Below are 72089 nucleotides of genomic sequence, written 5' to 3' on the forward strand. Positions count from 1 at the left end.
ATGACCTGTGATTTATTTTGAGTTAGGACCTGCAGAACAGTTACATATCTATTTTATTTACCGCATTTCATCTGTACTGAATGTCATTTCTTCACTGCAGTTAAAGAGAAAGTAAGGACTGGTGCGACAGTATCTGTGCTAGTTGAGAAAGCAAAATTACCTTTTGATTTTGCGTTTGCATATTCAAACTTCTTAAAGCAAATAACAGTTTAGCCCACGGTACGGGAGAAGCCGTGGGGTTTGCAGCGAGCACAACCCTACGATGAACCCAAGAGACGTGAAAGGGACGCGGCCAGTGCCATCCTCTGCCAGCCGGCCAGCGGGAGCTGAGCCTGCGCAGGATGGACACCGCTCCACCGTTCCCATCTCCGCCTACTGCCTGTGTGCTCCGGGAATCGCACTGATAAATTCAGAAGAGGCTGATGAATTGATGGCTCTTTTGAGGAGAGAGAGGAGGATGTGCTAAATGGTTTCCTACCCCACAAACTGGCTAATTTTAAGCATAGTATTAGAATTTTGAAACAAGTTTCACATAAACCCAAGGTTTCTCCTCTTATCACAGCTCTTAATCCATAAAACACTGATTATCGACCTAAAAGAATAGATTTTTTTTTTTTTTTTAATTACATCAGGTCATTTTAATACAGTGTGTAGTTTCTTATTCTTTGGGGTGCCCATTGGCCAGAATTACCCAGCCTGAGCAAGGTGTCTCAGCCTTGAGGATTTTTGACTGCAGAGACACGTCACATATGTACACTACAGACATCTCGGTAATTAGGAAATTATTTTTTTTTTAACACTAGAAGAAATTGGCATTGTACACTCCTTCTCTCTATTGGCCTTATGCAGAAAATGTCAAAGTTTCATTTGACTCTTTCCAAAATATTTGGTAGCCTTGAATAGATAATGTCCTTTTCATACAAAGCATCACAATTAACACAAATCATTTAGCATACCTATAGTTTGTTAAAAGGAAAATAACATCAACAGAAAGCTATAAGTATTTTAATTTTTGGTATCCCCTAGCTGGTATCCAGTGGCATTTAAAAACCAGGCTTAGGCTTTTAGGTAGCTTTAGTCCTAATTAAAGAGGTCTCATTTACCTCCATGTTTTAGTATTATTATTTTTAAATAATTCTTATTTCTTCTCTCCATTTCCTTGCTTTTTCTTCATCCACCTTCCTGCAGACTAGCCATGTTAAGACTTAACCAGGAAAAACATTGTCTCTCCATGTGTGTTTGTGTGATATTGCCTGTGAGATCAATAGAATGAGGAACAGTTGTGTGTGTCTCATGTAAATCCATACAACGCTCTTTACAGAGGCCACAAGTAGAAGTAGAAAATTATTATTGAAGGACCACTCAGAAATGTTGGTTGAAATCTGGACCAGAAAATATTTTGTTCATATTCTTCCAGGATTTTTTTCCCCAAAAAGCTCAGTACAAAGCTGTTTATGGAAATTAATTCTAATAGCTTCATGGAATCTTCCATTTGAGCTGTAATACTTCACATTACACAAATCTTACCACAAAGGAAGATAATAGGCATGGGATATATTGAATTACAAGATAAAGTTCTTATCTGTTCCTCTACATTACTTCATTGGGTCTGAAATGACAAGTCATAGTTATTAAAACCACAGCAAATTGCCTGTGATTAGCAAGGAAATCAATACATTATCCTAATATAATTATCTTCTCTATCTGAAGCCCATGACAATCACTAACAACTGTCCCCAGAAAAAATGCTTTGCATACAAGTTAGTCATAGGTTTGTGGAGAACATCTTAAGCCGTTAATGAAATGATCTTATAATTAAAGTACATCCTGTACAGCACCTCTCTATGCCTGGATATGTTCTGCTGTGGCAGTCTGGTGAGATGTAGGAGGAATTTCCTGGTCTCTCCTGAAGAGAAACGGTTTGTTCACTAATGAGAGACCAACTATGAAGTAGCAGTGAATTTTCAGTTAAGTATTTTATAAATAGCAAGAACTCCTGGATTTTACAAAACAACAATACACATTCAGAATAAAAAATTAAGCGGGTTTTTTAAAGTAGGATATTTTGGAATCACCCAAAGTATATAAGCTGTTTTCCAACGCACACAAAGGATCTCTGAATCTCCTAGGCATAACCTCCTCTCACCGTATTTCCACAGACCAAATGTTTGAAAAAGGACGTCAGACGTGCCTTTACAGTCCATTTCAGATTGAGGTTAACGTCAAGCAAGCCGGCCAGCAACGAACCCCATCAAACCACAAGTTTTGGGGACGTGTTAGAGCCAAGCCCAGGCACGCTCCAAAGCTGGTTATCACAGTGGCAGGGGCTTTTCCAGTTTTGGGTAGAGGCACACTCACACCAGTCTGGTCTGAGCAAGTCAGACGTGCCTACACGCCGCTCCACAGCCATGCTGGTCATTCAGAGCAGCGCTCAGGGAACACCAACACGAAACGCTCCTCCTCGGAGCATCCTCTGGCCAAACCCACAAAAGTGCCCACCCAGCAGATTAGCACACAGGGGTTAAGATGCTCAGACAACAAAACCCCTTTAGGAAGTGTCTATGATGTGTGACTGTCTTTTATTTGGGTTATGCCAGGTAGGTTTAAAAACTAACTCAAAATTCAGATCTTGTTCTTCCACCCTTAGGAAGAAAAACCCTATCAAGCCAAGCAACCTGAAACACTCCCCAGCAAAGCTCTGGGAAAGGGAATATGGTGGTACTTCAGCTCGTGGCTGCTGCAGACTGCAGTGGTTTTCAGCAGATATTCCACAAAAATTGCTTCATCTTAAAAAGCTAAAAGCAAAATTGTGTTATTACTTTGAAGGAATAGATATTGTCTCCAGCCAGGGCTTTTGAGGGATATTATGAGCAGTAATAAAAGCATTTGTTTTACAGAAGCACTGGAAGTATTTTTTAAAAGCTCATTGGGATGGGAATCCTGTTTCTCTTGGCACTGAACATATAACAAAGAGTATTTTCCTAACAATCTCAGAGATCAAAGCTGGAAATGGAAACTGCAGAGAGAGGTGAAAAGCTTACAGCCCCCAAATCCCAGCCCTGGCAGCTCAGCGGCTGGAGCTGGCTGCTTCGGGGGAGCGGGCAGGAGTCAGTGCCCACCCGCAGTCGGCAGAGGATGCGTAAAGCACGCTTGTTTTCAGTTTTACCACTCTGCATCGAAAGCTGGACAGGCAATAAAAAGAGAAAATGAATGCTTGGGTCAGCCGTTGCTTTGGAGAACACTGGTTCAGAAGTTAGAGACAGAAGCAAGATCTTACCACCTCGTGCACTGCGGTGTTAGGGCACCTTTACCTTCCCGGTACACGCCGCAAATTGAACCGTTTGCCATTTTGGTGCTATAAGCATCAGTTTAGCACTATTTTGGTTTTGAATATTTTGGAAGTATAATCAAGGGTCTTGCAGAAAAGTTTTTATTCTGACAGGTTCGGCTTTCCTGAAGTCAAGCCACCCTAAAAAACAGCCTCTGCATTCCTTTAATGAGGCTTCCTTTAATATTTAGACCAAAATATTATGATCATAGTTATTATCTTTGTATTTGACTCATTTCCTGAGAGTATCTTCATAAAAGCACCTGACAATATGACTCAAGAAATTACATGCAAAAACAATCTGCATTTTCTAGCCACACAGCCGATCATCTGTTCTGAATAATTACAACTTACATCAATCATCAAAAATCCATAGCTTGCTCTAGTACATCAACATTACATTAATATGGAAATCAATGTTTGCACATGCAAATCAATGACTAAGTGGTTAGTGACCATTTGTATTCAGAACCAGTAGATTTCAACCAACAGCTGTACATTGACACTAGGAGCGAAGGTTTCCAATTTCAGCATTAGTCACTAAAGAATAAACAACACAGAAATCTAGTAAAAAAAAAAACAAAACAAAAAAAAACAAAAAGCCCCAGATTCACTAGAGAAGGGGATAATACTGTATCTAATTTATACCCTGTAAGTACCATCCACCAGTGTATTACTGAGCCAAAGGACCAAGTAACCTTTGTAATCAAAGTAGCAGTTAAGAATAAATGATCCAAATAACATATCCAAGATTAATAAAAAAAACAGGGAGATGTTTTTATTCCTTTACTTCTGTGTCTTGATACTAAAGCAGCTCTTTATTGGAATGCCTTTCTGATTACCTGGCAGCTATGGTTTAATTGCATGGTTTAAAAACATTCCTCTGATAATAGAAATATAAAATGTTCAGTTGTTATAATTGTTTGACTCAACCACAAGAGGGGTTATGATACTATATCTTGTATTATAATTAACAGTTTTTGCAGTCTTAGACCATGAACCTTAGCATGAAGACTTCTAGGTGCTAAGCAGTAAGGTTTCCAATGCACAGTTCTCAGATATGCTACAACAGAACGAGAGTGAAAAACGTTCTGCTGGATCATCAGATTGGTTTCCCTGTGCCTCCCTGAGCAGGCACACATCTGTTTAAGCTCTGTTTTCAGAGCCTGAGCCCTCTTTAGCTCTCAGGGAGGCTGGACTTCAACCGCAGAGTCCTCAGCAGGAGCAGAGGGTGGGTGGCAAAGAGCCGGGGGGTCACCGCCTGCTCCCACTGGGTCTTACCAGCAGCAGGGCACGACGTGGTACCGGGGGAGATACACCCGGGACGTGTTTCTTGGGGATAAAGGGATGAATTATAGGCAGAGCATCAGAGCGCCATCAGAGGCCTCCACCTTGCAAGTGGATCTTACAACAAAGTGAAAATGAGGCTATATCAGACTGCAGGAAGAACGTGTAACTAGCTTAGCTAGAGAAAACTGAGGAGGAAAAACAGATATCTGACATCTACATTTACAACAACAAATCATTTATTATATGTTAGCTATACTAAGAAAGAAAGTTTAATTGCACAAATAATTTTATCTTTTCTCCAGAATTTGGCTTTATTGGCTTCATTTGTTTACCTCCATACACCTGAATTTTGAATGGGCTTGGAAACTTCAAATGAACTTATATACTGATTTAAGACAATTAATTCCATCGCATACTCAGGGGAAGGGGAGTAAAGGTCAGCTGGCCTCTGGGAATAAAGGTAACACTATGAGAATATCATGCATTACACCCAATACGTCTGGCATAAAAAAAAAAGTCCCAAAGAATTCAAGGTGGTACATGAAGCTCTTTAAAACATTGTATTTATATTGGATATGTCAGCCACGCATCCTGCAATCAACAATTCAATTACAAGTTCACTGAAATTCATTTGTTCTAGCAAATTCAAACATCATGTACACTGAAAAGCTCTTTTGTTGTTGTTTTGCAAACCTGAGGTCAGTCATGGTGTTTGTTCTTTCACCTGGTTTTGGGTACCGACTAACACTGAAGCTCAGGCTCTCAGGTAGCACAAGCAGCAGAGCAGCTAATTCACCCTGCTGTATTTTCTCTTTCATTAACCAAAACCACTAGCCCTCCATTCCACAGAAATGGGCAGTCGTGAAGTTCTTCAGCTGCACCATAACAGTCTTTTTACAGTTGTAGATTTTGTGAATATGTTTGGGGGGGGGGGGGGGGGGGGCAGGGAAATCCTTAGTTTTAGAGGAAATTATATCGTACAAAAGAGGAAAATGAACGTTACTGTTAAGTTATCCATTATGGTGTTTTCTCTGTTTTTCAACAACAGCTTCTAGCAAGGTGCAAAGGGAACACTCACAGAATTCAAAGTATTATTTCAGTTCTGTGCATGACTCGGTTTCTACCTAAACTGTAATCAGATTGGATGCCAACTCTGCCATAGACATCTGACCTGCTCATCCAACCCTTTAAGGGGGGGGGGGGGGGGGGGGGTATTGGAATAACCAGTAGTATATTTAGATTCCCATTTCCACTAAGAACTGCCAATCTGGTGGGAAAAAGGACATTTACATGACCAGGCTGGGGTACAAACTGAGTTCGTATCATTTGAAAGTTAAAGGAGAAGACCTGTTCGATCAAACTAACATCACCCTTTTGGCAGCATTAAGCGTTGCAAGAGGATAGCTCTTCTCTAAAGAGGGGCATTTTTTCCAGAGCTCTGACAACATTTTTTCCAATCCTGTTACCACAACACCAAAGCCATACAGGACTTTGGAGCTCACTAATGTCTCAGACCCAAAGCTGTATCCCATCACAGCCAAAGCTGAGGAGCTTTGCACAGAAGCTTCTCAGGGCAGGACGGATCCTGCTGTCTGTTAAATGGCTCTCCCAGCCAGCAGCTGTATGTTGCTAGTGAGGTCCTACAAACATCGCATCAGCAAAAACAAAGCCAGCGCCGTGAAACAGCGACGGCGGGGACTTTCTCATAGCCTTTGCCAATTCTCCTGTTTCCATAGAAACAGAACAGAAATGTAGCCAGAAGCAAAGGAAATAAAGGGTCCTTTTTGGTCCAAAGTGCAGTCTTGACTATTTATCCAGTGATGTAAAATATGTATAGCTCTTCAGGGAAGGGAGGCATGGGGAAGAGCAGTGGTGATGCCTACGTTAGGAGGTAGCACAGCAAGGCAGGAGAGGGTCTACCACCAGTGTCCCACCGCACACCTTTCCAACTCCGACCTGCTCCCAGGGGCTGAACACCCGTTCACACTTGGAGAGCATCTTCTGGGTGAGCTTCACCCAAAAGGCACCCAGCTCCAGCTCTCCAACACTGCCCTACAACATGAACCCTGCTTTGCAAAGCAAACCCCAGGAGGAACAGGGGATTTGCTTCAAACGCACGGTCACGCACCATGCCTGGCACGTACAGCACGCGCACACCAGCGAGCACCAGCAAGGCTACTGGTGCCGCCACCACCATCCTTGCCACAGCACTGGCATGTGCCTAAATTGTGAGATTCCTTTTTCAAAAATAAAGTGGTATCTGGAGAGGAAAGGGAGGAGATGAAAAGCCTGAGTCAATCTGGACTCAAAATTAGACAAGGTGCTGGAAGAAAAATCTTGGTACCAACAAAAGTCTAATGGTAAATTCTGTATTAGCTCTTCATCTATGCCCAACATTTCTGCCATAAGCTAGGGTATCTCCTGGGGTTTGGTTTTATTCGTGGGGCTATTTTTCTATATGAAGGAATTACTTCCTTTCTGACCTGAGATTATAAAAAAAAAAAAAATTCTTTGTTTTTAAGTATCTAGTCTGATAAAAACCTTATTTTGCATTTGCAATGTGGCTATTTTCCTACACATAAGACAACTCGAAAGAGCAGAGGTTAGGCAGTAAGTGCACTTCACCTGCCCTTCAACCAGCCCCGAGGGTTTTGTTCATCGCAGTTTGTTGAGCAAAGCCCTCCGGGCGTGGGTTGAAGGAGAAATCTGCTTAAAGGCTGAACTACTTTTGGAAGTTTCCTCTGTCTTGCTTTTGACAGTCTTCTAGTGGCAGAATGTAACAGGGCACTAACACTGCAAGAGCTATGAATTCTCTGTCCTGCATGGTCTGGTGCTCCTTTATCCAAGACTATAAAGTCTGCTCCTGCAGTAAAATACAGCTCTTTTTTTCTGCTCCAGCAGCAGAAAGGGTCTGAATCCTGCAGGAAAGTGGACAACAGCAATGCCTCTGGTGGAGGAAACAGCCTTTTGCCCCTTCAGCATCAAGGGCACCTGCAGAGGACATGGGGACACGCCACTTCTCCAAGACATAACATGCCCTGCAGTTGTACCCGCAGTGGAGAGCGGAGCAGCCTGCAGCTGTTGCAGTGCAAGCTACAGCCAGGGAAGACCAATGCTTTGGCTTGGAAACACAAAATTAACTCCTCCTGCTCCTTAATATTTTAACTTAATTTTCATGAATACTTATCTTCCAATTTATCACCCAAACCTCCTTATTATGGCCTATTATTGTCTTAGCTTCTTATAATTAGAAATTTTTAAGTACAGTCCTATATCTTTTTCCCTCAGCTCAGAAAAAGACTTATCTCCCTCAAGCAAAAGAGAAACATCACTGGCCAGAAGTACCCAGGGCCCATCGCCCCAGCATCAGTACTCACAGCCTGAGTTTCCCAGCCCACGTAACTCTGGCTGATGCAAGTGCACGGCCTTCAGAACAAAAGGCCATACTGTCCTGCTTCCCTCACTACCAAAAAAAGAGCATTACCTCCATCGGGAGCCTCTATTTCTCAATCTCTCCTTATTTCCAGCCTGTTCAGTGTCTCCTCCTCAGCGTGAGCTCCATCTCCTCTCAGTCCTGCTCCTTCCACTCGTGCTGTTTTCACATGTTTCTCCTCAGAGCAATGTGATCAGCCTTTCTACTACTTCTCAAACCTTCCACCTTTTTCCCCTCCTGTTGTTCTTTACTTACACTCACATAATCCACACGGTGTGCTGCAAAAAGCCGCAATTTTAGCACCAACAAGCTGTGCTAACGTTGCAGATCTGAACGCCTCCCTCTGAGGACGCCCTGTGCTACATGTACCACCCTCCATCTCCACGCAGAAAGGAGAGTTTTGGCCCTGAACATCTGTTTATAGCTCCCACCAGCCCCAAAATCCTCCAGCTCTAAAGCAATAGCAACCTCTGCTCCCATTTGCACATCTGTCAGTGATGGAAGTCATTTGAACGCTGTAAGGCAATTGGGTCCTAATCCTACCTTGTCAAATTACTTCCATTTGTTAAATAATGATCCTTTGTTTTTCATGCTAATAATTCTCCAGGCTCTGTAAAATAGGTTACCTGTACGGGTAAGTTATTTCCTTCAGAAAAGCACATCTTTAAATCCCAGTATTTCCTGAGCTGCTTTGTTCATCTCCCCTCAACATTTTTCTTTTTTAAGTGGCATAACAGATTGATCAGTTCTTGGCTTATTCTTCAGTCTGACTTTTCGTATTTTTAAGGACTAGTATAAATGCTTAAGATTGGATTGTGCTTAGATATAAAGCACACAACACATCTATAAAAAAACCCTGTAAAAGTAGTAGTTCACACAAGTAAAACAAATATAATATCGCTAGAACAAGGTTAGAATCTGTACTTAAGGTAAACCTAGAAAAATATGAGATTTAGATGGATTTTGAAAAGGGCAAATTTTGAAACGGCAGTCAGCGTGGTGGAGTGAGGAAATTGTTGCTCTCACTGCAAGCATCACTTTTCAGAGGCAAACAGTGAAATTTCACTTTTTTTTTTTAAACCAAGAAAATCTTTTCCTCCATTCAGCAGTTTAATGACAACTAATGAAGGCTTAAGAGTCAAGTTTTTTACAAGTTGTTACTGAAAAAAGGGCACTTGGTATCACAAAATGTGTTTGGTGGTGTTTCAGGATGGAGATTTAATAATATCCAGAGAACAAAAACACAGCCACGTTGGCCACAGGTTTTCTCCCAATGAAGGTCAGCACTGCATCTCCTGCTTCCTTGCATGTTCATGAGCGGTTTCATCAGTGGGAAGGCATCCCCACTGAGGAAGCCTGCAGAGAGCTGGAGTCCCGCATTTCTCCCGGGACTGCGACTTGCTGCACGCTTGCAGCTCCATCTCTCGCTTTTCCCCTTGGCTTTGCTCAGTGCACGAAAGGGGCTACGGATTCAGACCTCCGGCATGGGCTCGGGTAAGGGCAGCTTAGAAGGGACAGGTGCCGAGAGGAGTTAAGTGTTAGCTGGAGCAGCACTAAGTGCCCAAAAGCACCCCACCTTCTAGATGCAGGCATCCAGGAGCACCCCCGACCGCCCAGCTCCCTGACATTTGGTCTGGTTGTCTCCTCCAGGGCTGCAGCAAGAGCCGAACGCGGATACCAAAATGAAGTTAAAGGCAGAGGCCCTCGCTGCCCGACAGTGGTTATTACCACCAAATGACCTAGCAAAGCTGCTCTCCAGCTGATCGCACTGCTGTTGACCTCAATGGCTTTACCCGTACCTAAATAAAAGACGGGTCCCAGAGCCGGGCAATCCATCCCTTAAAGGGAGCATTCACCTGCACAGACCTCCAGCAGGTTAGCAGGCAATGATTAATTAATAGCCCAGACCTGACAGATTTCAGTGTTATTGGCTTCATCTTACCTGCTCCAAACACCACACTACTCCTTCCCTCCTCTTCTGACCTTCATAATTATTCATCTGATCTTAGTTTTCCAAAGCAGTGAGTTTGAGTTAATATTGGTACGACACCCCTCGCAGCAGTACGCCTCCTGTATGCGCACGTTGCACAGCTTACAAATTATCTGGAGAGGTTACAGATCTGGGAGATGGGACCTCAGGACCCACCCCTGGCTATCAGGCAGGATATTTTGGTGTTCTTCACCCTTCATTATACATGCACCTAATAAGGATCTTGTTGGGGGAAAACAAGCAGAAAGGTGTTAGAAATTAATACACTGTGCTGAATATAAAGCATAATCCTAATAAAGAGCTATAGTGCTGAGATAAAGTATGCTGGAAAGACCATACACACCGTACACTGTCATCTGGAACAAATACACATCCTGCAAAAAACGGTGTATTGCAACAGCATAGACTGACCTGAAAATTGATTTCAGGAATTGAAATATGGAAAGTGAACTCCTTTCCATTCCAAATGTACACAATAAGATATGATCCCCCCCCCCAATACAGCCTGACAAAGGAGGAGGATTTTTAGGTTGCCTTGAAAAAAGTCAATTGGCATGAGCCACTCAGGCCATTTTTTCCTCCTATCACTTCCTTAAATTCACAGCATTCCACATTGTGAAACAAAACTGACAAATTGTGTTCCTTTGGAGACACCTACTATGCAGAAATAATTAAATCCTGTAATAATCTCTATTTACATATCTTACTAATGCAAAAGCCAAACAAGCTTAATTCCAAAAAAATCTGTATCAGGTCTAAAATCGCCCTTTATTCCTTACTGATTAACATGCCTATGTAAGCATAACTGCCAATGCACATGTGACAAAGATGGGTAATCAAAGTTCTCAGAAGTTGCAGAAGTACTATCTTTCTCTCCTGTGTTTCGCGTTTTCTTCACATAACTAAAGGAATCTTCCCTTGGAAAAATATGGCAAGAAGTGTCTGCCATCATTTAGAGCTAGGAGTCCCTGCTTAAATTCAGAGGGTATCTTGGAGTATGCTTAAATTAATCCCTATTAGAAAAACAGTTTTAAAAGTGCTCACATAGTTCCCTAAGAATAAGGTTCCTCGTAATGGTGCCAGTATCTGATACACCTCTTCAGGAAGTTTGTAGCTCTGGACTATTTATAGCTGACTATTCATTTTCTCTTTTATTGTGCACAAACTTACCCAAAGAATTCTCACCTTTTAGCAAGTCCATGACTGCCTGAGACAGGTTCCTCCTGAAGTGAAGTTCAATCGCCATGCTCACCAGCCAGGAGGCAATGACAAACACCTCTGTAGTAAAGCACCACCCAATACAAAGCCATATTCAAATATTTTTATCCAAGAATAACTGATATTTTTTCTTGAGTGTTTTAATGAATACATCCCTCTTTTCCTGCTTATGGAATTAGCAGTGGGGTGCTTAGCTCTATTTCACTTGGATTTCAGCGGAAGATCTTTATATTTAGATACACTGAGGTTAGAGCTATTAAACTTGGAATTGTGCATCTCTTGGTTTAGTTTATGCCACACTACAACAATATTTGAGCGCTTGGTTGTTTGAAACCACGACATTGGTCTTCACTGTTATACTTACCTGTGACTGCCACACAAAAAAAGACTAGGAACATTTTAATAAACTAACCTAACAGGGGAAGGCATTCTTCCCCTGGGGCATGCCTGTCACCACTGGAAAACATGGCATCAGCTAAGTGCGCTAGCATCATGCCAGGCATATAGCATGTCCTGAGCCCCCACACAGTGACCCGTCGGGGAAAAAAAAACCCAGATGAGGAGCTACGGGTAAACCGTAGTGCCACAGCAAGGGGAGGGCAACAGGAGGAAGCTCTAGCAGTGTCATAGGTATGTCCTCATGCCTATAAACTCGCATTTTTTACAGTAAGAGTATTAAGGACAAGCAGCAAAGCTCAAAGGCATGCCTCAGAAGTTGCAGAAAAAGGGTTCATTAATAACATCCATTCCTATAACCAGTTTCCTACCTGGAAGCTGAAAGAGGCTTCATATGGGACTTGACTTATGCAGTTTCCTCCTTAAAAGAATCTATCCCTTTTCTTGGATCTTCAGGAAAGCATCCAACATAAATAAAGGACATACTGATTGCCTGTGACTGAAGGCAATAAGAGCCACAGAATCACGGGCTGGTTGAGGCTGGAAGGGACCTGTGGGCTTCATCTGGCCCTACCCCCTGCCCAAGCGGGGCCACCCAGAGCAGGCTGCCCCGGACCATGTCCCGATGGCTTTTGAATATCTCCATGGCTGGAGACTCCCCAAGCTCCCTGGGCAACCTGTGCCGGTGCTCGGGCACCCTCGCACTGAGAAAGTGGCTCCTGAGGTTCAGCCAGGCTCTACACCAGAGGTGGAGTTCTGCCCCTCTGTCTCCTTTAAAAAAAAATATTCCTGAAACTCCTTAAGGAGAGTTCTTGAAGGTTATTGGAAATTCCACTGATTCTACCTCTGCCTGATCCAGTACCGGTTATATATTTAATCAATATGCTTTTTCATGTGTTCAGAACTACATCAGTTAAACTAGCTGTGCATTTTATTCCACAATTAAAATTGTTTTATAGGATCAGCTTTATTGGTTTATCTTTGCTAGTTTAAAATTAGATTTGTTTTCCATATACTTCCTGGTCCTTCAGACTTTGCTCTGAATTATATTAAGTTAAACCTTTAAAAATACATCCTTTGTGTAACTCTCATCTGTTAATTCTTGTTGCTTTGGTCTGTTTGGGTACTTTTAATCCATAAATGAAGCATCTTAACTCAAGTATTTAACTTTTTCTTAAATCAGTCCTTTTACCTAGTACGAACATAAGGGCACCGAGTTTCTGCATCACCCTGGAAATGGATCCACCAGTTGGGCAGAAGTCCATTTTTAAAAGCCATAGCAAAAAATACAAGGCTGTCTTCTGTTTAATCGCCCATCCTTATCCAGAGATAACAGCTCTTTCCACAGCCATTGTAGTACTCCTGACCGCTTTTTCCTCTTACTTTTCACCGTGCAAAGCTGAAATTTCAGTTCTAGATCTCTTTTAATGAAGCGATGATCTTTAGTAATATTTCTCTGCAAGTTATTTTTGCTGCAAGTTTAAAGACATAATTTTTATTTTTTTTTAGTGTCAATATGTTCACTGGCATTTAAACTCCAGAAAGCCAGTGGGGAAAATTAGATGTGCTTTAACTTAGGCAGCACTGACCATCTGGTTTTGAGGGTTTTTGTTTTTTAAACAACAGACACATTGGCTCCGGATGGTTCAATAACTGCTCAGAGACACAAGGTCTATCAGTTGTGCTCCTTTCAGTGTTTGGGTTCTGAACAACCTGGAAGTAGATATACTATGATATTCCCTTTCAGTGGCTTTACTAGGCAATTTAAGATAAATTTTAAAATTTATCACTTTAAAACAAGTGATGCAGCTCTGGTTAGAGCAACAGTTACCCAAACTGTGGCCCCTGTGTATTCTTCGTTCCCCTGAGCAAGGAAGCTATCTCAATATGCTTGGACATGATGGGCTTCTTCGGTGTCCTTCCCTATTCATGTATTATTTTCATACTACACCTATGGTTGCTTGGGTTTCCCCACACACACAAAGTGAATCACTAATGACCTGAAGAGACTCCAGGGCTATTGCCTTATTCAGGTAGGATTCTAAATTAAGACAGAACTTTGCTTTGCCCACCCCCGCCCCTGCCCCAAATTAACATCATTCCTTTCTTCATTCTTCAGACTGAATGACAACCATAAAGGATGATTTTTTGAAGAAATTGTTGTGAATCAACTCTATTGACATCTGAAGGAGTTACAGAGTTTGACTGGAACAGGACAGTGACTGGAGCCCTAGAAATATGCCAGTTTGGGAAAAAAGAGGAAATTAAGGGGAAAAAGGTTAAACTACTCTTAACAGGTTATTAACTTATATCAGTTTTACTTGTAGAGCTACAAATCCAGATCTGCAAGAGTACCTGAGGTATCAAAGCAGATGAAGTCCTATTATGTTGCAGCACTGAGAGATGCAAGATTTGTCAGCTCAGTGAACCGTTAGCTCTTAAAATAAATGAGCAGTTTATTGACCTTTCAGTGATTGAGACAAAACTAAAAGCCAAAAATACTCCAGCAGTGAGCAGGCAACATGGGCGATCACTCAGAAGTTTCTAGCTCGCAATGGCAGTGCAGCCCTGAAGGTCACCGTGGTGCTTCACTGCGGCGTAACAAGGATTGCATTGATTTGCTGAAAACTTCTGCTAAGTAACCCAAAGGTTTTGCCTTTACGCTCACTTAACTCCTTACTCATTTTTTTGTTATGACCACATATATCTGCCCCTTTACCTTCACTGTGATACACCAGGACTGCCATAATTTTGGAAAAAATACTAGGGCCATTATCTTCCCATCCTGAAAGTATTTTCACACATGCTGATTTTTTCCTCTCAAGCTGTGCCATCTGTTTCAAGAGGAATAGTTATAACATTAAAGTTAGCCACGCTCAGGTTCAGAGCTTTAGGAGGTATCTAAAACACAGAGCAAGGACTATACCCAGAGACTGCACCTTTGAAATTTCCACATCAGTCTTAAGATTTAATAAGTCAAAGGGGAAACAACTGTTTCTAAATAGCCCATTTCCCTGAAGTACAACTGGTATCAGGCTACTGCCCGTACGATCAGCAGGAACTTCAGCAGGAGATGCCAGACCTGCCCAAACCCTGGGACAGAGCATCCCCCTCCCAAGGGAAATTGCCCAGCTTATTCACACTCTCCCACTGGGAAGGAGACTTGGGACAGCAAATACAGGCTGTCCTTCATGGAGCACGTTCACACTACATATCCATATCAGAAAGCAGTGTTTAAGTGTCTTCCTGCAAATGGGTAGCACAGGGCCCGTTCAATGGGTATGCCCTATTTTGAAGGGGAAATTTTTACTCAGGAAGGGCTCAGGACCTGTTCATTTTACAGGCACAGATCTGCAGCTGCAGTTTCACAGGCATTTCATAGGTTGTGGTCCATATTGCTGGCACACTGGATTAATTTAGTAGCTAAACATATGTAAAATGTGTGAACATATATAAATAAATATATATATAAGGAATTTAATGCTACTTCAAAGAGCTGGACCAAGAAAACACCTGTTTTCTCTTTGGTTTTCACTGAGGGGGAAAGAGAAAACAGCTGGTATTCCCTGTTGGCATCTAGTTCCTGGCAGAGGAGAAAACCTAGATTTGCTTTAGTGTATTATCTGTACAGAAAACTTTTAAACCAGTGGTATCAATTCTACTTGAAGCTGTTCCACTCCATATGATGCATTCATTGTGTCCAGAGCAAAGCACTGGACTCCACATCCCAGGGGTCAGGATGGTCCTGACTTCCTGGGTCCACCTCCTCATTCCCCAAAGACCAGCTCACTTCTAAATTTTTGACATACTTTTTGGCTCAGGATCCTGATTTCCCACCAGCTGAGTCACCCAACCTTGAAGAGGCAATATCACAGTGTCTCTCCCTTTGCCCCAGGGACTATATAATAAGGCTTCATAAAGCAAAAGGGCTTCTGCAGGAGGCGTCTAAATCATCTCACTGTGAAACACGGCCTGCTGGTTATTGCATTTCTGTAGGTCTTTCCACAAGCAAAATCTATTTTGGATCCAAGATGCCCCACATCACGGGCAAGACCTTCCAGCACTCGGCATCTTCCTCCGGCTCTTTTCATAAGAAATGCCTGATGCAGGCCACCTTACTGAGACCAGAATTAATTTCCTTTGGAAATACCTACATCCCTGTAGTCCAGACACAATTGCTTGCCATTTTAGGAAAAATGGTATTTTGTACTTTCTCCCTACCCTTAGGACACTGAGTTTTGTGCTTCAGCTTCAGAGACACCCAGCTCCTCTTCTGCACCGTGCAAGGCTTTGGCACTGGCAGGTTGCTCTACTCATCGTCCAGGGTTGTGACTCCCGAGTCCATTTTGTGGACCTGGACAATGTTTCATGGAGGTGAGGGGGGACGCTGTGCAACTGCTACATGCAAATGTTCAAATGAACAACAGTCATTTGTATCTGATTAATTAAAAGAGGCAAACGCTTAATTTGTAAATTAAAAACTGAAATATAAGGGGGGAGCTTAAGAAAAATAAGTATGCTTCATAAACCTAGCACAGAAATAAAGTTGTAATACAATCCTGATTTGCATTCAGGAATATGTAGCACTAATCCTGCAATTTAAGTATATTAAATCCTCTTTTCATGCTGCAGGTATGATCTTGCCCTTACCCATAGTTTGGGACTTTTAACACCTGTGCTTAGCCCATGCTCAGGTAACTCAGGCTTTGCAGGAGGGATGGAAATCTGTACGCTTGTGTCCTCCTCCCCACCATGAAAAACGCGCCTGAGGACAGGAGTAACAGCTGACCTCAGGACTCATATCTGCATGCTGGCCCCTACAACTCATCCTGGCTTAAGTACTGATCTACTGCTACCAGTAGAGAGAATTAAGAGCTGCAGGTGAAGCTGGCTGTAAGTTCCTCCTGGCACAAATAACACAGCAATGTTACCAGGGCCTCTCTACAGCCACGAGCCAGCACTGTGTTTTCCCAAGGAGTTCGCACTGCTTGAAGAGTTGCAGAAACCATTCTGCGTGGTTTTGAGAGGCCAGCGAAGAGAGGCAGGGATCTCCCAGCAGAAGAGGCTATTCTATTTAATGTCTTATACTGCCACCGTCTGAAAACTTATTCATTAAGAAACTCAACTAATGGCTGTCATACACTGTCCATTCCTTCCCCATGGCACTGAAGAAATTCAGGCTGCGGCAATAAAGAGGCAAACACAGAAGGAAATAAGAGCAAAGGAGAAGGGGCATGTTAAATCAGAGCTGCTGAATACAATTTCTACCTCCTCGATATCATTCACTCCACAAGTTATTAGAAATGGACAGATGTTTATATCCACCTTGTTGACTAGTATGTGGCTGTAAAGGTAGTTCCTGTTAAATGCCAGTTAAACACACAAGAATTTACCCCCCAAAATTCATTCACAGAACATAGAAACCTCTCTGTGCAAATGAAATAGTAATGCTGGCTGCTACACAGCTTGTGTGGGTGTTTATACATAATTTAGCACAGGTTCTCCTAAGAACAGGAATTACAGGATAGCATGTGGTAGGGTATAAAAATCTGAACCACTCAACAAAAATTATCCCTGACAAAGACAACTGAGTAACTGCAAAACAGGGGGAAACGATGCAGTCGATGCTCTCCTTCAGACTGATAGGAGCTGACTCAGTCCTTTCAAGAAACAGGGATGCTTTCACATTTGTCTCTCATTTCAATCTTGGAAAATATTCAACCACCTCCTGCAGCAAGTACAATGAAACAGTTTCTCTCACAGTTCAAGGCTTGGTGTTAAGGAGCCTACCCTCTCCCACTGTAGCCTCAGCTAATCCAAATAATATGGGACATTACAGAGCACAAAACCAAGGAAGGATTGAATTTAAAATCCAGGCACTGCTTAAAACTCCTAGCTAGTACTAAAAATAACCGATGATATCAGACAGCAGCACTTGGGAGCTCCCAATTTTAAGAGATGCAGAAGAACATCAGCACTGCGACAAGCACCAGGCAGCCCAGCGCCGTGGGCTTCGCCCCGGAGCCCCAGGACCACGGGTGCCTTGCTCAGCCCCATTTGCACCCATGGGGACGGATCCTGCTCCTGGCCACGTCACCGCAGACCGTGGCCAGCGCTGAGCCGGCCTCGCAAAGCACACAACTCCTTCCAGCGAATGAGAAATACCTCGAAGCTTGAATTGAACAGCAATTTAGGTTTACCTAGTTGGGGGAAACACCTTTGCACAAATATCACTGGAAAGGAAGGACTAGCAAGATTCTCTCCAGCTCAAATAACTCGCATCAACACCAACAGTAATAAAAGCAGAGATCAAAACTTTGCCCCCACTAGTGGAGTGGGACGCTCAGCAACCTGTCACTGGTCTGAGCACACTTGCTGGGTTTGGTTTTTTTGGAGGGGTTTTTTTTTTTGTTATTTTTGCACAGAACCACGGTACGAAAGTTCTTGATTTTGCCCCCAGCATTGACACTTTTCATAAGGAAGTCACTGCTTTGATTACCAATGTCACCTTCTCTTTTTCACAACACGAACCTCTCTTGCTTTGGGATATTTCAAGATTGCCTTCAATAAATATGAATGCAAATTTATTCATTCAGATTCATTATTTGTCATTCACTCTATTACCACTGCTATGGAAGCTAAAGAGACCTTCATCTACAAATTTCTTGTTAGGTATTTCTTCACGGAAGACAGCTACTTGATCTTCCAGTACACTTTTTTGGCTTTTATAAAATAAATACATGAAAGAAGACATTATTGAGGCTTATTTTACCTTTAGTGGGAAGACATCCATACTGCGGGAAGGTATGAGCTACCAACCTGCCTCCTCAGACTAAAAGAGAAATTAAACCTTCATTCCTGGCAATCCTTTTAAAGTTGCTTTTCAGAGTATTGTCAGACAGCAGATGCCATAAGGACCCTTTCCACAATTCAGGGACTTCATCACAAGGGCTCCCTGCTCCGATCTTAAAGGCCACCAGGTCTAGAGACTCACTTATTCTACTAAATTCCAGCTCGCTGCCTTTTAAACTCCACTGTTTGAAACTGTGCCCTCAGAGGATGCTCTTAACCCATGAGGAAAGGATGTGCCACTCAAACAGCCAGGTGAGCTACCCCTATTTAATAGCTTTTTCACCAGCCTAAATGCTTCTTAAAGTAGGTGTGTACCCAAACCAGGCCAGGTGGCCACAGTCTTAGGTGCCATTACGCACTGGATTGATTCATCCAATTTTTTCCCAAATACAGGGAAATATCAGTAGTTTTACAATTTTGCTATAGCATATAATAAAGGAAGCATCCAGGGTAATGCTGAAATTCAGGATAATACAAGATGTCACTTATGCTTACATTAAACAGAATTTTTGGAAATAATCTACTTTTTCTAAGGGGCTAGAGAAGGTTTGAATTTTGGATGGAGACAAGGAAGGAGGAAACCCCAAGAAGAATGGCACACTTCTGCACTAAAACCCTCTTGAATATTAATGAAGCCATCACAAAAGAAGCTACAGCATTAATATGACTAGCTTGATAAAATATGACTTCAGCTTATGACATGTTCAATCGCTCATTTAATTTTTATAGGACTTGATTAAGATGCCTTTGCTTGAATTTTATACTGTTTACTATAAAACATTACCCTTTTCTTCAAAACCTATCGAGACAGACAAGCCACACATTTGCCAAGCCGTTAAATAAATAGTATTAAATCAACAATACCCAAGGTCCCAAAATGCAAGTCATTTCCATGTATATTGATTTTATTTCCATTTGCTGCAATAAAAGTTTTGTCTCTAAGCAAAAAAACAGCTATTTTATCAAACTGGTTTGTTTTTAATTCTTGAAATAATGTAGTTCTGCAGTCACTACACAGGGCAAACCTGCCCTAAGCGCTTTCAAACAGACACGCCTCAAACAGCTGAGTGAGCTTCGTTATGTACAAAGTAAGGCTCGAGTGGATACCTGCCCAGGAGACAGCAGGCAAGGAATAGAGAAGCCATAGCAAGCAGCAAAGCGACATCCATGAGATAGAGCTCTTGGTGCTAAACCACGTGCAGGACTGTTTCGGAAACACACCATGGCTTTGCAGAAGGCTTGCGGCGATGCCAAGGCTCCCGACAGGACTGTACAGCGTTTGACTTTGTGCAGTAGGGCTCCAGCACAGACAGCGATAACCCTGCTTTCTCCCAGCACTCGTGCCCCAGGCTGGGGTGCCAAAAAGAGCCTGCCCATCGCTTCTCACCAGCAGCTCCAGAATGGAGCAAGCTCCCAGTCCTTCCCAGCTCCTAACAGCAGTCCGCGCGGCGTCACCCGCTTCGTACGCCGTGCCCCCCCCAGAGCGTGCATCGCCACCAAACGCTTCGTTCCTCAAGCAGCAACGAGGGCAGGAGGTGAGCCAGCTCCTCAGCAAGCAGCTGCGGGTCAGAGTATCAAAGCCAGAGGACTTGGGCCATCATCTAGGCAAGTCACATTTTGTCTGAGCAGGCATTTTGCCCAGTTTGATGGCAGAGACGCTCATGCTGGGGGTTTTTTGACTCTATGGATCAAATTTGTCCAGTCTCCCACTGACCCTCTCCACAAAAGTCTGTGTCAGTTTCTCACATTTCTATTCACTGTTCTTGAAGCTTTTGTCCTAATTTTTTCAGAACTAGATCTTTTTTAAGGGCTTGGAGGTGTTGCAATTCTCTCGGGAGCCTTCATTAATACAACTATGTATTATAGTTCTCGTTGCTTCAATCTGATGCTCAGTCTTCAATAAGGATGAGGTAAATTTCAGGCTAAACAAGTTATAAATATTCCACTTCTGACTTTGCAGTGCTGAGTGACTACAGACCATTTAATTTCCCAATACCTGAAAGAACTACCTTGAGAATGAGGGAGAAAGTAAGGCATTCACAGAGAATACAAAATGATGAAAAGGTCACACTTCTGTCACACTTTGCACAGCCATAAAGAAAGCCCTGATATGAATGTGTCTTTCTCCTTGCAAAACCAAAGACAACAGCTTTGTCCTTTCAAATCATATAAGAGGAGTCACCTCATTAATATACATCCTGAATTCATATTTGCCCACCACCACTTACAATTCAAAAGTTATTTGTTGGCTAGTAATTCCAATTAGGATGATCTTGCATGAAAACCTCTTTAAAGGTGCCCTTTGTGAAAATATTTGAATTAGTCTTTCTCCTTTTGCCAGGAGAATAAGAGACTGCTCCCTTTTCCAATCTATAATAATAATTTTTGGTTCAGCTACACTGAGCTAAACTTCAATTGCTATACAGCATAGCCCAGTCCATAGAATCTATGTTATTCAATATTTTCCAGAAGTTCTGCATAATTAGCCCCATCTGTTTCCTGAGTTTTACAAGCTGATAGTTTATACTTACTTCATTATGATAAGAACAACAATCAAAGGAGGTTAGATACCCACTGCTTTAGAGCACCATCAGATGCTCTAGTATTTAATCAACACAAAACGCATGCAGTAAAGCCACTGGCCAGGTCCCAGCCCCATCAGTGCAGCCCAGTGGCCTGAAGTGCTCTTGCAGTTTATGCATTACACTTCACAGCTTTAGATCCATCCAAAAGTTTCCCTGACACAAACCTGGTGAACACAAGGGTGGGAGGAGGGATGCTGTAGAGATGACCTTAGGAGCCTCCTTGTCCTTCATAGCAGCCTCAACTTCATTAGGCTTCTCCTTGAAGCAGAAATAAGACTATTTCTTCAGAAAAGGCCACAGTTTTATCTACTTCGGGGGATGTGTGGGTGCTCCTGCCTGTTGCTAAAGTAAGAAAGGAATCAAGGGGACTCACAAAGCTGAGATGCTACTGGAAGATCAGACTAAGATACAGCCTCAGTAATTCAGGTCAGCCTCTGAGGACAGCTGAGCCCCTTTACTGTGGAGGGTTTGAAAGGGGACACTATTTAGATTTGAATTGCCATCTGAAAAACTAAAGAAATTTGTCCTTCTACATAGTCTATAGGAAACAATTTCCAATACAGTGTTCAAACAGCACCAAGATGCGCTACTGCTACTCCTGATTCAGCCTCTACCTCCTACAACTGCTGAAACAAACCGCGGTACTGCTACTGATAAAAACAGAGCTTTTCAGGCAAAAAAAAAATAATGCCTGAGGAATAGATGGGCGATAACAGCAGCACAGTAGTGTTGTAACTAACTGGACTATTTTCTGTACACTGATAAATGCCAGAAATTATCAGATCATCTGACTTAACAGGTTGATCATTTATCTGCCCAAGACAAAAATAAATCAACTGGTATATGAAAAGACCAAAAGTTAAAACTCTTTTTTGAAAGAATCCCCAGAAACTGAGCACCAGATCCTTGGCTGATTCAGTATAGCCTCACCAACAATCACAGACTGGCCTGAGAAACTGGGCAATAATGCTTATTTCTCTGCGTGTAAAATGTCTCATTTCAAGGATTACCTTCAGTGTTGCTAAACAACGTTACTGTTCTCACTTCATTCTTTTAACCACTGCCGAAACTGAGCAAACTTGCACTTTATATTGTCTACATCATCACGTGCTTCTAGTGGGAATGAGAAAAGAGCGATGCCTTCTAGCTTCCAGGAGGGCAAGGGATGTCAGCTGGGTGTACCTGCTCCTTGCATGGCTCTAGACTTTGATGCTGTTAATCACAGAAGCTTACATGAAAATTATGAGGTTTCTCCTTTTATTCCATAACTATGGTTAATATTGGTGATCAAGTTCAGACAAATCTGTCTAGCTCTTCCTCCCAGAAGAAAGCTATACATCAAGAGATCACAGCAGTGGGAATTTCTCACTTGACTTCATTGGGCCTTGACAGAAAGAAATTCTGTATAACAGTGGAGTGGATTTAAATTGCTGGAAGATTCAACATGTTTTTCAAAGAAAACACTGAACAAAATTCCCCAACATCTAAATGTATTACTTGCGAAGGATAACAATCAATAGCAACATCCTGCTGAAATCCAGCTTGTTCAAATTAACATTGTTTGAACTTCAGTCTCAGATATCTGTGGGATAAGAGTTAGATCAGCACTCTGCATTTAGCACTTAAGCTGCCAATATTATAATAACCCATCATAGGGAGAAGGGGAAAGAATCATTCTTCAAAAATTTTCCTTTAGATTGCTTCCAACAGCTCAGATTTTTTCATTAGGTACAAGTGCATTAAACACATACCAGTTTGCTCGATATCTTGTTTTGTGATTTAATCAGGCTTGAAGATAAGATGACATGCAAGCCCCTAAATACAGCTGAAGGAAGATAAGACTTTCATTCCTGAGCTTAACATATCCTTGCTGAACAATTACACAGTAAACACAGCTCCCTCGCCCACCACAGCCCATGTAGACCTTGCACTGGTTATCCTGGCAGGGAAGAGAGAAGCCATAAAGCACAAAGTCTTTGAGTGTCCATGGGAAAAGAAGGTCCCCAGCAAAAATCGCTGCTCGAGTAGCAGACCAGGATCTCAAGTATTTTGCACATTGTGCTACACCACTGTTGTCTGATGGTGACATTTCATACTCAAAATTTTAGCAGTTTAATCCTGGCATAACATATTTGAAGCACATTTTACAAGAGGCAAGCAAGTGTAATTCAATACAGTAAAAAGCATCAAAGCTGTGAAAGAGGAATGAAAGCACAAATACCAAAAGGGTAAACTGAGAAGCAGCTACCGAGGCCCAGGAGTGTGCAAGCGGCAGGTGGAGCGAGCTGCACCGTGCCCTTAACTAACTACAGAGTTGCTCAAACGAAGCCAGCAGAATTTGCTTGTTGGGAAACCATCATACATAAAATCGCATTCAATCACAGAGTCTTTATCTGTGTTCTAAGTATAAACAAGTTATGAATAAAAGTATTTATTCTGGCATTTTTCTATCTCCAGAAGCCAAGCTTTCAACAAACCTTTGTCTGGGAAAGAGGCAAAATACCTACCTTCAGGTTTGTACTTTATACAGACCAAAATCTCCACAAACTCCACATGTGGTTAAGGAGGACACACATATTTACCAACTACTGGAAGTTTTAGTACATCCATTACCAGTTTTTAAATAACAGTTTGTAAGTGCATCCTGCATCAAGTAGGTCACATAAATGATAACCCACGTGCTGCTACCTTCCAAAGCCTTCTTGAGCTCTATTTAATAGAAAGATCCCAATCTAATTACATGAAAGTAGCCTCTAGTGCAGCTCAGAGCATCATTTGCTCAGCTCAGCAAGGGCTGCTCTCAGGCATTGCCCCAACCCCGGTAAGCACTAGCCGTAGGAGAGGGAAGCGAGGCAGAGCCTTTCAGTATTATCTTCTTATTTACAAGGTACATACCAGGCTGATGCATCATGTTCCCTGGCAGCCGCCCACCTCACAGTGAGGTAAAAGACTGCAATTTCAGTGCAGGGCTTACTAAACAAGTTCTCTTTAAATAAATTAAAGCTCTGTGGTGTTTTTAGACACTTGTGTACGACTGTGATACACAAATGCTGCTGAACATGAAAAAGGAAGAGGATTTTAGAGAAACAAAGCTTGCCTTGTTAAAAACCCGCTCCCCAGAGAGACTTCCGTATCTCCACATCCATCATCCCATTAAGCTCAGACAGTTTGGAAGCCATCGGTCAAGAAACAAAAGACAGCAGTAGCCCAGACTCCTTGTTTTCGGAAGCAAAACTGACTTCGATACTTACAGCATCCAGCAAGACTCCCAGTGACGAGGATGTGCGGAAGAGAAAGGGCTCTTGCCAGGTTTCTCCATCACCTGGCCGGGTCTCCACATCCACGTGCCACACCACAGCCCCCCTTCTGCCAGCTGCTCAGAGCTCCCTCACACCGAGGGCCCCCGAAAGAGTCAACAGGCTGCAGCTCTACCTGATTCAAGACTTAACCCAAAATGACTAAGGCTGTTTTCTGTCAAACTCATCCCACTGCGCTGTATCAAACCCAGACCCAACCTGGGAGTCCTAGCCACAGCGTAACCCTCACTTATTTCTAGACTGCACCCAAACCACAGGCCTTATTACAGCCCACCTGTATGCAATCAAGTCTCCTTACAGCCTAATCCCGCCTCTGCCCTTCCTCCTTAAATTTTGCTCCAAATACAGTTCAGCTGGAGCACGACATTTAGCCTGAGGATTTTACAGGCCTTGAATAGATCTTGTACTGGGAGAATAATCAGATTTACGGAGTACGACTGACAGCATATCAGCAGTACAGATGAAGGGTATATCAAGAAATTGTTAACTTCTTACCTGTTCACAGACCTATACAAAAAAAGTATGTTAAATCCAAAGAGCATGTCAGTAATTACTTCCAACTCTAACCAAACCCTCTCTAAATCTAGGTGAGGAAACACTGCCTCCCCTGAACCTGGCAATATATCTAGATGCCTCTCTATGGCATATGTAAGCAAACTGCTAATATTTTCCATAACAGCTATTTGTTTTCCACTTGTTATCACACCATGGTGCTGTGTGCTATGATTTCAAATTTCTAGGAATAGCCTGATTATAAAAGGTGCCAGAAAGTTCACCATTTCTCACCGTGTGCTTTACAAGTCTGTTTTCCTTAGCTCTGTTTCACAGATTGTCAAAGGAGGATCTTCTAAATCTGAGGTGGAGCAGAAAAGCAGCTTCTGTCCGGGCACAAAGTGACAACCCTAAAATGCACCATGCCAGCAGCCCTAAAGCTGTATCACCTTCCCCAAAACTTTTGTGGGGAGGGTTTGGGGAAGGGGGGGGCAGGTGTCTGTGTGTGCGAGAAAGAGGGAAAGGAAGCGAAAACTGAACTCCAGAGGGGCGGCAATATCATTAGTCCTGTACCTGTTAAAGTAATGCCAGCAATGAATCATGATTCACAGCGCTGTCAGCAAGAAATGGAAAAGCTATATTTAAAATCTGGGGGAAAAAAGCCTTAGCCAAGAAGCGGAAAAGTCTGAAACAGCAGAAGGTTCACGAGGTGGGAGCTGTAGGACGCATCCACCCCATGCTGTTTGCGCAGGGAGGGTGCTGTGCCAAGACTGCGGCTGAACTGCAAACCCCTGCTGAAAGCCCAAAAAGCACGTCGGGAGACGCCGATCCTCTCCCGTTCCCCGATGCTGACCAGAGGGTTCCTACCCTTGACTCCTCCTGGTTGTAAAGAGCATCATCAAGCTCCGTTGGATGCTCGTGCTTAACTTTGTTTCCAAATCGCATTTCACTGATCCTTCCTCACCCCAAATCTAGAGAGTACCAGCTGGGATGTACAAGGTATAGGAGATGAGAGAAACTGCATTTTCTTCCCTACCTACAAGCAACAAAACTCATATGCAGCTTTTCAGGAAAAGAACAAGAGAGGGCTAATGAGGTTTTAAGTAGGTACCATGGTTTATTACAAATTTATCTTTATTCATAAAACGTCCCACTAGTAATATTCCTGTCTGAAATAGGGAATGAAATATCAAATTAAGATCCAAATACTTCAGTACAGTCTAACCACCTTGACAAAGTGATCTGATATAATTAATTCTTATTTTAATAAAATAAAATGAGTCTTCCAATAACGCTGGATCATCACATCACACATGTTGGAGATCCTAGAGGTGTTGTGACGTGTTACGGCTTTGACGTGTGTCACTACTGTAATTTTGCTTTTAATACATAAAGTGTGCGGATTGGTTTCTAGTTTGGCTGATGGGCAAGTCAGAGCAGGCAAGGATGGGGAAAACACAACTGAACGGTCTGTTCAGGCCTTTTTACTTGGGTACAGAAACACAAGAATAACTGAACAGAGGTCCCATTAACTCATGTTTATCTCCCAATTACCACGTCCCTCGTGATATCAAGGTCTCAGTGGGATCTCAGAGATAATTTTACATAACTATGAGTTAATTCTCAAGCTGTATATTTTATATTCAATTTAGAGTCAATGAATGTAGGATGGCACAGGAAAGAGGGCTATTTGGGGATGAGCCACAGGGTTCCGCTCGATACAGCTGCAGCCTTTTTTGTAACCAGGTCTCTGCTGCACTAACCAAAGGCTTTTGCTGAGTTTAGTTAAAGCAGTTTCTGCATAAACTGTGTTATGCATATTCCCTCCATTGTCATCTGTGACTGCTAGAGCACGTCCAATTAACCCACGGAATTCAGTAGTTTTAAAGGTTGTTTAGATGTACGTGTGCCAACTGCTTCCTTTTGTCTTGCTTACTTTCTTACGGGGTATAAAAGAGGCCATCTAATTGTTTGTTACAGACCAGGAAAAAAAGGACGCATGCTGAGGTGGTGGGGAAGAAGGCAAGCCAAGCTACTCTGTCTCGTACCACAACCTGCTCGTTTGCTGGAGCTGGTGGGAAAAGCTGCAGGCAGGCCACCCTCCGCTCTGGGCTCCTAACACAGCCTCCGGATTTGATTTAAAAGGAGAAGAAAAGCATTACTGGAAGAAAAGGCAGGTTAAGATCTGTGCAGGAGAGAGAGACGGCACCAAGCTACCGGGCGGCAGCCGAGTCTCTCCCAGCTGTGAGTTTCTTGTTGCAGAGTTGAGCCCTTAAGGTCAAATGGTGAATGAATGGTTTTCTTTTTCCTTCAGAAAAAGATGGAGAGCAATGACAGCTCTGGGAAAGGACAATTTTCCGGTGCTCCCCTTCGCTCCCTTGGCTGATGTTCAACGTGCCAGGGCACTAGAGCGTGGGCAGCTGCCGCATCAGGGCTTTTCGTGGGAGAAGAGCCACAGGCACCATTCCCAAAGGATGGGCTATCCATCCCATCGGCACCTGCCAGGGCCAGGAGGGGTGGGGGAGGCTGCCCAGCAGGGAGCAACCGGGGCCCCAAAATGCCCAGCCTCCATCTCCGAAAGCCAAGGGCATTCAGGCAGGGCACGGGGGTGACTAACACGGCGGCTCGTGGCAGGGGACTGAAAGAAATCTCGATCAAGATATTGATTTGAATTTATAGTGCAGGGAAAGATTGGTATAAAAAACTTTCAAAATCTTTGCAAAAGCACGCGGCATACTTTAAATGCAAATCATTGTAATCTGCACTCCTGCTAACAACAGCTCATTCAAAGGCAGACCTGCTTAGGTGTATTGCCATTAAAGGGTGACAATGACATCACCTCCTTTCTTTACTGATTAACCTTTAACTTAGAAGCAAGATAACAGCCTAGAGCTATTACAGAGGATGGGATACCAGAGCCTTTGGGAAAAACGGAACACCATTTTCCTTGGCCCTGATATAACCCCGTACATGGCACATGCTAAGCTGTTTGGGCCAGTTGATGAACCTGGTAATGAGCTCACATGCAAGACCAAAAAAGGAGCAAAACTTGCTCTTTTCCAATAGTGTGGAAAAAATGAGCAAGTTATTTGTGAAATGAGATGGAGGATTCTTAGGAATACTTATCAGGCATGCCTTCTGACCCGCATAATTTGCATGTTTATATATTTATATAGCTCTGATCTTCCAAGAATCTAAAATTTTCCGAAGCACATGGGATATGTTATATTTGCATGACAGTTAAGTTGCTATTCTCCCTCTCCCACAAGTGGAAACTTAGGTATAAAGAGGTAAAAAACATCCAATTACTCAACAACAGCTTTGTATGTAGAGAACAAATTGTAATTTAGCCTTTGTCGGCACTTGTCAGATACTGACATCTCACATAACTCTTTTTTCCTCCGTTATGAACATCTGAGTTGGGGACCTAAATACTTTCAGCCACCCCGGAGGGAAGCCTGGTGCAGTCAGCTCCGCTCTCTGGAGAGGAAGGGGTGCTGAAATTCTTTATTACATCATTTATTTCACAGAAATCAGAAGTAATTACCCAGAGGGACACGGCAGTCTCATTAGTTACTTGACTTTCTCATTATTTGCCCACTCAACAATTTCCCTGTTTTATTTTCTCATTTATAATAATAGGTGAGGAGTGTAATTCGGCCCTTTCATCCATCCTGGCACTCACCGGCACCTGCTAATGTCTCTTTCGAGACCATTCAAAGCGCACACGGTTTCAGGTCCCGTAAATGCTCCCATAAGATGTGCCGGTAGCAACTTTCCATGCTGGGTAGCACCTTTTTCATCCTATCGTGACACCGGCTGAATGTTATTACTCCTTTCTGGGAGACCCTTCAGCAGTCCCAAAGTACTAACAAAGAGCAGCGGTGTTGGCAACCTTTTACTGGAAAGCTTGTGATCCATTGCTCCATGAACTCTGTCTATGGCTGAAAAAGAGTGTCCCCCTGCCCCGTGCAGCCATAAAATCAATTACTGACAAGTGCTAATAATGGCTCTGGAGTTTCTTAATGCTGGGTCGCAAATACACGTATGGATAGAGAACATAATCTGAGACCATCTATGGTCACAGTTCACAGTTTTAATAGTTCATAATGCTTGAGATAAAAAATAATCACCTGTCCCATAGGACATTTTGATAATAGATGGCCAAACCTTTCCTGTCTCCTGCAGACCCTGAGTGTAACTGTACATCGCAGCCTAATGGCTGAGTCCTCAGCCTCCCTCCTCATCTCAGCAGGCAAATGCAACCAAGGCTCTTGCTGCCTCTGCCCTGGGATTTTCAATGCTTTGTTCAAATGCATCAGGAATGTGTTTTGCCCATGATATGATGGACCGGTCTTCTGATTCAAGAACTCAGTGGTCTTCCTCAAAAGAAACTTTTTCTCTCTTTACTTGTTGATGTCACTATTTGAAATTCTGAATTTGCCTTACTCCAAACTAGAACATAAGAAACTAAGAACACACTGCCAGTTTGTGTCTCAGCCTATTTAGCGTGCTTTTTCCTTCTGAAATAGCATATTTCTAAAAACTGCAGATTTATTTTTCCTTTTTTTTCCCATTTACTTTTCAAGTCCATTCCCTCCAACAGCTAGCTAAAGCATACTGAAATTATTTCTTTCCCCTCTAAGAAGTTTTCCAGCTGCATTAACTGAGATTCTGCTCTACTGAGCTTCCAAAAGAAGGTGTTGTGATTAGCCTTGTGCACTGATGTCTTTTACTGTTGGTTTTCCACATCCTTACTCACAGCTCTGCTGGAAAGTGTAAGAAATCGGGCACTTGAAGCAATGGCCATTTAGCATCAGCTGAGGAAACCACTGTGTCACAAAAAGTGGAAGAAAAGTGTTATGGAGAATGAACAGTTAGTTTTGTTTGGTTGGCTTTTCAACCTAGGGCTGGACAAATTAGAAATAAGAAGCACGGAGTAAAGCACTGAGAGCCCCAATGCCTTCTAAGCTCAGCCACTCCACAGGCTGCAAATTGCTTTGTCTGGGATTTGGAGGTTTAGACTCACATTGTTCCATTTTATTTTAATTAGCTAGCCAAATTTTTATTTACTGTATTTATGACAGCTGTTTTCTTGATTCAGGTATGGTGGAAGAACATTTGCTGGCTGTGGAATCTGGAAATGGCACCAGAGATGGGATCTGGCACAGACGCCTTTCAGGGATGTAGAAACATAATGCTGGAGCTTCCCCTTGGAGATGGAGGGGTTATGTTCTCAAAGAAGTTTTGTGAGATGTTGTTATTCATCTTTGATTCATAACATGATCTGAAGGTGGAAGACAGGGGAAGGAAGCCAGCAGGCAGAGCAGTGACCCCTCTAGCTCAGACACCAAGGACTCATCGGTCCTCCAGGACCAGCACCAGGGATGCATTCCTGCACGAACACAAACCATCTGCTGCAGAGGTCAACCATCATCCCAAAGCCCTGCCTGGTCACCTTTTGGAGCAATTTAAGTCTACAGAGGTCAACAGGTACTCGCTACGGCTGAATGTTGTTATTATTTCAGTACCTAATGCACTTACCCAATTTTTAAGATTCAGGGCTAAAATCTTACCATTTTACCTATAAACCAAATACAATAAAGCAGTTTACTAAGAGGACTGAACAATCACATAGAGTAATTCAAGCTGACTTTAGCATTGTAAGAACTGATAATTCATGAAATGGAGCTTAACGCTCTGTGCACATACTCTTGGTGTAGGGTTCCTGAAGGTGAGGAAGCTGGGTGATAGGAGTTGGATGAAAGACCAACAAACAATGAAAAATTTAGTCTTAATCTGACCGAAACAAGGCATTTCACAAAATAATTCCCTTCATAGTGTTTTTTATTACTGTTGTTGTTGTTATTATTTTTATTATTATTTTCATGTGTGGCTCAAACATCAAGTGGAAAAAGATTGGTGACTTCTGAGGAGGTTGTTCCCAGCGAGATATAAAACACTGATTTACCTCATGGGAATACTTTCAAGAAAGAAGGCAACTCAGTGATAAAACTGAGTTAAAGCCAAGAGGATATATACAAAAACATTATCTGAAAATGTTAGTATTTTATGACTGTTATTGATAGGCTGTTATCATATCTGAAAAGCATACAATTTTTGTAAGGCACAAAAAGATCACACTTGAAAGGACACCCCGCTAACAACATTAAAACTGCCTTTTTTCCAGTCTTTGCATTAGTTTTCTCCTTTTGCTATGTTTCACAGGAAATTATCCGTTGCTCCCCTATCTGCTTAGCCTCATCCTTCCCACCAGATTCATTTGCTCCTTTGCTTCAGAGATGAGCTCTGCCCAGATTTCAGATCACTCTACTTTATCACTCTAAAGAGGAGAAAGCCCTTTCTGGACAGCAAGTAAGGGACTATTTTGCAGAGGTAGTAACAGGAAAATAAATGTGTCTGGTTGTAGGGAAGGGAAAAGCAGAGGAGTCAGCACTCCTGGGCTCAATTGAAACCACAGCCTCTGTGTGCATCACTGAGCACTTTATCTGCCTTATTTAGTTTCCCCATCTGTAAAATGGGAATAGTGGCCTCAGAGGATTGTCCTGAATCTTCATTAATTAATACTTATACAACCTAAGGATCTTTTAATCTCAGGTCACGTTTAATTACTAAACATATAACTAAAATATAGGAGAAATAAAAGTCAGATATTAGTAGGACAAGGGACCAAAAGGGACTCTAAATCCCTTAAATCACCCCACACCCTCAGTGGGATTACACAGATCGGAACCGCTCCCCAGAGGTGTTTTCCAACCCCCTCTCAGAGCAAGGATGCAGACCCACAGCCTCCATGGGCAATCTGCCCAGTGCCCAGGTGCTCTTCAATACGGTAGAAAACATTTATTAATAACTAAAGAATCCTCCTTCGCTGCAATTTAAGCCTATCCATTTTCGCTCTGCCCTGAGTGGACATGGATAACGGCTTAATGCTTTGTTCTTTGCAATATGCTTTTACATAATTAAAGACTTCTCATATCTCTCCTTGGGATTCCTGTCTCTAGCCTGAACAACGCTGGTGCTTGCTTTTTCTCCTCATTAGCATGTACAAGCATTTTCTTGGGAACTGTCTAGAATAATCCTAGTCTTCTGCATCACTGCCTGGGTTATTAAGGAAAGTGTGAAAAGAAGAATTATTCTCACAGTATTCCACAAGTTCTTGCAGGGTTAAGCCCTCCCTAGGGTAAATGGTCTTATGAGATGCAGAGTAAATACTATGAGGATTAGTCTCAAAATGCTTCTCAACTTCGAAAACTAACATTAGTCCAAATCAGTCATAACCATGCTTGGCTTGGTTAAGTCTCTGGGTTTAAACAAGCACATTCTCATAGGAAATGATTTCTAAGAATGAGTTTTTGTCCAAACGTTCCTTGCTTATGAGGGGAATGAGTTGAAAATTTGAATAAACAGACTTGGTCCCTCTGGAGTATAAGATTATATTGTGGTACTGTCATGTACCTGAGAGAATGGATCTAATGAAACACTGATTTGGGTGGAGGGGGGTCTGGATAAATTAAGTAAAGGAGGAGGATAAAGGAGGAGTTTTCTTCCCGTGCAGTCATCATTTAAGTTAGTGCTTAATTTCTCTCATTGGATAGAAACCCCATATGGGTAAATACTTAGATTATCAAAACAGTCAAGCTTCCAGAAGAGAACCACAATAACTTTTAAACTATTTTGTTCAAAATGCCATTTCACTTCTGTGTTCATGAAGTGCCTAAAGTTGACAGTCCCAAAATCTGAACAAGTGCTACCAAAGTATAAACAAATAATAATAACTGGTTTCTATACATGGATCATGGGGAGGAAGCTCATCTGTCATCTGCAGCTGTCATCTGAGGAAGCTCAGAATCATCTGCAAAGCTTTCTGGAGACCTGATTTTTTTCTCTGTTGTCAATTAGTTGGGTCTCTTTTAAAGCCATGTCCTTAGTCTGAAAAATGTCAGTGTGCGTATGGGGGAGATCTAAGAACAGGAATAACTGGACTTCTCTGTTTCATGACCCTAAATTCCTGACATTTATAAATTTACTTGGTTTCCCTTTAGGTTTTTCAAAGAAATGGGACTTAAATTGATAGCAACCTAAGGACATGTAATACTGACCAGTAAGCAAGCAGCAACAAGAACCTTGACTTTTAGAGCAGAGATTAAAACATGTTCTCCTTAATTGGAAATTGCCCTTCTGACAAATTTTCTATGGCTATTTTTTCACTGCTATATTGTCTTTTTCTGAGGATGTAAAAGTCTTCCCTCATTATTCTAAGAACTCTTATAATACATTGATCTGGAGCCACTAGGAATAAAACCTTACTAAATGAAAGTCTGTTTTCCTGTGACAGCAGCAAAGAGAAGGTTTTGTCATATAGCAAATTGGAGAATAAAGACAATTTTTTAAATTCAGATTTAGTACAGCTTGCTGGAAGCGTGCTTATTGTTATCTTCTTTCTATAGAGTCTTCGTTTTGTTTCAAAATATTTAGACTAATACAGAAGAAATGAAAAATTGAACATATGCAAAAGAAAATGACATTAAGTTTGACATAGGTACTATGCATTTATTTGCATAATGATTGTGTTGTGTAGTAAAATGTCTAATCAACTGAACTTCTCTAAATAGAAGAGCAAAACCACCTCTACAAACATCACAAAGGAAGAAGGCATTGAACTCAGTTCCACTAGAGAGGTTGCTTTTTCTGATGAGCTGAAATTTAGCATTTCTTCAAGTTTTCCAAGCACACTTTGAAATTCTTTGAGGAATTTGAGGCACTGAGCCAGGGGACCTGGTACCTACACTTCACAGCAGGCGTTAAGAGAGTATCAATACATAAAATCATTCTTCTGACTACTTGCAACATGAAATGAACAGCACGTTATTCTGGATCACCGTTACTTGCAGACCACAGCTGCTTTCCATCTTCCGGGTGTTTTAGGTTCTCCACTGTAACCACCTGCCCACGACCTTCCTCTTTATCATCTCAGCAAGACCATAATGAACACGTACAACTACACTACTACTTTTCAAATCCTTCTCAAAATTAAGATTTCTTACTCTTTTTCAGAAAATGTACCTGAAATAGAAAGGCACGAGGGAATTAACAGTAAAAGAAAAGAGTTTTTAAACAGCCACCTCCTGAACACCCAGAAGGATTGCTCCAGCAGGTCACCTGGGCTATAGCCACTTGACCCCAATTCAAGAATTACGCTGGGTGTCCAATGGACTGAAAGAAAAAAAATATCTCTGAAATTCACACTATTATACCACAATGAAATTTATTCCCGACTGCAGACCCAGCAGTCAGCTGAACCCATGTGTGCTAGCCCGAAATCCCAAGACACAAAAATTCCACTTCTGCTCTGAGATGTAAATGATAGTCAAAGCTTTTCTGTTCTGATAAAACTACACAGTTTCAAAAATGTGATAGCATTTCTCAAGTCTGTTCATATTATGTATTTCTAGATTTCCAGTTAAGCTATTTAATTATTTTTGCTAGTTCCCAGCTTGCAACTTACAATTTTCCTCAAAACGAGTTGTCTAAGGGACCTGATCATATCATTTAACAGTGATGTTTGAACTGACACTGTCATTAAAGCTGAGTGTGAGAGTCTGCACTGTAATATTGCCCTAACACCAATGCTTTGCAGTCCTATAATATTCAGTCTCATAAGATACTTCCTCCTGTTGTCCCATAAGTGAGAACGAGATTCATTTTCCTCTTCCCCAGAAACCGTGAAGACCAGTGATTCCTGTTAGACTTCATGAAATGTTGTTAATCGCATTGAAGTTTGCTGTAAGAAAATGACTCAACTGATGCTGCTGCCTGAACATCCACAGAAGACAAAAGTCTCATACCCAACATGAGCAGAAAGGATACATCTCCTTCTGCTAAACTGGGGTGAAACTGCCCACACTCATAAGGTACCAAGGTTGGGATGTGCAAACCAAGAGAAAACCAATGGGAAGGTCTTGCCTCTGTCTAAATGATCTGTAAAACACTTGTGCCTCTGCACATCTAAGACTGCACATGCCAGAAACTGCATTTCTGATGAGGCTGGGAGTCTTTTCTAACTTCACCTGCCTCCAGCAAGACTAATACCTCGTGTTTTGGAGGAACATGCAGATACAGATAGAGAATAATTTAAGAAGAAAACCTTAAAAAAATCTTTACAACTCTGTTATCCAGAAATGTGTTTCTCACTTGAAACACAGATTTTTCAATTTCTTTTCAAAGTCTTAGACTTTATTTCTTTTTATTATTTTATTACTAATTTCTCTGTGACTGAACATTTTTATTGTCCATGTAAACGTCCATCACATTACTGAAACCTGCTGAAGTCTGGCCTGTGATATGCTGGGTCGGTGAATTAAATTAACAAGTACTTTCAGCTTCACACAGGTTTGCCTGAGTTCCCAGTGCTACTTTTTACCATTCACTTTTCATTTTACAAAAAGGACTATTGTTTATTAAGCACGACCTTCCTCCCTTTTTGTTGTTGTTGTTGTTGTTGTTTATTTTCAGGAAAAAAGACCCCCAAAAATGCCACATTGCTCCAGACCTATTAAAAACTGCCAAACCAGTAATAGTGCATATGTGTATCAGTCTCAAATCTATACCCAGCTGATACAGTCCCAGGGTGGCCCAAGGCATCGAGAGTACACCAGGCATACCGTCAGGTTCAAAGCCTCTCTGTGAACGGAGCTGATTTTCAGCCACCTGGGTTCCCATTGAGATGCAACCAGAGTTGAAAGACCATCTGCATCGCAAGATGCTCAAAATGAGAACTAGAGTTAGCTAATATGACAGCAAGCATGTAATAGTTTTTACAATGGACCATCAAGTTTATCTTAGAATCAGTTTAACTGAGGGTCCCCAGCTGCTGTGCTGACTGGGGAGGTGAGCTGATTTGGGATCAGACCACCGGTTTCATTTTCAATGTCAGTATTATAAGCAAGGAGTTTTGGCCAGCCGGACTAGCACTGAGAAACATCCTACTCCCCATAAAGTAAAGGGGCAACACAGCGAGTAAGGCACCACTCTGCATGGCATGAATTAAATGTGAGAAAGGCTGTCTGAACACAAATCCCACCTTTTTCCTGCAAGGATGGTCAGACACTGGGGCAGGCTGCCCAGGGAGGCTGTAGGGCTCCATCTCGGGAGATGCTCAACCCCCCTGGACAGGTCCTCGAGTGATCTGGTGGGAGCAGTGGGACAGAGACCCCCCACTCCTGCCAGCCCGGCTCCCCCGGGGCTGCAGCTCTGCGAGCAGTGACATTTGGTCTTACCTGACGAGGGGTCCCCATCCTGAGAGAAATGTGTGTGACACTGCAAGTCCAGTTCTCTGGAAGAAAAGAGACAAAATCACAGAGGGCTTGAGAGGGAGGAAACATTCACATTTTAATTAACCAAAAAAATAGGGCAGTCACACTCCCACAGACACTCTTTTTTCAGATCTTTTATCAACCAGAGTTAGTCAGCTATTTTTATCATCAGGATGTATAAGCAACACTGGAGGTGCAAAGTGGATGGGCAAGGATGTATAATTTATACAAACACCAAGAAAAAACAAGTGAGTCCTCAAACCAAGGAGAAAAATACGCTATGTTCCTCTCACAATTACCTTTTTCACTCCCCCCCCCCATCTGACAGAGGTCTCTGCATCTTCTGTAATAAATAGAAGATGGGGAAAGAGAAAGATGGAGCTGTCATTTCAGTTGCACTGCTGAACTGGGGATTGCAGGGGGAGGAGAAGGCTCTGCACTGAGAGAGATAAAGTCAAAATGAAGTACAGCCTGGCATCGAGATGAGACATTTTCTTTGTTTAGCCTGGAAAAAAGATCAGGCAGGAAAGGAAAAACTGAAAGTCTTGTGATTTTTTTTTTTGTTAAGTTGATGGAAGAGGTGACAAAAATATTTGTGTGATGTTAAAAACAGGAACCCTGGCAAGTTGGTCTTGACTGACAGCAGATTTTGAGATATCTCAAAATGATGAAATATGAGAACATTACTGCTTCACAATGGTGTTATATTACATTTTTCTTTCTACCTGTGGTATTTTGGTCATGTGCCAGAGAGCTGTTTGTCCATCTCCCTGGCAGTTTGGGACCTCTCCGGAGCCCTGGGCTAACGGCGCATTGTATTGTGGTTGCAACACAAGGAAATGTTGTTTCAGCTCCTCAGACACTTCAGAAGCAGTATAAGATAGCCTTATCACTGTATTGTGTCACTTATATCACTCAGAGATTGCCTTATATCACTGTGTGCTAAGGCTTGTGCAAGTACAGGCACAGGAATAAGGAGGGAAGGCTCAGCAGCAACGGTACCGTAGAGCTGTGGTTCTGCAGAAGGGCTTTAGCCCAGGTGTCCCGACGGAGGCAAAGCCCCATGGTTATCCTCAGAGCTCAGGATCAAACATTTAGACACTTCTCTGGCTATTTTTATCAACCAGTCAGGCTTGGCAGAGTTAACTCGGCATGCACCTGTGACACTCTGCGCCTGAGCTGCCCTTCCCATTTTTCAGAAGTGCCCAAGGAGAGAAGAGGGATGACAAACAGCGGCATCCTGCAGCTGATACACTGACATGCACCTGCTTTTAATTAGTCTGATGGTGGTACACAGGAAGCAACAGAGAAGAGTGCCTTCAAGGGTAACAGTCTTCTAACTGTTGAGAGACTTCTAGTTTTAAGGAACTGTCCGCAGGAGATGGGTGAATTTTTGCCAGCACAGTGCAAGCCACAGCAGCGCCTTGCGGAAGGCAGACTTGAACAGTATTAATGACCACGAACCTGATTCTGATCATGAACCTGCACCACTTTGCAGCAACAGAAATCCCCTTATTTCAGCTAAGAAATCTCTTTCCGATTCCCTTCACCAGCCCCAGGAGGTGACTCGCCCCCAGCCTGCGCCTGCCCCGATAGGTGTCCTACAGATGCTCTGATCAAGCAGGTGACAGTCGGGGACGAACTCCCCTGGGGCTGGACTGGACCTCACGGCTGCCACCCAGCATCACTGCGGACTGTTGCTTATTTGGTTCAGACTAAGGCTCTTCCAAACTTTATTTCTTTACCTGCTTTCTCTAAGTTCAAACTGTGCCACAATTTAAATTAATAATCAGGATTAGGAACCCTATGATATTTCCTGCAGGTATAGGACTATCATCACTGTCTATTTTCAATATGTTCTGCCTCATATCAGGTGCACTCATGAAGCTATTCCTCTTCAAGTTTGCTGACGCTTTCTCTGTGGATCACAGAAAAACTCCACGATCCCTCAGAAACTACAATTACTAATTTTATGGTTTACCTGTGACTCACTTTCAGAGTCTCATACCTGATACTTAAATACTAAACATGAAAGACTCGTAGCTGAAATTGATTTTTTTAAGTTATAAATTACACAAAACATGGTTTTTAATTGGATGTGCAAGAGAACATTTGCAACAACAACTGAAATAAATAGTGTTTAAAAATAACTTTCCTATACAGAGCAATTCCTTTGAAGCAAGTAGTCTGAATGTAATAACATGAACTTAGCCTTTATATATTTATTTCTTTATTTGTATCACTTTCTAAAGTGGAAAAAAGGTATAATTTTACTTTGGATCTCATATAATACAGGCAGAGAGAAGTTATAGGACTTGCTCCGTATCACACAAAGTTAATAGCAGCCTAGAACTGAGCAGAACTGCATTTCCCCCCCCCTGCAAGACTCATCCTTGCTCCACCATTAGGCTTTGGCTATTGAAATTGCAGCCCCACTTTAGTCAATAGAAAGCTGTTACCAAATTAATGAAGCCTCTGGTTCCTGATAAGAACACAAGCCCCAGATTTCAGATACCATTTTGTAGAAGGTCACAGCAAAGGCTAAACCCAATAATTTCTAAAGTAAAAAAGCAGACAACACTGAGTGAATGTGAAAGGGAAGTACGCTATCATTAACAAGACAGGGAAAAAAAGTCAACCGATATGAAGGTACCCTGGAGAGGTGGGAATTCCTGTTATTCGCTGTGAAAATAGCTCTGACGCCATCTGTTCCCTGGTTTTCCCAGAATACAGGTTACAGAACCCAGGCAGTGCCCGGCTGATGAGAAGCGCTGACTGCACACAGAGGGGAGATGCTGCCGGGGGGGGAGCAGCAGCTGCGGGACCGTGGGCTGCGCTGAGATACAGTCGTGGCTTGATGCCGTGTCGGGGTACACGTAGCAGGGAAGGCACAGGCTTTGGAATAATACCTGTAAAAACATAAAAACCTCTTTTCACAACTAAAATGATTAACAATTGTTAATTAACCATTAAAGCTATCAATCTTAAAGATCTGTAAGGTTAAGTGCAACCAATATTTATTTGATTACACTGAGCAGGGTCAGGAGTCTCAGTGCACCAGCATATTTGAGGAATTATCTTAGAAAGAAGAAATGGTAAATACTACTCACTTTGAAACTACATTCTAAAATGCTGGCTGCATGATGGGGAAGAGCACTAGAAAGGCGCAGAGAAGATGAGTGAAATGATAAATGCAACCAAATGCAGTTTTTAGAAAGAAGGAGAGAAAAAGATATTTTTAAAAAAGAGAGAAAGCAAGGAAGCAAGCAAGAAAAGGAGAGGCGGGGGGAAGAAAGGGGCTCAGAAAAGAAGTTCAGCTTTCAGGCTTATGCCCACCATCTTCTGACAGAGCCCTCATCCTCTGCCCATCAGCCTTGGGTGTAGCTTTTAATTTCAGCCACCCCTCAGTTCTCTGCTCACTTCTTCCTCATATCTACCACACGTGCCAGAAAAAAGTTTTGCCAATATGTAATCTTTTTTCTCGCCTTCCTTGGTTTTAGCTAGTCCCTTTAGTTTTGACCATTTCTTTACTATCTTATGGGTGACTTTTTTTTTTTTCCTTCAAAACCAAGTTGACAAATACCCTTCGCTTTGCAGAGCACAGTTCCAGCTGGATGCTGCTGCACCCTGCCGTGTGCCAGGCTCACTGCACACCCCCCTGCCGCCAGCTCCGACCTCTCTTTTGCTGAGATTCAGCTCGAGTGGGCAACCCACACCTTCAGCTTTAATCTCCCAGCTGCAGTCTGCCCGACCTGTCGTACTGCTGACACCTACAGAATTATAACGGCTGTACTTCAATGGATAGCGTGCTCCACTTTGGTCTAGTAACAGGCAGATGGACATCTTCAGAAGCAAAGATGTGACCTACCTCCTTCCACCAAGGTATAAAACTAAGGTACTGTTCAGCATCCTTAACACACAGATAATAAACAGCCAGGCTTGACAACAGCTCCGAGCCTTTGGTTTGTGTTCCGCTCTCCAGGGATAGAAATATATTCAGGACAGGTTTTCCCTGGACAGCCCCAGGGCCGCGTGTAAGGCTGCAGGACATCGCCGCAGGGACGTACCTGAGCTGGCTGTGCTCCACGCTCACACCCATGTCTTTACATCTGGCACAAGATCCCTCTAGAGCTGTCACATCCACCTGTGTCACAGCCAACCCGTCTTTCACACTCACTACTTTATTAATTATTTTAATGACGAATAATCCATTTCTGAGGCTAATGATGCAAAGCTCCTCAGAGAAGGAAAATTCACATTTTTTCCAAATCTGAACTTTTGTTATGCAATGCCGTCAGAAAAGCATAATTAAAGTACTTGCATGCTTTCACCCTGGTTGTAAAGCAGCAGGGGTTTCAAATGTCAATTAAAACTCTGCCTGGAGCTTGGAGACCAGCCAAGCTGCCCCAAGGTAATTTGGAGGCTGGAAGCAATGGTCAAGTAAAGGACTTCTTGATTTCATGTGCTCCCGTTCATTTCCCACAGTGGCTCAGAGAGGGCACTGGCAGCCCCAAAATGCTTGTGAGGCAACATCCTGCCATCAGCTGAGAAAATCCAGTGACTAAAATGTCACTTTGCCCAAACCCTGAGTCCTGCTGCCCTCCATCAAGAACAGCTCATGTTTGCTACAGCTCCCAGGTGAGGTCCTACACACTCTGGTGCAGCAGAACTAGACAAATAACACATTTTTACAGAAAGGATCTTGAGTCAGGTCTTGCTACCCCTGTGGCTATGCTGCTTACCGCACCTAAATTGCTCAGATACAGTTCCTCCTGCCATGCTCCACCATATGGCAGGATTGTGTCCGTGCCTGAGGACTTCCTGATGAATGATGGCAGCCACAGACACCCCCACCTGCAGCCCTGAGAACGAGAAAACTCAGGTCAGCATCAGGCTGTTGGAGACATTTCTCCTATTTTTCAAACCGTTGGTGCACAGGGCAGTGTCCAGGGGATGCTGCAACAGCCCCGCGCAGAAGGGACAGGAGCCAAAGCAGGAACGCTCCCACCGCTCCCACCAGCTGCTGCCCACAAACCAACATCCTCAACCGATCCTGCCAGAAGAGATCAGTCGGCGGACTGATCCATCCTCGTGATGCTTTGTCCGCTGATTTGGCCCATATGCAAAATACGCACATTTGGATCACTGATTTCCTGCCCAACACTACTGTTGTTCACCTGGTGGGATATTACCATGGCAGGTTATAAGAGTGTGCATTTTTATCCAAAACCACTGCATTTCTACTTCCCTTAGTTCTCCATGACACTGCATCTCAATTTTACACTACAGGACGAGTTACACTATTTTTTCCGTTTTGGAAGAGCAGAGGGCTCTACACAACACTTTGCATCAGTAAAATGAAGATTGTCTCAGAATCCAAAGGTATTTTAAGTCCTTAAATTGTGATCATAACCTTTAAAAAAACCAAAACAAAGCAAAAAAAAACCCCACATATAAGAATAAAATCTACCTGGACATAGTTTATACATCATGTACAGAGATACTTGTGAGCGTTCAGTACCTCAGAATAACATAGAGAGTGGTCAACAGAGATGATATTTTCTTCTAAATCAAAACAAACAAAAGAAGCTTTGAAAGGACCTGATCCACTACTCTTTGAAGTCAAAAGAAAACTCTCACTGACTTCTGTGAAGCTGGATCAAGCTCAAAGTGTGCATATTTCTGTTTTTGTGAGTCGTGTAAACGCCATCTGTTTTCCAGTCCCTGTGGGGAAATGCCATCTTTCTGTTTTCATTATTCAGTTTGCTCTCTCTGTTGTAGTTTGTGCTCAACTCCACCAGTTTTACAAAACACAATATTTCATGCTGCAGTGCTCAGCTGTCTCACAGAGGCCTCAGTTCCTATGGCATGACTGGCATCAAGCACTTTTTTAATTAAAAAGAAAATGTTATTACATCACAACCACCTCTTCTCTCTTTATTCTGAAGAACAGGATCCTGATCATGGGAGACAGCACAATATAGAGCTCTTGAAATTTTTATTTCATGTGTGTGCTATCTCCCTGATTTGTGCAGGAGATGAAATGTGCCCAAGATGCTCATCTTGTCCATCCTAACCACAGGCTGAGCTCAAAGAGATGTCCCAGGGCATGTTCCGATGGAAGCTGTTCCATGCGGGACCTTCAATGTCCAACTGGTGCCCATACCCATGCCCATGCTCATGCCCTCCCAACCCCTGAGCCGCACTGATGGAGGTCCTGGGCTGTCTGAAAGGGCAACAGAGAGGTTTTGCAATGGGACACTTCCAACTACCTACCAGATAGTTTGCCCACATTGACCAATTTTCACACAGCCAAGGGTAAATTTCCTTCAAAAACCCAGAGGCAGAATTAATCATGAATTTTTGCTCATCTTAAGACTGCAGTACCAAGGTAGACTCCTTGGTTAGTCACCTCAACCCTAATTACTATTTGACTAAATTGACTATGAAGGAAGGTTATAAAGCTGACCAGAGCTAGCTGAAAAGTGGTTTCTGTCTTCTGAGGGTAGCTAGCGAGGCCAAATTCCTTAAGAGGCACTGCAGATGATCTAAGGAGAAGCTGTAGGTCCCCTATGGCCACTGCAACCATGCCACAGATGTTAGCAAAGAGACTTTCAGATGATGGCTTCAGCATCATTGACTTCAGAGCTCACAGTGGCTAACACTTTCCATCATCATCATTTATATCCATGAGTTTTGTAATGGGTGGACCCAAGCAGAGAGGCTGAGGACAACCAAAAAGCTGAAGCAATGAGATACAGCATCACAGACCTGCCTGCATCGTTTGTGGCAAAAAAAACTTCTCTGAAAGAGATGTTTTCTGTTATATGGTCTTCCAGGTTGCTGTGAAAAGAGTGAAGTTTACTGAAGACTTCAGAGGTCCAGCTGACTGGCAACAGTAATTAATTTAGTCAGATTAATGAAGACACTAGCCCACATATTATCTATGCCCCCAAGTAAGTGATGACACTAATACCCAGCTCTCTCATGGCACTTCTCATTGGCAAATGGTGAAATGTTTCCACACTGGGGACTGGCAGCACAGCACAGGGGAATGACACTTTTAGGGCAACGCAGGCAGTAGCCAGATGAAGCAGGACTTTGACACACTTGGGCACTACTTTATACTTAGGACGCACCTTTGGATGTGAAGATTTTGCATCCTGGCAGCACTTCCCTACCTGCTGTAGAGACTCCGTAGGATTAGCAAACTCTGAGCCCGCAGGTGTTTGGCACTGCCAGCACCACTGCATCCCACCAGCAGCAGCAGACCAAGGCATGAGCTCCGGGAAACACATAGTCCTTGATCATGACCTACCCTCGTCTGGAAGGCAAAACTAACTCAAGGAGCTGTGGTTACACAAAGCATATTAGCCCTCAGAAACCAATTACATTCTTCATTATTGATGAAAAAGAATAAGAGAAAGCTTCATCGTAATCAAGTCAGTGAATAAGGCCCTAGTTCACGAATTCGGTTGGGTATTAACAAGTGAAATCTTGCCTAGATTATGATTTGAGAAGGATTGCTCTTATAATTTTGAAATACTTCCTAAAAGAAAAATTAAAATAGAGACCTAACAGGAAATTTATATACTATTCTCATTTTCAATGACAGTAAGTAAAAATGAATTTGCTATCTAGGCAATTTTGAACATTTCAAAAATTTTCATTCAAACACTGGTCTTTCAAAGGCCAAGCAAAGATATAATAACTCATCCTTGTGGGTAAAGCAAATGAGTGCATCTATAAGTACCCTCAGTTCTCTTACAAAGTCTGTTCTTTATTGTTGTTAAGATGAGAGGCTACAGCACATGCCACTTTCCAAACAGTCTTCATATATAGAAAAATTAAATATTGATGTCCACATTTTGAAGATATGCAAACAGATACAGACAGAAGGAAATAAGTTATCCAGGACGTGAGTCCACCAGAAGCCGATTCCTTTAAATCTGTGTTTACATCATGTTTACATCATCCCGTCCAACAGTATTTCTGTGCACAGTAATGTTTATACACTGCCATGTAAGAGAACATAATATTAAGGTCAGTCACTGCCAAGAATGGCAATAGTACTTGGGGATTCATTAAACAAGCCTACTATATCATGTGCAGGGGTGTTGCAAATTGCTCAAACCAGCATATTTTAGCTCTTTATTCCATTTAGATTACTAAAGCATGCTGAAATAGTGTTTTTATAGTATAATGCTTGTTGTAAAGACACATCAGTACACTTTGGCTCTAACAAACACAAGAAAATATAAAGATTTTTTTCCTCTCAAAATACTGAAAGTTTTATCATGAAATGAAAGACTGAATTTTCAAGTGAATGAAATAATGCACATTAGTTCAAAATAATATAGTAAATAAGACATCAGCAGTCTCCTTTTATTAGGCTTCTTGAGACATGCTGTCAACTGGTGATCAAACACAAGCACCTGCTGTCGATGCTCATTAGAATTACTGACCAGGGCCACCACAGCAGCACCTCATTCATCACCAGATCTCCTCCGCATCCATGCCCAGAGAAAACAAGGTTTGGTTTCCTCTGATACCTTTGGTAAAGTACAGTGACCAGACACAACAACCATGAGTTAGCCCAGAGCAGACAGACATGGTAAGCCTCCAAAGCCTGAAGAACAGCAAAAAAGAAATAATATTGGTGGAACTGCACTTACGTGTGAAAGCTCTAGACTAAAACCACAAGAAAACCCTTGCAAGCAATTGTCTGCATCAGTTGTGGCTGGCAAAGATTGATGACAATGATAACTATGATGAATTGATACTGTAATTATGAATATATGAAGTTTTATGAGGAGACAACAAATGTGTCACTATTTATACACAGCTGAAAAAGCACTACCATTTTCCTTCAAATCATCTGCAGCTTCAGAAATGAATCAGTAATGCAGCTCTGCCTTGTGATAATGTTTTGCCCAATGCCAATGCTTTTGCACCTGAAGACAATGTAGAGTTCCATACTGAAATTAGGTTTAAAAAGAGCTAAACATTATTAAAAAGTATTTAAATCCTTTCTCTTGCCTGGTAGAAGCCATTCTCCAGGAAAAAAAAAAAAAATTTTGCAAAACTTTTAAATAGCATTCTGCAAGACCTACATATGCTGAGGCTGTAAAGCTGAACAAATATACAAATGTGAATAGATTTGTTTTTGACTTACTAAACATGTACACAATTGAATAAGAAACTGCAATGTTTGCTGATATGGGAAACACAGTTTACATACAAATAAATTCTGGATACTAGCAGACAATACTAATGCAGGTGTTTAATCAGCCCTAGAATTAGGAAAGCGTATAAATGCGAGCACATGCGGACCAGTGATGATCTGATGCTCCTCCCACACCCCAAATTCCACCAGATCTCTGAAAAATTCAGGCCTGCCAGGAGCCCTGAGGCAGGCCCTGCTGCTCCACAACGCAGGGTAGTGCTGCGTCCTCCTTGGCGAGGCAGCGCGCCCAGCTGTAAGCTCCAAAATCCACCGAACTGCCCGCCTGGTGCTGGGGACGCACCGGACCGGGAGGCACGGCCGGCACAATCGAATGGGAAGGCAGTAACAAGCAATCCAAGTCATTTAACAGGGAGCCTCTACTGACACCGCACCGTAACGGTGACCAAGAGCTGCTGTGGATGTGGGCGGCTTTATCAGATGTAAAAGGGCACCGAAGAACGAGGGAGGAAACAAAAGCTCCCGATCGTTATTTTGCAAAGTGAAGTGGCATTTGGCCAAGTGTTTTCAACCAATTTTAATTCAGACGATTAATTTGGTTTGCTCTATGGCTCCGTTTCCCTCTCTGCGGTGCACTGACGACCCAGAAGGGTAAAAGAAGGGCAGAGCCAGGGCGGCTCTGTCCCCACTGCGGGCACTGCTTCGGGGCTCCCTGGCATTCTCTATGGTGGTTTATTTAGTAGCAACCAGAAATTTAGTGAAAGCCAGAATACATGAATCCTTCACAAGTTATGGTAACCTCTTTACTGCCTTACCATTGTGTATCACTTAAACTTTCACTACCTTGCAGGGAACAATACGGGAACCAACATTTTATGGTATTTTTCCTTCACGTTGCTCCATCCTCCCATGTTTAAAATCAGACCCACCCTCTTCTCCCCAGTTAGAGGAAGGAGCATCAGTTTAGAAACAGCAGAAATTATCCCCTGCTGTCTTGCTAAACTCCAGGCCACCTCTCTAAAGCCAGGACAAGGACAACACAGCCCAAGACCACTATTTACTCTCAGCAGTCTACAAATAAGTATGCTGCGTCCCCAACCAGGAGAAATGATGCAAGGTACAGGTAAGTACTCAGGCACGTTTGTATTGACACCTGCACACCATACAGCCAAAGGGATGGCTTGTGTATTTCTTACGTTGATCTCTAAACACTGTTCATTTGATTTATGGTCTGTAGAAGTTACCCGGTGCAATACAAGACAGACAAAGCCACCCATTCAACTGGCTTCTAAGTACATGAACTTTAATAAGATTTCCCAAGGTTCTTTCTTAAAATTTGGCAAGTCACCTTGGTAACTGCCCCAAACATAAAATGAAGGTTGTGCGAGAGGGAGAGGTGACAGGCAAGGAGCCTACAAAGCCTTGGGCTCTGCAGGTAACAACAGTGGTTTTATTAATGCCTACTACAGTTTACGTACTGATCATTCATTTATAATTTCAGACACCAAAACGTATTAGAGAGGAGAGGGCAATCAGTAATTATGAGCTCTCCTTGTCTTTTAGTTAGCCTTAAGCTTCTAAATTTCTCAACATATATAAGGATTAATTTCAGCTCTAATAAATTGTTTTAGTATGCTGTTTTGTACCTGGTTCACAGCCACAGCTCGCACCACCACCAAACAACAGCGGGGACAAGTAAATAACTGTAGTCAAGACTCTCCCCGTATTCCTCTGGCCACGTGCACAGAGGTAGAGTGACCTGGTAAATAAAAGCCATGTTCCCAGGGAAGGTTTCACACGAGGATGTCTTGGCAGGCAGGGCAGAGCAGGGTACAGGGATGCAATACTGCAAGTCTGAGAAGTAGTGTAAATTTGGGCTTTTCAACCAGCAGGGTGCCAGCAACGCTTGGATCCAGCATGGATTCTCCAAGTTAAGACAGAGATGTGAGTTCTTCCGTTTATCAAAAGGACTGACGTATTTCTGCACAATAAAGCAGCTCCTGGAAAGTGCTATTGTTTGTCTTACCATTTATCAGAAGAGAAGAGTTTAATGTTTTGGTAGAAGGCACAAGTGAGTATCTCTTCAGTGATGAAGGAAAATAAGCTTAGTGCTAAGGCAAATAGAAAATATTGATCTATCTTCAGGTACTGCAGCTGAAAATCTTTTGTAAAACGTATCTTCTCCTACCCCTACTGATCAGCATCCTTTGTCTTTTACCAACTAATTCTCTGTAGTGGAAAGTTTAACCTTGAACACAGAGAAGGAAAAAAAAAAACCAACAAAAACCAAAACCACACATGCACATCAACAAAATTGGCACTATGAAGTATTCAGGTCCCGCAAAGACACAGTTGGGGTGAGAATCCTGCGTCCCCACCAGCCCCACAGCACAGGAGGGCTCTGGGCAGCACAGGCACCCCAGGACAGCAGGATCCCCTCCTGCGGGCGGGGGGTGGGTTTATGCTGGGTTTCGAGCAAGAGATCAGAATTTTTGCACCTGGTTGCACAAAGCCTCGGATCAGATGAATCCTTCCAGTCTTATCAGACTAAAGATTTCACAACTACACTGGTTGCGCAGGTGGGAGAACCCGGCTGAGATCACACTTTAGATGCTTTTTTTGTTCTCAGGCATTTGCTGCCCTTTGAGGAAGTGCCTTAGCAATACAAACATTCAACAGCATTTCCTTCCTTTCCTCATCGCTTGCATTCACTGTTACAGGAAAACCAACCCCTCAAGTACTTCCCATTCCTGGGACACTGCTTCTTCACTACTTTCATTTACTTTGGGAAATCAGGTTTTGAGATTCACTCTTTGGTAAGATCTCTGAAGCAGCATAGGAATAAGGAGAAAAAATTACCTATAAGGTAAAACCAGCAGCTTCATAAATCTGAATCTCTGGGCTCCAGCCTCCTGTTAGATCGTGTCCCCAGCAGAGCTCTGCCCCTGTCCTTTATCACCGTTCAGCCAGCAATATTAGCCCATCAATTTTTACATAAAACTCCCAGAGGCTTGACACGCAGCCAGAGAACAGAGTATTCCTTCAGTCGGTGTTTACACCCCACTTCTGGTGCCCTCTTTGCAGGCTCACAGGACAGCTCTAGCACCTGAGCCCTCCCCGAAGGCAGCCTGCACGACCAGGCTGCCCACCTATATTTGCTGACCCACTGCCCCGGCGCTGCCCATCCATCCTCTCCAGCCTCCTGCCCGGGCACCGGCACGAGCCGCTGCTGCCAGGGTGTGTATTAACTGCAAAACAGACCCTTAAATGTTTGCTATCTCCCATCTCATGTTTTCCTCTCCATCATCTGGGATAGATACCCTACCTTCGCCAGCGAGGCTGCCAGCAGTTTCACAGCCTGCGAGGAGCAAGCGGGAGGCGAGCCTATCTCTAGGCACACTTGGTTAATTATTAAAATCAGCAGAAAGTGTTACTAATGTACACAACAGCTGAAAAAGAGGCATTACTTATATCTGTGTATATGTAGAAATAATGGTAGCTTCTTACATCCTTCCTGTGAGCAAGGGATGGAAAAACGATCAGCTCTCATCCCCACAAGTGGACATTGCTAAACAGGCTGAAAGCAGAGCATTGGCATCGGACAGCGTGGAGATCTGAAAGGTAAAACCCCCAAAGGGCTGGGAAGGAGTCTGGGAAGCATCGCCTGTCTCGGTGAGACAATGCCCTAAGCCTCCTACTCATCTAGAATTAAGCCAAGACTAAAATCAAAGGAAAATGAAAGAATTTGAATAGACTGTACTGGCAGCAGCAGCTCTCAGCAGGCACCAACATTGCGCTGCAAAGGACGGACGTGGCCAGAGATCTGCAGAGCAGACACAGGACAGTCACCAAAATAAACCCAAAGGGCTGCAAACACAGCCCAAGCAAATTCAATTCTTAGTTAAGCAAATTTTCAATCAGTGCCCCGAAGCAGGCAATCAACTCCTATTTAAAGCAACATTTGACAAGCTTCCTGTTTATTACAGAACTTGGGATTGGGGAAGGGATTTTTCAGGCCAGCTTGTTTGTATCTCCTCCCTGCTTTTATTAAGAGCAGGCCTGCGCCATAATATTATTTTTCATACTCTTATACCACTGACAGCGCATCCATCATTCTTCATAATTGCATCTAACAAATATTGATTTTGTCTCCAAAAGAGTAAACAGAAATATTAAAGTGCTTTTGCAGAAGGCAAGAACACTAGTGGAAAGCATATTTAAACAGAGCGAGGAGAATGAAGCCTGCATCTTGTGACGGAGCATATGGCTGCAAAAAAGCAGCACCAATTCACAGTGGCTTAAAAACGTAGCAAAACAGCGTATCGTGCTGAAGTGGGCAAGCGAGCTCTGTGCCAAGAAAACGCCGTCAATACAAGTGGAAGCTTCAATCCATTCAGTCTCAAACATAAGTGCCTCCAAACATTTTCGCAATCCTCCCTCAACGGGAGGGAATAACTGAATTTAGCCTCGAAAGACTATTAAGGTTGATTAAAAGCGTTGCTGGGCTGCATTTGCTGTAAAGCCACTGCAACGCACAGCCCCAGTGGCTGCCGCCACAGCACCACATTGCTGAATGCCCCGGCGCTGCTCCCAGTTGCTCCAGGAAAGCTCGTCTCGTCCCAGCAAAGAGGCAGCGCGGTGGGTGCTCAGCACCACGCCGGAGAGCCACGGTCACTGCCCAGCTGCGACGGCACCGCTTCTCCTTCGTTCCTTCCTATAGAGACGCGGCACCGCCACGCTGTTTCAGCACCGTTGCTTCTCTGGAGGTCGGATCCCTTTTGCCAGTGTGGTCGGTGGTCCCCAGCCCCGCTCACCACGAGCCCAGCGGCCAGGCCATGGGGCAGCACCGGGGACAGCCGAGCAGCGGGAAAGCAGCTTCTGCTGCAATCTGCCCAGCACTTCGCTCAGCTCTCGTAGGCTAGGGACTCGCACGAGAAATTCAGGTTTTTCTGTTTGCCTCGGTGTCTCCTTCTCATGCATCACTGAACCAGACCTGTCAAAGAAAAGCCTTTGCCTTCAAGTATGAGAAATTCCTGCACAACTCCTCTGTCAGCGGCTCCCTGATGTCGTGAATGCTTTCTGCTCGTAGGAGCCCTGCCCGGCACAGGAGGAGACCACTGAGCCCAGAGCAGGACAGCCCCATGGGGAAGAACCACTGCAGCACCCGCTTTACCTCACTGCAAACAAAATTTACTCAAAATGACAGAGGTTTCCAGAAACGTTCTTCAACATTGGAACGGGATCAGCCACAGCTTTCAAAAGCTCCTGCATTATAGGCAGAGGAAGAAATACCGCCAGGCAACCATCAAGCCTTAAAAAGCTTTTTAATAAATAAAACCCAGAAAGCTCCTCATGCACAAGACCAAAAATGGAAGGTTTCTGGCAAAACACCCTAGTTCAACAAACAGAAAGAAAAAAAAAATTAAAAAAAAAAAATCAATCTATAAATAAGGAAAGAAAATATAATTATTTGGAAAATAGGGTGGTGGTGTCCATTAATAGGGTGCCCATTACTACATGGACAATAGCAGTTTGCATGTATGTTTCCCTGGGTAAATTAACCTCAGTAAGGACAAGGTATCAAGTATCTATACCCACTTGAACCAAGAAATAAACACATGTATCTAGTCCTCTTAGACCTGATATATGGGAAGAAATATCAGAACGGAAAATAATTGTCAGCTAAGTTTTTGTGACTCATGGAAGTAAAAATGCATGAAAAACACATGAAAATGGAAGAGCTGGTGGTACCTTTCTCTTCCTGAACTCTGAGGAGGTCTTAAGAGATATCTGGGTTTGGGCAGAATTGGGGGTTTGGTTGGTTGGTTGTGGCTTTTGTTGGTTTTTTTAAAGTGAACAGAAATCTTACACTAAAAGAGAAAAGAAAAATGTTTCTTTGGTACACAGCACTTTTTGGGAAATATCAATGCATTAGTTAATCAGTAGTTAATTTGTAATTAGTAAATACTGTTTATCCAAATCCCCTAGCAATTAGCACTGTCGCTGCAGAGCGCTTACGGCAAATGTTATGGAAACAAGGCCCTCGCTGTGGTACCAGTCCTTCCAGCGGCTGCCCGCCGGCTGTGCCTGGGGAACAGACGCTCACACACAATGAGACAGCGGAGTTAAACGGCTGTTAACAACAGGCACCAGCACGGGTAGCAGTTACAGCATCTCTCTGACAGGTATCAGCACCACAATCGTTTTAATTACAGCGTGGCTGGCACATTCCCCTTTCAGAAAGAAAAAAAATTCCAAGTTACAGCTGCGCGAGACTCCCTTCCTTACAAGCATGGTGCTGAAATGACAGTCAAAGCGGCAGAAATCTTCTGAGGTTCCCTGGATCACAAAAAGCAACGCACATTTCCCTTTTCCTACCTGTGGGGCTTCGGCAGAACAGCAGCGCTGGCAGCGTGAAACCCTGGGGCCGTTTGCTGGCCAGGCAGCGGGCAGGAGGGATAGGATGGAGAAACACGCAACGGGCTGTCCCGGCCAGAGCCAAGTCTATGTATGGAGCAAGGCATAAACCTGGGTCATTCTTGTCAAGGAAGATGTTTGCCTCTATAGTCCTTAGCTTTCATCTTTCCCTCAGAAAGCCTCTGGGAAGGCACAAATCAGCCAATGCGCATAGTTTTACATGTATGTGAGAGCCCGAGCAGCTGGAGGAGAGAGGTACTGCTAAAGCAAAACCCCTTCGACAGGGCGTGATGAGAGGTTCTCGTGTGCCGGACTGGCACAGGATGGTCCTGCCCCAGGGACAGCCAGCTGGGAAAGGGCTGCAGGAACGGGCATGTCAGCCTATTTCACACCGCTTACACCCAGCTGGAGCCCTATGGCAGGCAAAGCCCAGGAACACCTCGCAGGCAATGCCTTTTGTGTTGGTGGGGCTGCCCAAAATTTCACATAAGGACCTGGGTCTCAGTATATGCAAGAAGGATTTAAAAAAAAAAAAAAAAAAAAAATAAAAATAAAAAAATCACTGCTGCCCTGGCAAAGGAGAGCAAGTCAGGAGTGTTCGTCAGTGCGTGCCCCCCAGGACATGGCTGTCATGCATTTTAATACTTTTCCATTTGTTTTAGCAATACGACTTAATGGAACCGCACTTTTCAGCACACTCTTCGTGAAGGCTTCAGGTGGCATCGCCCATCCCTATCAGGCAGTTTAACATCATGCCATTAAATTACCAGGACACTACCACGCCTGTGCTGTAGCCTCCAGCAAAACTCAGGAAAGACAAGAACTGATATTCTTGACCTCGCTAAAGGGCAAAGTAAATTTTAGAAAAGCTAATTCCCAGAAATACTGAGGCCACCTTGATATATCTTCATTAGGAACAAATATAAGAAGCAAATTTCCACCTCTTATTTTATAGTCTCAGTAGCTGAATATAAAGCAGCAGCCAGAGTTTGTCACAGCTGTACAATGATCTCTCCACTCCCGGTAGAAAATATAGGTTATGCCTATATGCCTATCCCTCTCTCTCCCCTCTCCTTTCCCAAGGGCCTGAAACTGCCACAGAGCAAAAGATTTTCTAATGAGCCAATGTTCTATTTTCTTGAGGATTTTTCAACAATTTTTCTGGAAAGAGCTTAAATTCTCTAGGCACTACTACTTTCAACAACAGCCCTTTGGGCAACACATTCAGATATTTATTTCAGCAGGAGATGCTCCATTTCGAGAAAATTTTAAGAAGAGGGGAAAAAAAAATAAATCTCTAAAATCAAGCAAGCAGTGTAGCATCATGCAATAAACAACAATTTCAAAAGAAGAAATCTTTCTAGAGAAACTCAATCGACTCTCCTGACAGCATTATGGAGTTGGAAGATCAAAATTATACATCTGAATTGCAGTAAAGTATTGGATATTGTGTCTCACTGCATCTTGACTGCTAACATGTTTTGAATTGGCATGTATGGAAAACACTACCACGCTGGAAACGAGGAGAAAGTGAAAAAGCAAGGAAACAAGGATAAGAAGCAATTCACAGCTCGCAGGTTCCCAGCCACCTGCGACACCAGCAGCAGCAAGCAGCATCCACCAAAGCTACCCTCAACCATGGCCTCCAGCCTTCCCAGAAAATTCACAGTCTGACCAAGAAATCAAACCCCAATCACACAAATGTTTGGTAAAGAGAAAGCGATAGCACATCAGGAGAACACGAAAGATTAATACAGTAAGTTAATAACAACTAAATTTAAACATTAGAATGAAATTCTCAACATGAAACAAATGAACATTAAGAGAAGATTAAATGAGAAATTCAACAAAAGTCACTCAAGAGACAAAAAGTTACTTCTTAGCAAGCAGACCATTTACAAAGCTGATTATTATCTGATACAGGAGCCTCCTGTGTTAGTGGAGGTCACTGGGAGGAAGCCAAAAAGGGATAAAGGAATATCACATTTCTGTGCACATCCTTTTCCCAGAAAGGCCAGGAACTGCAGTCTGACAAGCACACGTGGAAAAGAACAAGACGGCCGTCTGCAAACACCCATTAGCTGGTAACTGCCGTGCTGGAGAGACTGGGCAGGACAGAAAGGGCGCTCTGCTCCGTACGATCCCCACGGCCATTTGTACCTGAAAGTGCTGGAGAGACAGCAAATGTTTTATTCTCTGTTTTCTTGCACCTATTCCTCCAAAATGCCTGGATGGAGGGGTGAATAACAAATGGGACATGAAGTACTCAAGTAAAGGAAACATATATTTCTCCATTTAAATAGCTCCCTTTTTAACCCAACCTGATACCTCCTTTTCAGAAGGGCATGGTGAGCCTGATAGCCAGTTTAGCTGTCATCCCCATCACCTCCACTGTTCTGATTGCTTTGATCACTTGAGAAGTGTTTATTTGAAAATAAAGAATAAAAATTTACTTATAAGCTTTCCTGGATTAATTCATCTATTGTAACAACAGATTTTATGGTTAATCAGGCACAAAAACAGCACAAACACACAAAAAAATACTTAGACCGTATGCATTCCACACAGGAAAACCACTGTGTGTCTGTGCGGTGCTGAGCAGACCAGGAGTGTCCAAATCCACTGTGGATGAGCAAAGGACCAAAGCCTCCCTGCCCTCCGTGAAAAAGGGGATTTCACAGCAAGAAGCTGCTCTGCAGGGGACGAGCCAAGTTTGTTGGTTCACTGTAAAGCAACAGCCCAGCGGCTGCCTTCGCCTTCTCCATTTGTGCTCAGACCCAAAAGCCGGGCGAGCCGGATGGCACCAACCCCCTCCAGGCAAGCCCATCAGTAACGCACGCAGCCGGGACCGGTGCTCACCTCATATTCAGGTTGCTGGTCCCTGGCACCACCCTGATCCTGGGTGCAAAGTTTATTTTCCTTACGTGAGTGAAGTACCTCAGAGCAGCGGGGGCCAGCAGGCACAACCTCTGCTCTGCTCCGCTCGCTGCCTCTCACCTGCTGCCTCCGCTCCCTTTGCTCATGCTTCCTCCTGCCATCGCACTACCAAGTGCTGCAAAAACCATGGTTTCTTACCACCCGCCTGGAAACCGCAGCACAAGAGACTTGGCTTGCTTTAGGCCACAAAGCAAGATAAATTCCACAGTAAATAAAAATATTATAAGTGTTCTTCTGCTCACTGTGCATGAGCTTTTTTTTCCTCAATTCTTTAGAGCGCTTGGCTTTTTTGTCCTGCAAGGTTGGGGGGGGAGGAGCAAAAAAACAAACAAAAAACCCAACAAAAAAAGCCATTCCTCTTTCACAGGCAAGGCAGAGTTAATGGCCTGGAAGCGTCACCAGCAGCCCACCATCCTGCACGTTACACCTGATGAGGAAAACCAAGACACAATAATCCCACCATCTTTTCCATCCCCAAGCCTGGAGACAGTCATCAGGGGGAGCAGGAGAGGAGATGGTGGGAAGTCCCGCTGTTCACAAATTGCTGTGACAAACTCCGAGGGGACTGTGATGGGACAAGCCCAGCGCAGGAACCATGTCCTTGCAAGCTGCTCCTCATGGAAACCTGCCTGAGGACACCCCCAACCCCGAAGGATGGCGGGCAGGGGATCTGCATTGCGAAAGGAGATCCATCAGTCATACACACTGTCCTGTCCTTCAGCTATTATACCCACCAAGAGCTAAATATTATAACAGCACAAAACAAAGCAGAAGATTCTTGGGGAAAGGGTTGTGATAAAGGTAAAAGCTCCATCCCTCTTTTCTGGTTCAACATTTCACATTTGTTGATAATCCGTGTTTAAGTGTATAGCTTCCAACAAGAAAGTGATTGCACAAATCAGGCAATCAGAAATCCTGTTTGTAAATCAGAATAGTTAAGAGGCGCTTACGCTCCCGCTGTCAAAAAGCAATAGCAGAACATTATTACCTGTGCCAAAAAAATGCCTCCAGGGAACCAGACCTCCCAACTGGAATACTGGCAGGTTGAAGGAGGCATCCCCCTGACAGCCCCTCCCCAGCCTGCTGCTCCGTCCCCCCCTCCCCTCCCACGCTTACTGCCATGGGTGCCAGGGGCCCTTTTACACTGAGGTGACCAACCTGCCCTTTACAGCTCTGCCTTTATTAACCTTGAGGGTGGGAGGAAATAAAGACAATCTGAGCAGAATTTAACACGTAAGAGGATCATAATTTCTCTTCTGGGGGACTGCAGCTGCAATAAACACATCAATACAGGGGTTTGCTAAGGCTGTGTCACAGAAGATCACCAGGGGTAATCTTGCTAACTGATTTTTATAGCTTTAAAAAGATTTTTTTTTTTTATCATTGAAGAATGTGATTAACTTTCTTAATGGCATATGTTCAGAGAAATACCTTATTTCATCACTTTTACCTGCATTAGTTCTGATTTCCACCCCCAAGCAACCCTACACACACACACTCTCTTCATGTAGGAGAGATTTTGTTGCTGAGTTGAGGTAGCATAACCATCAGATCAGCAGTTTTACAGCTTTGTGGTTACATGAAAATACACAAACAAACTGGACAGATAACTGGAATATCTCAGCACTTAATTATTTAAAATGGAGAAGAGTCCTGCTGTGTTCTGCAACTCTGAGATTGGGTTTCACCCATCAGCAAACAAGGGATAAACTCTAAGGCCATGGTGGGAGCCCTTGCCTTATTTAATGCTTAATTTTCTTATTTCATGTAAAGAAAAATGTATGTGATTTATACACAAATGATTTTTTTTCTCGTGGAATTGCCCTAGATTATCTAACACACCGTTTACATCTCTAACATCAATGTTCTATAAAGATTTATGAAATTAATATCAATTTGGGAGGAGCGGGGGGAGGATCCCAGTTAGACACGGTTTGTTAGCTAAAGGAAATGGTCCAGTTAGCTGGTAAAATATACAGTAAAAATAATTTTCCTGCTACAGTCATTAATATGTTCTAAAATTAAGAGAAGCAATTCTCAGAAGAGTATGGAGGATACCTGTCAGCAGGGAGATACTGATTTTGAGTGCAGATGTAGACCTGGCCACAGGACGCTGGCAGCAACAGCATCTTTCCCTGGCACAGAAGCTACAGAGAAACTAGAATTTCCAGAAAAGAATTAGAGGAATAATTTCTGAAAATTTGTGCCTCTGAATAGTCCAGAAAAACACCAGGAAGATACTGTAAAAGACAGAAGTTAGCTGGACAGTGTTTAAACCTTACTTTCAATAGTCAGCCTGAAGCAGAACACTCCTGATCCATTCACTGCTGGGACTGAAAAAGCAGCTAATTCAACAGCTTCCTAGCACAAGTTCTCTAAAAAGCTTTTGCCACACATTTGAAAATAATCAACCTGTTTTTAAAATCCAGCTCTTCGTGACACTGACAATTATGTTCAAATCAATGAATCGTTATCCAATTTCACTGATTTAAATATCTAAGACAGTTAAAACCTTAATACATTATTTCCATGAGAAATATTGATGCATTCAAACAAGAAAATATATGCAAAGCAATTTTACAAATACAATGCATGTCACTGAGATCCATTCTAACAGCTCTTCACAACATGGAAATGAGAAATAAGTGCTACTGCTAACGCACAACAAACATCAAAGAAAGAGAGGAAATGAAAAAAGGGGAAAGGGACAAGAAAATAACAAAAATAAGAAGCAGCAATCATGTGTTTCATTGCACAAGGCACTGGGGAGCCCTGCTCAACATCGGTGAGGCAGACACCGGTGTCCTCACCCGTGCTGAAGCTGCCCCTTGGAAGACAGCACGCCGCCGTTCTGGCTGAAGTGAGGAATTACCCGATGATTTATTTCATACCTGAAGAACAACAGCAACAGCTTTCGAAGAAGCAGTGGCAGGTTAGAAGTTCGAGGCCAGTGGAACCCACCAGGTTTTCCATCCTCACCCCTCCCATAACGCAGATTAAGCATCCTCACAGACACCCTGTGTTAATCCCGCGTCCTTTGGGTCAGTCTAACTGCGTTCCCCAAAGACCAGGAGGGAGCAGAGTGTGGCGGGACCGATGCCCCTGCAGCGGCGACAGGAGCGGTGGGCGACACAGCCTGTGGCCACCCGGGCAGTGGGACCCCCCCAGGACCCTCAACACCCTCCCCAGAGCAGATCCGCAGCAGGTCCTCCCTCCCCTTCCACTACAGCCCTGCTACCGGCCACACTTTGCTCTTTTGCGCTCTGCACAACTCTTGTTTCTTTCCGAGAGATAATGAAGCAGTTCACTGCTTTCAGATTAGTATAATAATTAGCATGTATTTGAAATCAGAGGTACCATTCTGACTTCATAAATCACAGATAAATTATTAAACCTGTTCCCAGCCGTAGGTTCAAATTCACCTTGCACGGATGGCCATGCAGGAGCAGTGGGGAGGACAATGTGGGTCTGTACCAAATCCGATGCTGTATCGGGCACACGGGGTGGTCCACTGGGCAATCCCCTGCAGCCAGCTGCCCCTATGGAACAGCAGTATAGGGCCAGGACCAAGCAAAGAGCCCAGGGGACCAGCAGCACGGCTGGGACCACAGGCAGCCTGCCCTCCCTGCAGACACAGCCTCAGGTGCATCTCCACACTGTTTCCAAGGAGCATGACTCAGTTGTGCCTGTTCTGCCTAGCTAAGCTGAGCTCTAGATGTAGCTACTAACAAATTTTTCACTAATTTTCACAGGGTTCATTTTACTATTGAGAAAATACATTCCTGAAAGAGGAGGAGGACTGGACTCCCGTCTTGTACAGCTGGTGATCCAAAGCTCAAGTCCATTTCAACTTTTTGGTCATCACTGCCTTCTCCGTAATGCAATTCACACATACTCCCTTCCTTATCCTGAATGTTGTCACAAGGAGAACTGGATACTTTAAAAGAATCAGGAATGAGAGTAGCAGAAATCCAGATTTTGACTAAAACTATGGGTCAAATCCAGAAGAGGTTCCCTGAGTTTCTGCCTATATTATTTGAGGGATTCATCACTTAAGAGTATTCCCTTGAGGTATCTAATGATACATTTTTAAAAGACACTTGTACATAACATACATAAGCTGGAGCTATTGCCCAGGTTAAAATTCACATTGGTCAAACACCTTGAAGAACATCAGTAACAATGACTTTCTAAAGCGTATATCTTTACACACATTAAGCAGTTAACACAACAATATTTATCACTGACCACAATAATTAACTGTACTTCTGACATTTACTATAGTAAATACAATAACTGGAATAGATAAAAAAGCACAACTTCAAATACACAGTCTATTATGGGAAGCACTATCAATCCTATTTCCCCTGCTCAGGTGCTGCACACCTGTAATTTGGCAGTTCTTTTAGCTGCTGCAGAGGAAACTCTCTTCTTCACAGCCAGTGTTATAACAGCCATGCCAAAAACAGTGCTCTGATAACAGGTCTGCAGTGTGCTGCTCTGGAGCAGGCAAAAGTCTCATTAGCCAAATGATAGCTCCCCAGCTGTAACACCTTTCCTTCAACTCCCCACCTGAGCACTGCATTAACTGTATTTTAAACACAAATATAGAAAAGAGCATAAGAGAGAAAGTAAACAAGCAAGCAAGGGCGGGGGGGGGGGGAGAAACCAACTCTTTCTGAGAGATTTCTTTTTTCTCATGTCTGACAGTACACTAAAACACACGGAGCACCCATGACCCCTTCAGTTCTGTTGTCAGGGCATTGGTATCTGACAAGTTGTTGAAGACTATATGCAACAGATCATGAAACCCACAGCTGGAAGTCCCCATCTTTCTTTTTTTTTTTTATTGCTGCAAAAGTCTAATTGCTCTATTTTATTTTCATATCTATCTCAGAGGCAGACTGATTAACGATTAGTTATGATACAGCAAAAATGTAGGCTCTGTGTTGGGTTGCCAGTATGCCAGACACCCTACAAACCCCTAGTTTGGCTGCAGAAGCAGCTCTCCCTGCAAGCTCTACTGCTGTTATTCAAGTACAGATCTCTCCCAGAAAACTCATATTAGAATCAATATTTCTTCCCAATTAGCTTCTACACCTTTAAGAAAATACTAATATGCCTCTCTGGGATTTGCTAACTCATCACCCGTACTGCTTAATGCTTTATGACCTTAAGTGATAAAGAAGAGCTTAAGTGGTAAAGCCAGTGTTAAAACTGTAGATGTACATGAACCAAAAGGCTGATTCTCATGTGTTTCTGTGCTAAAAAAAGTCAGGAGTGAGTTTATGCATTTTTCTGTCTAGAATGTAGGGTACAAAGTCTTCCCAAGTTCATTTTCTTCATCTGAGACCTCTGCTTTATCACACCCAACCTCTCACTCTCTCCTCTGAGTTGTCTTTTGCATTTCCTCTCCTGTTCCATTCCTAACTCTTTCTTAATTCCTCCTATAAATAAAGACTGAAGACCCAGTAGAAAACAGCCACAGTGGCAGAAAGTCAGGTTCTCATCTGCTCTTAGAGACGCAGATGAGAAGTTTCCAGTTCTAATATGTTGAACTGGAAAGCAAAAAGCCACTTTAAAAATCTATATTAAAGCTTTTATCCAATTAATATTTCATTACAGATGCATGGGAGAGACTCATCTCTCCCTGGTCGTTTCATTCTAAAAAGCTAAAACCAGTTTGTTGAGTTTTAAATTCTTACTTTTTAATACAAAATCTTTGTAAGTTACTAATTAAAAAAATAATTTAAGGAAATGTTTTTTCCTCGATTGGATTGTTCTTCTTATTGCTTTTTGCAGCGTGATGAACAAATATTAAAAACATACTAGCTTCCTTGCAGTTGCTCTAACTGGAGCAGAGCTTTTTAAATGGCAATCTACCCTAGATCATCAAGCAGTTAACAAATTGAAAACAGTCTTTGTTCTTTTATTAAAAATCTGACAAATACATTTTTGATAATGAACCTGGAGGGGGGAAAGCTGGATGCCAGTTTCCATCCGCGCTGGAGCACTGCCCTCTGTTGCCTGGCAGCTGTGGGTACCAACACCCGGAGCCAGGGATGCCCATCCGCTGCCTCGGCCACTGCAACCAGGTGAACCAGGGGTTCACCCATCACGGAAACATCCACTTTATTGCCTTGCTACATTCAATTTCTTAGTAACTTGTTCTCCCCAAACGTAATAAACTGCAGTTCCAGGTTTACAGGGTATTTTCCGAAACCCGAAGACACCGTGCCTGACTTTGTGTTATTAGAGGACTGCAGGAAGCACGGGGAGACCGCTTCATCGCAGGCATTTTCCTGGGTGCTCTTGCTGAGCAAGGGGCAGGGAACCACCGAGCCACAAGAGGGGCTGCAGAACCACCCCAAGGCAGGCATGGGGGAAAAGGGCCTTTCAGACCCTCACCTTCAGCTAGGGGACCCACGAAGCCCTGCGTGACGGTTGCATCTGCAAATTAGCCAGGTGCTCCTTACAGCTGAGCTTACACCAACTGCTCCTTTTTATCGCAGCAAGAAGCAAACTCCCTCTTGAGCAAACACCCCGCCGGCCCTGCTCACCAAATGCTCCGGCGTGCGCAGGCAAATTGCTCGACCAAGCAGTATGCTGAGGTTGTAGAAGAAATGAAGGGGTCATTTAAAAGAGGGAGGTGGCAAACCAGGAGAGGGAATATCGGTGTGCAGCTGCTGAGCTATTCCTGCGATTAGATCTATTACTTACATTCGTAATGCCAATGGATTTTCCCAGGAACAGTTCTCTACACGCCGTGCCAGGAAGGCTCTACAGCACCTCGGAGCTGGCTAGACAAACACGTTGGGACAAGATGTTCACAGCAAATTGATTCATAGGGTCAATATTTAGTGTTGAAGGGTCAATCACCAGCACACAGCCTGTCTCTATTAAGAATAAGCCCAATGCTAAACTCATCATTCAGCTCAGTTTCTGCAGGAGCAACAAGTCCTCTGTATCTCTGCAGATCAGACACTTCCCATTCAATAGTTAATTATGGGAGCAAGTACCCAATTTACTCCAGCCAGCTTGGAAGAAAAACACTAAACTGATGCAGTTTAAGTAAGATGAACATGGGGCTACCTACAGCTACCTATGCAGACATAGAGAAGCAAGATGTTCTCCAGTAACGGGCTCCAAGAGAAGAAATCAGTGACTGTCCTCTGCTCTGCCACCTATTCTGTCCTTGGGTGACTCATCTAAACGTCCTCCAGCGCCTGTCCTCCCCTGGGAAATAGGGGCTGTGCACACCAACTCATCTTGCCAGCAGGAGGGGGAATTAGGAAAAGCTCATACAACTTATCAAAGACATAATGCTAAAGGAGAACCCAAGCTTGCTGGGGTTATTGTTGTGATTATTCCTCACGGTTCAAGTGATGCTGCTGGTCTCCATGCTGGTGCAGAGCACCGGACCCAGCTTCCACTGCCAATGCAACGGAAGCACCTGGAGAGCCACAAGCACCTGCTTTGTTGCAAGCAGTAAAATAAATGTTCCCAGTCTTGATCACAGCCAAAAACCTCCAATTGCTCAGCACCACAAGAGCCAGCCTAAGGAAAACAAATCTTCCCACATAAAGTAACCGTGCATCGCCAGGCATACTAGCCCACTGCCTGCAGACACGTATTGATTGTAAAATTCAATTATAAATTGTAAAGGCAAAGCATGAGTTTATAAAAAAAATTTATTTACGGTGTGTTAACAAGATCAGCCTGGGCAATCCCCGAGTCTGTGTGCTTCAGCCTGTCTCCAGCTCCCTGAAAAGGGGTAGGAACCAAACCACGCATGGAAACCTCCCGTACACTGGGAATATTCCTCACACGGATAATTATCAGTTGCTGTCCAGGCTAAACTAAAGCTCTCCAGTGTGCCATAAAATAAGTTTTGTGGTCTTAGTCCCCACAAGACCTCCTATATCCCTCAACGCTTCACTGAAATTCTTCCACAAACATCATTTTACAATTGCTTGCACATTGGAAAACACTTCTCTCATTTAAAAACAAGTAATGCCACTATTGCAGCTAGGATTTTCTCTGCTACCTCTCAGAGAAAACGTTCAAGGTCTTGGGGTGGACTGGTTTGGGGTTTTTCCTTGGTAAGAGAACAGAGGAATCAAATTTAAAAATATGATTTCTGAATGGCACCATCTGAATTTGGGGGTTTTGTTTTAGCAGAGGTCTAAGCTGATTCTCCCTGTGACGGGATGGGTGGTATCGAGTCCTGCCTCAAGCACCAGCCAACCACCATGGCCAGCCGGCAGCTGCCCAGTGTGTCCCACCTCTGAAGACGGGAACTTCAGCACTGCCAGGAGGAACCGAGCCACCCCTTTCCCTCTTTCTTCTCCTGCCACCCAAGACTTCAACCACTTAACACTCAACCACTCAGACCCAACCCCTCCAAAGTGAGGAGCACAGGAGCGAGCGGTGGGAGCAGGGTCTGCCCGGCCCCCTGCCCCGCACAGCTCTGGCACGGCACCGAGCCCAGGCACACACCGGGTCCCCGCCAGCTCCAGCGGCCAGTGGTTCTGCTCCAGACCATCACAGCTCTGCCTTTGCTTTTCCTCCCCAACCCCATTTTAGCATCTTCCAATGACAGAAATCCAAATTTGCTCAGCTGTGTAATCCCCCCTAGGTGAAGGCTTAGCCCTGGAGGGATTCATGCTTAGCCCACCACCTTGTTTAGCAGCCCATGTCATCTTCAGTCCTCACTTTTGTGAATGGAGACAGGCGGTAGGGCTGCTGGAAATTTGGTTTCTACCTCATACTTCCTAAAATCAAAGGGAAGAATCATGTTAACTTGGCTCTGATCAGGCCTGCACATAACATTATGGAAAAGTCACTTCCCAGCACCGTTTCCAAAAGCCTCCATGCAGATGTGCGATTCAACAGCCTGAAGGTGGACGTGGCAGTCCCAACCCTCTGGACTGGGGCCACTTTGACCAGGGCGAGTTCATTACAACAGATTCTCAGCAGTTTTCCTTACAGGTGCAAGAATTCACAAAGCAGTCTTTATCTTCACAAAACGCTTCAGGATGATACTGTCCAACTCATTAAATACTCCGTAACATTCCACAAGTCTTTGCTCACCTTTTGTACCAGCATCTACCTTTTCCCCCCCTCATAATATTACTGTTTTTCTAGGTCTTGATTTATTTTCCAGTTCTTTAACTTCATAATGTTATTTGGGGTTATTATTCTGGGGCATTTTGTGTTAATTTGATTATCATGTAATCTCAGTTCACCTAGTCAGACCACACAGCTTGTATTTGGTCTCCACTGTTTTCACTAGAAATTCCAGTACTGTACAGTCATGCAGGCTAATTTGTAAGTTTGTTGGCAAACTTTACTGATGCCTTTGTGCATCAGTTTATTAGAAGTTTGCAATTTACTGAATCCTCCTCTTTTTAGGTATAATTAATCTTGGACTGGGTCCTCCCTACAGTAAGAGCAAATGGATGTCTCTCAGTTAATGCTATTGTTATTTTTAATTAACAGCCTACCAAAGTTCAGTTTGTTAATAGCTGTGTTCATCGGCATATGTTTGTATCACCCAACCAACAGTAATGGCAGCAAACCTGAATATTTCAGAAACAGTTCAAAAATTGTTGTTGTTTTCACTTCACTCAATTTCTAATGTTTTGAGCTTTCAAAAATATCATTGAAAATGGGCTACTAAAGCAGCAAAACAATGCCATCTTACTGACCCAATGGTCATTCTGCAGCTCAGGTATATTAACCTCCCGTATATTAACCTCCACAGCCAAGCACAAGAACATGCTCTGATCTTAGCTATGACACTTTAAACCCAAGATTAAATGCACTGATGATCAGTTAAACCAATATCATTGGGAGCATATTATGGTTCTTTGCAGCATGCAGATAATAAAGTATCTCTGCTTTCATAAACCTCTGTCGTGTGACACTGTGTTAGTGAGACTCAAAATGAGACAAAATAATTCATACAGGACACAAAACTCTACAGGATTCATCAGTTGCTGCATTATAATCAGGTTTTAGGCAAGAAAGATGCATCAACAAAACAGACATGAAAATCAATGGATTAACTCTTTTTCTAATTATAGTTACCTAATTCTTTGTTGTTGAAAATCATTCAAGTCAAAGAAAAGTGAAGGGGCAGGGCAGTAACATAGGGACTAACACAAGAGATGCCTTTCTGATGAGTTATATAAACTGTTAATCCAAAGCAGCTCTCAAGGTATCAGACTACCAGTACAGAGAGCTGATGTGGGTAATGGGAGCAGCGTTAGCAGCAATAACTCCAGCGCCTGGCTGAAGCCTCCGTGCGCACCATGGAGCACTGGGTGCTGCAGAAAGCCCCAGCTGGCTGTGAGCCGAGTGCCTGACTAAAGCCAGGGTCCAATGCTTACTTACTTTGGGTACTACATGCTCTCTGCAGATCCCATCTTCACACAAAGTGACCAAGAGAAACCACCTGCCTGCTCTGAGAGCTGTCCCTGGATGCAGACCATGCCATGACATGCAGGGCTTGGCTTCTTGCCTTCCACTGTTTGCATCTTCCTTGCAAACGACGACTCTCCCTTGCAAACCACATGCATCTTCATTGCGGACTCCGCACAAACTTCCATGCAAAGGCATCTTCCTTGCAAACTCTCTTGTATAAAGGAGACCACACTGAACTGTGAAGACAGACTTGGCCTCACTGAGAACTGGCAAAAATTTAATGCTGTACGCCTGAAAAAAATAGCTGTAAGGGTTCATTGATGCATATCCTGTTCTGCTCTCTACATTAAATATTGGAGGATGCCTGCTGCCATAATTATTCATGAAGTATTACCTATTTTAATTGAATTCATACTCAGACATATTTAACAAAAGCATTGCTTGTGAAGCATCTTAAGTCTTGTTGGCTTAGTAATGCAGGAGACCAGTGTCTGGCTATAAAACCGTTGTCCGTAATTGCTCATAGCCAGTGTTCTCCCCTACCAAGGCTCACATGGAAAAGCCACAGAGGAGGAAGGAGAGCGCAGAACTCTGCAAAACCCTCCACTTGCAAGGGCAGCCCATGGATGTGCCCCATGCCACCGCACAGGCTGCCAGAGTGCAAGGGACACTGCGTGTTCGTGCAGTCAGCCACCTATCCTGAACAAAACTAGTAAAGTGCAGCACATCACCAGAGTTACCAGGATCTGCAGCCCAAAAGGAGAAGCCCTCACTGCTTTCCATCAGCTGATTTCCAAGTCCAATTCATTAACATGCCCGTCTTTGGTATAAACTGCCATGCTTTCCCTTCGTGAGCCCAAGAGCTAACCAAAATGCAAACCAAATGCAAATTCTTCCCAGGTTTAAACACTTGTACCTTTGCCAGACTCTGCAGGATGGCAGGGACCTGTATCTCCTCTGCTCAGTCCCATCGTTCCTTCAAGCTACCCCAAAACAGAAACCCTGCTGTGCAGTGTGACAGCATCTGTGCCTGCTGGGAGTCCAGCCAGGCACTCAGCCACTGACATGGGATGTGACCACCCAACCTCTGCACCCCTGGACACACACCAGGGTCCGTCAACTCCCCGCAGCGGGACAGCCAGCCTCACGCCAGCAAGACCACTGTCAGCACCTCTCATCTCCACTATCTGAATGGGAACCCCAGGCTCTTATAGTCTGCTTTGGTTTCCAGTCGCTTCCAGGTACAGTTTTAGCCATCAAACACAACAACAGTTGTTCCTGAGACAGCAAACGCCTCCAAGACAGCCAGCTCCAACACAGGTCACCTAAACGAGCTCGCTGTCAGCCTGCAGAGTCCCAACGCCGGCCAGGGTCCCACTGCTGGCACTAATTCCAGGTGCCCGCGCTGTCCTCCTCCCATTTTGGGGGTAAGAAAGAGGAAAAACTGAGTAAAACCAACGTGACTACTGCAACCAGCTTGCAGAGGTGCCTGCTGTGTACCATCACAGCTGCCACAGATAAGCAATTGCAAGTCTCAAGTGATTTAATTCTAAAATTGAGTATTTAGGAATTCTGTTTCTATTCAGCTACAACAAAGTTAAATATATGCAGCATGTTAAAAAAATTCAGCCTCACCCTCAGCCTCCTCTCAGACTGCAGACTGTCTGTGGCCAAACACTATTAAGCAGATTTCTAGGCATGAAACAAGAGAGAGAAGAAATCATGGCAGGAAGACACAGTCTTTGTGACAAAACCATTTCAATCATGGTGTATTACCTGTGAAACCGGTTACTAGAGGTAGATGTAACATTTTAAAGTACCTATAAATAATGCTTTAACTTATCGATATATTGAATTTCAGAAGAGATTGCTCTACAAGAGGAAATTATGCTAGGAATTCCAAAGACCCCCACCAGACATGAAGGTGCAGCAGACACGCAACCAGTCCAGGCTGGACTCCTTCCCTGCTGTACGCTGGGGCCCGGTCACAAGCAGCATTCAAGGGCTACCCAGAGGATTTACCGATTCTTCCCAAGCCTTTGCAACTGTGGAGATTCTGGAAAGACAAAGTATAAAGCTTTGTCACCTGCACCCTTGGGCTTCGTGGTAACACAGAGGAGTCAACCTGAAGGGACCTTGCATTTGTAAAGAAGGACAATAATTCAGTTTTCACTAAAAAAAAAAAGCTATGAAGAATTAAAATACTGAATTGTTGCATATAGTACAGCAAGCATATCTGCATTACTCTGGAAATAATCCAGAAATCTAACAGCAACTGCTGAGATTTCTTTTTCCCTAAACTCTAAATCAGCTGCACCATCAAATGCACTGTAGGATTAGAGGAAATAGTGTTCCAGATTTACAGACTCCCTGAAATTATTTCTGCCAAATATTAAAATAAAGGTTTCTCACCAAAATGAAAAAAAAAAAAAAAAAAAAAAAAAAAAAGAAGAAGAAGAAAACAGGAAAAAAAAAAGGAAAAGTTTTTTTCCAGTGAAAGCTACATTTCAATAAATATAATTGGGGACAGGGGCTTGTTTTTATATTCATTTTCTAGGTTTAATTAAAAACTTATTTAACTTTATTTTTCATGGAATTTAAAGCAGAAAGAGGGCCTTCCTGAATGGACCTATTCTCAACCCCATGATAATTGCTGTTCTGACACCAGAATGAAAATAAGCCACCTCCACAAGGGTCAGCAGAACAGCTAGCGAAGCATTTTGGGTGAAGGCTTAATGCTGCTGCCTGCATAGATAGGTGCAGATCAAAGGGAAAAAAATAAAAGATGAGCTCTTCTCCCCTCCTCTGAGCAAAGGAGATGGGTGGTATGTGTGGGCATAACCAGTGAACAGGGTAAGGAAAGAAAAGTGCTTCTGCAGTAGGTCACTGGCCACAAACACCCTTTTGGGTTCATTAAGCAGTACAGCTATGGGACAGGAGGAGGAGGGCTGCAGAGAGGCCAATCCCAGGCAGCAGGGTACCAACACCAGGAGTCAGACCAACCTGATGCCATTCCCTGCTCCACCAAAGGGTCAGACCTGGACCTTGGTTGGGACTTTGCTCCCCTCTGCAGCATGAACCAGAAGCATTCCTTTTATGTTATGAGCCAGAAGATAAAAACATAGATGATTTGAGGTAGAGATGTCAGAGAGAGACAATGATATCAATGTAATGACTCTCAGTACTTTTATTATTGCTTTAATTTCATATCTACATTGGGAAGGCTTATGCTTTGAAATACAACTTCTCAAGACAGCATTTCAGTATATTATGGTAATCTTCATTTTAACATCTCCATAAGATAAAAATGTCTTAACAACTGGCTGAATATCATTACTGAAAAATACTGCAAATTATAGTTCGAAGACAACTTCCAACACGAACTAGGGTGATCCAGGCACCATCACCTGGAAGCTTCTGCCTGGAGCTGCCAGCTATAACTGATTTATGCATGCAGAATATATGATTATTCTGTGGTGATGAGCCACCCTCATTGAGTACACACAATGAAAAAAAGAAACATGAGAAGTGTCAAGAAGGAAAAGAGGAACGTGAATGGTAGATGTCCTAGAGAAATTTTTTTTTCTTAAACCAACTATGCTGTCTATCTTCTCTGTCATGCCTTTTGGTCTTGTAGTTATTAATCCATCACTCGTTTTTCTGAATTAGCAGATAGCAATTATGCATTCATTCTTATGGAGTATAAAAATGAATCCTTAACCTTTAACTTGTGATGGAGCATTTCCATACAAAACACTTTTCCTTTATTAGTATTCTACCCATTGACTCGGAGTGTGTGAATACTTGAAAATGGGTTCAGAGACATTTCCCTGTGTTTTACACATTTTTCACTTTAAAGAAAGATGAAAAACCATGACCCAGAGAAGCCGGTCCATTATGATAAATCTCCATAATACTGTAGTCATTAAAAAAAAAAATTCCTACTTGTTCCTATTTTCATTCATGTGTAGAAGCTGTTTCTAAGAGACCCAGAAAGTTTAAATAGTTTTTATTACAAAATGCAGTTAGTAAAAGTCTGGTATAATAAGGAACAATAGTGCCACCAAGTGGCTACGTATTGCCGTCGGAAGAACCTAGATTTCTTTATAGTTTTGATGGAAAGCCACAGAAAACCAAATATAGCAATTTCAGTGAAGGCCATTACATTTACTTTTTCCCCAGTTTCTAGAGGGCTATATATCCGTTACTTATATTTTTAAGCACCATAAGGTTGAAAAAAATTGTAAAAATTAAAAGGTGTTTGAAAAGTCTTTCCCCTTTCAAACATTTTCTGTTTTCACAAACGGAAAGGCACTGGATTTCAAGAATTTACAGACTGTGGAATACATGTGTTCTAGTACTACTTTTCCACTCTTGGGTAGGGAAGATCCTGAGCTTTCACAAGTTTAGAAGATAACAGAATTTAAGACACTGTCAAGCTCAAAGACATTACGTGGAAGCAGCTCAAAATAGTTAAAGAGTATAGTGAAATCTAAACCCCTGCTTGTTACTCTCCAGATCTTTAACAACAAATGCACTGAAAATAATTAATTCTATGTAAATACCTGAAACATGGATTCACTAGCGTCAAGCAACATTCCACTTTGGGAAGGGCACAATGTCTCACTCGAAGGACAACATCCTCACTAGCATTTAGCTGGAAGCATAAGGAAAGTAAAAAGAAAATTTTAACTGCAAGTTCTCAGGATCCCGCTTTGCAAAGACCTTCTGTGCTTTACTGCCAGCAGCACAGACAATCCTTCTGAGAAAAGAAAGTTCACCAAGAAAACCAAATTCTCATCTGAGGTTTGGTTGTTTATAAAAATGCACCACCAACAAAAAAATACAAGCAGAAATGCCAAACATTTTCTCAGGCTGAAACAGAAAATGAAATCCATGGTCTTTCCACTTCAGGCAGGCCATCATAGATTACCTTTTTATCCTACTGTTTAATATGCAACAGCTGCCTTCTGCACCATCCTCCAGCCACCTAAACCCTGGAGATCCAGTTTCCTTCCCCATAAATGCAACAGGTGAACTGCCTCAGTGAGTTTTGCTTTGCATGGGAACGTTCCTATCTGTACAGAGCCAGGTACAGTGGGACAGGTGATGAACACACACACACGGGCACTGTTGCCGCTAATGAGGGTTTATGTGTGGACAAGTGTGCACTTCAAGGGACATTTTATTCTATGCCCCTCTGCAGCTTTCTCATTTAATACTCTTGACCTCTGCTCTGACTATTTTATGATTTGTTTTGTTGATCCTCAGTTCTCTGCTTCTGTGAAAACTAGAGACAGGTTCTTACTCCTGATTTCAAGCGCTGGTTTAGAGCTGATTAAGTTCCTTTGTCCCTGCTTAATCCTGGGACGAGACAGGATCAAATATTAGTGTGCAGAAATAAAAGCTTATTGTAACCCAAGAGGACTTTTTGCCAGAACAGAGACCACTCTGTTGTGAATGCCAGTGTACCTCCCCAGGGTTCAGGGGAAGGGATAGAGAAAAGAAGCTATTTTCTGCACGCAGTCCCCAGATCCTGGGCATGACTGCTGCTGCTCCCAGACAGGGGTTCGTCAGGCAAAACTCCGTTACAGCCCATTATACTCCATTATACCCCACGCTCCCTGCTCCTCAACCACAGGAATAACTTCAGCAGTAAACTGTAGTCCCTGAAAGCCGTCCACATCCCAAGGACTACGTTGTCAATGTAACCTGCAAGCAGAAATTGCTATGAAAACTGAATGATTTAAGTACATAAAATGCTGCTACTTCAGCAGTTAAACTTGCATGTTTCTGTATCATCCACAAACTACCTCAAAGTCTAAGGAATATGCTTACTTACTTCTGACTTTTCATTTATAATTATAGGGAAATTAAAGCTGACATCACACAGATCTCGGTCAAACCCCACGCTGTCTCGGATGGTCCCTCTGCCCCGGGGACTCCCACCAGGGTGCCAGGTGGCTGCAGCAGATGCAAGTCCCTTGGAGCCCAGCCTGGCCTCGCACCCAGCACCAATGCAAAGGGAACACCATCCCACCTCTGCAGAGAGACATGTCACAAGCCAGGAACTAGTCCGAATGCAAAGCATTTATTCTGTTCGCTTGAATAAGTTAAACTTACTAATGGCCAGTATCTCACAGGAGTACTAAATAGAGTACCCCAAACTTGAGCCTCAAGGGCCGGTAGCAAAGGATAAACTACAGCAGATGAAATTTCCCTGTTGCAGAGCTAACTCCAGGACAGCAGAGAGCACTACTGCACACAGAAAACAAAACTAAGATCTTACCAGTATTGTGTACTTAAAACCAGAAAGTAGATAAGCAGAAGAGCAACCACCACAAACCATTTTCTTCTTGTACCAAAAGAGCTAATAACATGCAATAGTTTAGCACCAAAGTATCAATTATGCCACATAAAAGGAAAAATAAATATTCGCAACACATGAAAAGGTGCTACTTTAGGAAAACAATGTATATTTGAATATTCAACAGCCTAAGGGCTAAACTCCTCACAGGAACTTTATTTAGTGTTTAGAATTACCCTAACGTTTAGTTCCAGAGAAGACAGGAGGAGCTGCTTGGGCGCAGGAAACTTTGCCTTACCAAATGTCCTGACACTGCTAAGGGAATCCAAGAGATCACAGCCAAATGGTCAAAGTCAGTAACAGGTATATTAAGTACAGCACTTCAAAGAAAAAAAAATTTAAACACTGCAAGAGTTTTAAATTTGCTGGATGGATAACAGCATACTTGTATGAGTTTTTAATTGCAGACTACTAACTAGTTCAAAAGAAATCAAAATACAATCCTTACAACTTCAATTAATATTTAAAACTGTGTGGTCACAGCTGTAGATGATAATACCTTGTGCTAGCTTTCCAAAC

This window comes from Accipiter gentilis, chromosome 9, assembly GCF_929443795.1.
Source record: "Accipiter gentilis chromosome 9, bAccGen1.1, whole genome shotgun sequence".
Taxonomy (NCBI): domain Eukaryota; kingdom Metazoa; phylum Chordata; class Aves; order Accipitriformes; family Accipitridae; genus Astur; species Astur gentilis.